The 70,677-nt window shown below is 47.9% G+C and overlaps 1 protein-coding gene and 1 long non-coding RNA gene across 11 annotated transcripts in view; both read right to left on the reverse strand.

Moving 5' to 3' along the window:
* Positions 1-712: 712 nt before the first annotated feature.
* Positions 713-49,596, reverse strand: LOC309516153 (transcription initiation factor TFIID subunit 1). Of its 6 annotated transcripts, none has more exons than XM_082194656.1 (40): positions 49,391-49,596; positions 47,611-47,728; positions 46,030-46,146; positions 44,872-44,991; positions 43,178-43,419; positions 41,137-41,355; positions 40,189-40,401; positions 39,209-39,404; positions 37,614-37,730; positions 35,179-35,346; positions 33,805-33,932; positions 33,600-33,707; positions 32,183-32,356; positions 31,849-32,022; positions 31,650-31,754; positions 29,978-30,178; positions 28,985-29,126; positions 27,972-28,102; positions 26,068-26,148; positions 25,780-25,929; positions 24,802-24,921; positions 24,547-24,722; positions 23,144-23,385; positions 21,470-21,683; positions 20,709-20,874; positions 19,448-19,659; positions 17,560-17,668; positions 17,216-17,314; positions 16,421-16,598; positions 14,413-14,480; positions 14,047-14,169; positions 12,818-12,910; positions 11,714-11,798; positions 10,360-10,427; positions 10,149-10,265; positions 6,737-6,862; positions 5,481-5,579; positions 5,062-5,209; positions 2,692-2,869; positions 713-1,117 (listed from the first exon to the last, which is right to left on the reverse strand). In XM_082194656.1, the coding sequence occupies exons 1-40, from the start codon at positions 49,517-49,519 to the stop codon at positions 898-900; spliced, it is 5,874 nt and encodes a 1,957-aa protein (XP_082050782.1). In that variant the 5' UTR covers positions 49,520-49,596; the 3' UTR covers positions 713-897. The 6 variants fall into 6 exon arrangements, with proteins under 6 accessions (XP_082050782.1, XP_082050780.1, XP_082050781.1 ...); XM_082194654.1 differs by having other exon boundaries at positions 24,802-24,924; XM_082194655.1 differs by having other exon boundaries at positions 40,186-40,401.
* An 11,085-nt stretch (positions 49,597-60,681) lies between these two features.
* Positions 60,682-70,677, reverse strand: part of LOC309516372 — a 16,717-nt gene continuing 6,721 nt past the window's right edge. The window contains exons 1-3 of one of the 5 annotated variants that reach the window (XR_014212833.1): positions 63,588-65,706; positions 62,945-63,440; positions 60,682-61,965 (exon numbers count right to left, since the gene is read on the reverse strand). This is a non-coding gene — a long non-coding RNA (uncharacterized lncRNA). The other 4 variants (XR_014212834.1, XR_014212836.1, XR_014212832.1 and 1 more) reach the window with 4 other exon arrangements.

A 70,677-nucleotide genomic window follows, 5' to 3' on the forward strand; every position in this document is an offset into this window, starting at 1 on the left:
AGCAAAAAGGTATTTTGGAGTAAAGCATGTGTGACAAATGTGGGATGCGGGTGGCGCTGTGGGTTAAACCACAGAGCCTCTTGGGCTTGCCGATCAGAAGGTCGGCGGTTCAAATCCCCGCGACGGGGTGAGCTCCCGTTGCTCGGTCCCTGCTCCTGCCAACCTAGCAGTTCGAAAGCATGTCAAAGTGCAAGTAGATAAATAGGTACCACTCTGGCGGGAAGGTAAACGGCGTTTCCGTGTGCTGCTCTGGTTGGCCAGAAGCGGCTTAGTCCTGCTGGCCACATGACCTGGAAGCTGTACGCCGGCTCCCTCGGCCAATAAAGCGAGATGAGCGCCGCAACCCCAGAGTTGGCCACGACTGGACCTAATGGTCAGGGGTCCCTTTACCTTTACCTTTTTATGCGTGACAAAAGGGTTGTGCAAGTCAGCCATTTTAAACTCCAAAGCTTACAACATTTTTCTTCAAAAATGCCAGGAATGGACAAATTAATACAAACTATCGCCAGTGCTTTTTTCCTAGGGGGGAAAGGGTGTCTGAACTGAACATGAACTCTTCCCCTTTTTCTCTTAGAATGGCAATGGCACCCACCTGAGAGGTGTCAGAACTGAGTTCTGGCTGGGGAAAAACACTTATCGGCAAATATACAGCATTTGCTGGCAAAATGAGACTTTTGTCATGAGTGCTTGTGTGAACAAAGAACAGCCCTCATTCAGTTGCTAGTAATTTTTTTTATTATATATGTACACACACCCCTTTATACACAATAACAAATTATATAAAAAAAGGACCAAAACAGGTGTCTCCAGTTTAGCAGGAGACACATTTGGATGCAAACAAAAAATCTTTACATTTGAGTCCAGGGTGCAAATTTATCAATCCCCCAGGAAAGGGGCTCATTCATCTGAATCCAGGTCACTGTCTCCTGCGATGGAATGGAAGTCTTCACTATCTTCCTCATCCTCCGACAGATGAACCTGACTTAACACACTAGGGCCACGCCTCTGGTCCTCCTCTTCTTCCTCTTCCTCTTCCGAGACCTCATAACCCCCAATGCTGCTGAAGCTAGTATCTCGAGTGTTGGATTTGGGGTCTGGTTCCTCGTAGCTACCGTAACTGCAGATAGAGAAAAACTTCACATGATGCGTTCGTTGTTGACCGTGCATGCCGAGCGCTTTACAGAAGAGAAACCATGTGGTGAAGGGAAACACGAAAGTGTGGCAGATTAGCGTTTACTTGGTGCTTTTCTGCAGGTTTTTAGCGTCAGGAGTGCCGCAGGATCCGGCCAAGGGTCTGTCTAGTGCAGCATCCCGTTTTCAGTGACCTATCAGATGCCCATGAGAGAAGCCCGCAAGTGGGGCTTGAGGACAATAGCATCCTCCCCACCTGTAATTCTGAACAGGTATTCAGAAACAGACTGCCTCTGGCAGGAGAACAGACTTTTCCTGTTTGTTTTTTTTTGTAAAGCATCTAAGCTGGTGGCCATCTCCTCTGCTGCAGGGTTTCCCAAACTTTGGTCTCCAGCTGCTGTTGGACTACAACTCCCATCGTCCCTAGCTAGAAGGGATGATGGGAACTGTAGTCCAAAAACAGCTGGAGACCTGAGTTTGGGAAACACCGCTCTGGTGCAAGCAATACCGCCATAACTAGCACTCGAGACTGCAACATTTGGGTTGCTGTGCTAGATGTGGTTATGCATGTGTTCCAGGCAGAAGCCCAGAGACTGAACTCTGCTCAGCTTTTTAAAAAGCCTTTTAGAAACAGAACAAACTTTTCAAAGGCAGCTGAAACAGCAATGCATAGGTTTAATGCTCCACGCTTCGTAATTTTATGTACATTTAATAACTATTCCAAATACATTTTAAAAGGAAAGGCAAGGCTGTGATCCTGCCCATAACTAGGCCTATGAATCACATCTACAAAAGAAGCCATGAAATGGCACCCCAGAGTTACTACAGTGGTGTCTCGCAAGACGAAAAGAATCCGTTCTGTGATTCTCTTTGTCTAGCGGTTTTTTCGTCTTGCGAAGCAAGCCCATTGACGGATTAGCGCTATTAGCGGCTTTTAGCAGCTTATCTGCTGATCGGATCAGCTGATAAGCGGCTTAGCGGCTTAGAAAAAGGGGGGAGGGGAAAAACCAGCAGGAACTCGCAAGACATTTTCGTCTTGCGAAGCAAGCCCATAGGAGATTCGTTTTGCGAAGCACCTCCAAAACGGAAAACCCTTTCGTCTAGCGGGTTTTCCGTCTTGCGAGGCATTTGTCTTGCAGGGCACCACTGTACTAAAGGATTGTTCCGATAGCATTTGGAGATGTTACTTATCTGCTTCTGGCATCACAGCAATTGAAAAAAAGGAATTGCTCTCGTTGTTTTAGCTGCTGTGCTTTCTGATGGTTTCGGTTGGGGTTTTTGCTGGGCTTTCTCCCACTATGCGATTTCTCTCCCCAACCCATTTTAACTGTGAATTGCATTCAGCATTTTCATGTTTGAGCAACTGGCCCAGAGAACTTGGTTTGGATGGAGGGCACAGAAATGCAATGAGTTAGTCAACAGAGGAGCAGTAAAGAGCAGAGGGGCCCGGGCCTCGTAAGCATTTGCATGAGAGTCGCTTGAACTGGGCCCTGCCACCCTGCATCCGTGAGAGCTAAGCACTTGCTCATTGCCTCCAACAGCACCCTTGTCTATGGTTACCTGGCATTGCTGTCTTCCAGGGCATGCGATGTCTCTCCTCCAGCTCCCTCGTAGGACATCATGCTCTCTTCGTTATCCATGCCCATCCGCGTGTTCTCCTGAAGAACGTGAGGCTGCTTGGGTCTCACGGCACTGGACTCCACGTCGGAATCGCTCCCGCTTTCACTGAGCTGAATAGCTGGGCAGAGAAAGGGTAGCCACATTGCAGTTACCCGAGTCTGATTTCCTGATTTTCTCAGTAGTTTAGCGTTCTGGCTAAGCTGCAGTTCAAAAACACTCTGCAGCTCAACAAGTCAACTAGGGCTGGGCAGTGGTGCATCAATATATCACCCCAAACTGGTTCAAAGTCCACATCGTGGTACTGGTTTCCTAAGATTTGACATGGCAGCGTATCGCAAATCTCAATGTGTGTTCACGCTATGTAAAAGAATGACACTGGGGGGGGGGAGTGTGAAGCTTCCTTCCTCCCGTCTCCCCTTCTGTGTGTGTGTATGCGAGTGTCTGTGTCTTCTTCCTTTTTCTTCCCTGCCACCCAGCTCACTGGCAGAAGAAAATACAGTGGTACCTTGGTTTAATAACAGCTTAGTGTATGAACAACTTGGATTAAGAACACTACAAGTAGGTGTTTTGGTTTGTGAACTTTGCCTTGGAAGCAAAACGTGTTCCGCTTCCTGTTGAGTGTGTTCCATTTGTAAATTGAGTCCCTCGCTGCTATGGGAAAGCACGCCTTGGTTTAAGAACGGACTTCCGGAATGGATTAAGTTTGTAAACCAAGGTACCACTGTCAGTGTTTCCATTTTTACTTTCCGGTGTTTACATTGTTGTCTTCCCCAAAACAGCTTCCCTCCATATTTTAGGGGAAATGTGCAAATTTAAAAAATATCTGTACTATAAAGTAACAGTTGTAACAATACATTAAGTAGAAGCAATAGCAGGGACAGGACCTCATCCGCCTCTACATACTGTATTTTTTGCACCATAACACTCACTTTTTTCCTCCTAGAAAGTAAGGGGAAATGTCTGTGCATGTTATGGAGGAAATGCCTACGGGTGGCATGCCTACGGATTTTCCTCCTCTAAAAACTACGTGCATGTTATGGTTGGGTGCGTGTTATAGAGCGAAAAATACGGTAGTTCCATCCTTATTTCAGATATCATGATATATTGCAATGTTTAGCTGGCGATATATCCTAAGGCTTTCCCAAAATTCAGGCTCCTCGGCAGGGGAAGGAAACAGCTTTATTAAACACCTTTAGCTGCCTGGCAAAAACGTTCCTCTTTAGCCAGGCCTTTGGCAGATTGAAATCCAAAGCCCTTTTAAAATGTGTCAGGGAGGGGAGGGTTATTGGGGTGGGTTTTGTTTTTATTGTATATTTTGCGTTTTTATATTGTGAGTTGCCCCAAGACATGTGGGTATAGGGTGGTATACAAATTTAAGAAGAAGAAGAAGACGACAAAGGCTATATTCCCATGAACGAAAGTGGTGGGGAAGCAGATACAGTGGTACCTCGGTATAAGAACAGCCCTGTTTGCGAACTATTCGGTTTACAAACTCCGCAAAAGCAGGTTTGCAAACTTTACCTCGGTTTAGGAACGGAAGCCAAATGGTGGAAGGGCACTGGCGGCGGGAGGCCTCATTAGGGAAAGTGAGCCTCGGTTTAAGAACAGACTTCCAGATCAGATCAAGTTCGTAAACAGAGATACCACTGTATTGGCAACAGGCAGAGCCAAAGCTGAAAGGTTTTTTTTGGGGGGGGGCGCGTTTCCATCCCTCCACAAGTCATTTCAGTCACCTTTTCTCTGAGCTCTTCCCCAGCCCCCACTGCATAACTGTTGGCCCCCTTTTCTACTTCCCCCCCTAAACCTAGTTGTCATATAGCGAGGACAATTTTCAGGGAGCATTATTGCTCCCCTCCTTTCTGCTCCCCCCAAAAATGAAGCCCCCCACCAGCACAGCAAGGGATGTGGGGGGCACTGTGGGTTAAACCGCAGAGCCTCTTGGGCTTGCTGATCAGAAGGTCGGCGGTTCAAATCCCCGCGATGGGGTGAGCTCCCGTCGCTCGGTCCCTGCCCCTGCCAACCTAGCAGTTCAAAAGCACACCAGTGCAGGTAGATAAATAGGTACCGCTCCGGCGGGAAGGTAAATGGCATTTCCGTGTGCTGCTCTGGTTCGCCAGAAGTGGCTTAGTCATGCTGGCCACACGACCCAGAAGCTGTACGCCGGCTCCCTCGGCCAATAAAGCGAGATGAGCGCCGCAACCCCAGAGTCGGCCACGACTGGACCTAATGGTCAGGGGTCCCTTTACCTTTATAGAGAGAGATGGACCCATCACCTGACTTGGCCCTGCTGTGTAAAGAGGGACAACTTACACATGAAAGGGTTGTCGCCTTCCTCGTCGCTGCCGTCATCGTCCTCTCCATCTGACATGAGCAAGTCCTCGTAAAGAACGCTAGCCTGAGGCTGCTGCGCCGAGCCTTCTTCCTCGTCGGCCAGGTCTCCATCCCCATCTTCCACTTCCTGTCAGGGCAGAACAGCTGGTGGTTAAAAAGAGAGAGAGAGAGAGAGACGGGAGGGCAGCTGCCGGCGCCTGCCGAGTGTGGCATCTCTCTACCCGCGGACGTCCCTCACCGGCAAGGCCGTCTCGTTCTAAAGAACAACAATGGGCCCTGGCTTGCGTCTCCAGCCACTGCTACCAACGTCCCTCAGAAGGGGCCCTGAGCTGCCGCAGCTTCTGCCGCAAGGGCAGAAGTTCAACCCACAAACTAGGGATGGGATCAGAGATACTCACTGGGGCTGGAGTCTTAGGTTTCCCATCCTCATCCTCATCAAACCCTTCAATATCTACGTCAGAGTCTTCCTCGCCCAGCCTACCTCGGCCCTGCCGCATCTGAGTGGGGAACAGAGACAACACGGTTGAGGAAGGGAACAGGCCCTCGGAAGCGGGCCACAGCCGAGGGGAAAGACCCGCCCGGGACTTGCGGCACTTTCCTAAGCTTCTGCTTCTGAAATGCCTTCCTACGCACCTCCAGGACTTGCTCAGGGTAGCAAGCCAAGTCACAAAAGCCTACAAGCGCAAAGGGCCTCTTAAGATGCTGGCGGACAGGATTTCCTTTCCTCCACTGCCCTCTCTCTCCCCAAGAGCAGAGAGCCACCTTCCTGCAATGGCAGAAACCCATTTCGCAGGGCAACCTGGGTTCAAAACCCACAGCTGCAAACTTGGTACCCCGCTTCTGCCATGCCAGCGCATCCTCTGGTAAACGGGTGAAGACAGTTCTGTCACAGCCCTGTACTTTTCTGCAACGTACGCTTTGTGTTTATACAGCCCCTTGCCCTTTCCTTTCCCCTCCTGCTACAAATCACGCCACATTTAGGCCCATCACATAAAGAACCTGCATAAAATGTATTTATCCCCAGTTAAATGGCCCAGAGCATACGTCCCATCCATTATCTCCAATAAATGCCTCTTCCCCTATTTGCCTACAATACAGGCATCGTGCGATCGGAACCTCCACAATATAAATCTTCCTCCAGATTTGTGGCATGCTGAGTTCTCATGCTCCACTAAAACCAGAGGAGGACTGGCTACCTGGTATTGCTGTCACATATTAGTGCTCAGCCCAGAAGGGCTTTTGGCTTTATGAACTGCTTTGACACAGTTTCTGCTTGAAAGGGATAAGGGCTAAACCGTGGCCCTTCTACGCCATGTGAACCATTGGCTTTTATTATATCCACTCTCTGTGTCTATTCATAAAGGAAAGAATACCAAGCCCTTGCCCAAGGCATCTTGGAGCTAATGGTCTTCCTCCTCCACAAGTCCCAGCTATTCTGGTTTTATTGAAAATCTTTACAAGCCTCCTCCCACATCTCTGTCCCCATTTCTTTGACCAGCAATTAACGATGATGCCAAATTATATCCATCTTGATACCGCATGCCCTGTTAGATACTTTCCGTGCAGCTTCTGCCACAGGGAAAGCTATAACCCCTCTCTCCCCTGCCTTCCCCAATAGATATTTTTGCCCTCTTTGCTTCCAGACTTTTCTGACCTGTATTCCCTGCTTCTCAGGGGTGGTTGTGGGAATATCCAAAGCAGACAGAATGCTCTCATCTTGGTAGACCGAGGCATCGTGGGACATGCTGAGAGAAGTGTTGGTGTCATACAGATCTGGAGGCTGGAGTACGTTTAAAAAGAAGAAATCAGAATTTCTTAGCAGTTTAGTAATGGCTCCTGCCCTCCTTTCCTGACTGTGGTTCTCTCTATAGTAAATGACTGGAGATTTCATCCCCTTTCTCACGGGGAAAAAAACCCAGAAGAAATAGGGAAACGGGTAACAGATTCCAATATGCAACTCGCACAGGGGAAGTGTCCAAGGTCAGGCAGGGGATGAAATAGGAGCCTACTGCTATGGAAGCAGGTATTGTGGGATTGTGTGCTATCTGGTTCAGATACAAAAAGCTTCAGTAGAAGGAAAGAGAAAGCAACCCTTGTCAGAAGGAAAAGAGGGCAGAATAGAGAGGACAAAAGGAGGATGGGGAAATCGAGTCAACCTGCAACGCACTGTCTGTTGGTCAACCCAACACCCAATTTGGCCATGCTGCAAGGAAGCAGGAGGATTGCTAGACCATTGCAAATTATAATAATAATATTATAATAATTTATTATTTATACCCCGCCCATCTGGCTGGGTTTCCCCAGCCACTCTGGGCGGCTTTCACAAAGACCAAAAATACACTAAGATGTCACACATTAAAAACTTCCCTGAACAGGGCTGCCGTAAGACGTCTTCTGAATGTCAGGTGGTAGTTTATCTCTGACATCTGATGGGAGGGCATTCCACAGGGCGGGCGCCACTACTGAGAAGGCCCTCTGCCTGGTTCCCTGTAGCTTTGCTTCTCGCAATGAGGGAACTGCCAGAAGGCCCTCGGCGCTGAACCTCAGCATCCGGGCAGAACGATGGGGGTGGAGACACTCCTTCAGGTATACTGGACCGAGGCCGTTTAGGGCTTTAAAGGTCAGCACCAACACTTTGAATTGTGCTTGAAAACGTACTGGGAGCCAATGTAGGTCTTTCAGGACCAGTGTTATATGGTCTCGGCAGCCGCCCCCAGTCACCAGTCTAGCTGCCGCATTCTGGATTAGTTGTAGTTTCCGGGTCACCTTCAAAGGTAGCCCCACGTAGAGCGCATTGCAGGAGTCCAAGCAAATTAGAGCAGGTGCTTCTATTGCGCTTGGCCAAGATACAAAAATGGATCTTGTACAAGGGTGCTTGGGAGTACTGAGCCAGCTCCTGCAAACACAACGTTGAGTTGAATCCAGCCCATGAAATCCAGCCACCTTCAAAGTCCCATCAGGATAACACCAGAAGTTGACTTACAATAATAGGTCAGAATATTTGTCCATCTACACAAGTGTTTCCCAACCGTGGGTGTCCGTCCAGCTGTTTTCGGACTACAATTCCCATCATCCCTGACTACTGGTTTTGCTAGCAAGGGATGGAGGGAACTGTAGTCCAAAAACAACTGGAGACCTCTTTGGGAAACACTGTACAAGACCACTGCGTCCAGCTGGTCTTAGTTGCAGAGTAGGGCGGGGGGATAATAGGCTTTCAACTTCGTGGTGTATCACCAGCCAAACATTGGTGTTGAGAAAAGCTGTGTTGGCCCCAGTCCTTCAGGCGCCGAGTGAAACTGTTGCAGCTCTCACTGCAGGAGCCGAGGCTCTTTTACCTCAGTGCCTTGCAGGTTGGGGACAATGCAGCAGGCCGAAGCCTGCTGCTCAGCTGTGAGGGGAAGCTCCCGCCCGACAGCTGAGCAAGCCAGACCACTCCCCAAGACGGAGGAAGCCATGACAGGCTCAGTCGGCAGAGCTCTTTCACTGGCAAGAGAAAGGGGTGGGCAAGCAACCTCTTTCTTCTTGAAGCCACTTGCTTGCTGCCGCCGCCCCCCCATCCAAGCTGAGGGAGCCCAAATTCTTCTCCTGCTTGCACAGCTGAGGGAGCAGAAACAGTTTAATGGTGCCCGTCCCCCCAGCCGAACTGGTGGCGGCTCCGTAAAACTGCTTGGCTGAGGCAAGGGCAGCTGCGCTCTCCTCAGCCCAAACAGTTTAAAGACACAGAGGGAGAAACAAGCTGTATTGACACCTTGTTTCTCCCTCCCCGCTGGCATGAGGGACCAACAGTGGCAGTTTCACTCAGTGGCATACCGCTGGTGAAACCGCCGTGGCTCCCGAGTCCCTCTGCCTCCAGCACCCCGCTGCAGTTTGTTTCTCCCTCGGCACGCTGAGCACTGAAGGGACTCAGGAATGGCGGCGGTTTCACTAGCGATATACCGCTGAGTGAAACCACCATCGCAGTTAGGCCCTCATACCGGTCCTGGGCAATACAGTGGTACCTCAGTTTAACAGTCCTGTTTAAGAACAATTCGGTTTACGAACTCCGCAAAACTAGAAATAGTGTCCCGGTTTGAGAACTTTACCTCGGTCTAAGAACAGAATCTGAACGGTGGAAGGGCACTGGCGGCGGGAGGCCTTATTAGGGGAAGCGCACCTCGGTTTAAGAAAGATTTTGGTTTAAGAACGGACTTCAGGAACGGTTTAAGTTCGTAAACGGAGGTACCACTGTATATGTGATATATCAATATATCGCCCAGGCCTACTGCCAAGATATTTCCCATCAGCTGCTATCTGAGCCCCACCCCCATTTTTTAAAAAACTGGGGATGCCAGAGATTGAACAATATGAAAGGGATTGAGCAATGTGAAAGGGATAGCAGCTCACTAGCATGCTTTGCGGGACGTGGGTGGCGCTGTGGGTTAAACCACAGAGCCTAGGACTTGCCGATCAGAAGGTCGGCGGTTCGAATCCCCACAACGGGGTGAGCTCCTGTTGCTCGGTCCCTGCCAACCTAGCAGTTCAAAAGTACATCAAAGTGCAAGTAGATAAATAGGTACCGCTCTGGCGGGAAAGTAAACAGCATTTCCGTGCGCTGCTCTGGTTTGCCAGAAGCGGCTTAGTCATGCTGGCCACATGACCAGGAAGCTGTACTCCAGCTCCCTCGGCCGATAAAGTGAGATGAGCGCCGCAACCCCAGAGTCGTCTACGACTGGACCTAATAATGGTCAGGGGTCCCTTTACCTTTAGCATGCTCTGCATGCCACCAATTCCAGATTCAATCTCTGGCATCTCCAGTTTTAAAAAGGAGCTGGTGATAGGAGAATCTCCTCCCTGTCTAAGCTGCTGGAGAGAACTGGTCTAGCTGAAGAACAGTCTCTCTGAAAGGCTCCTTCCCAACCAGACGCCTCCCAGTGCTACTAGGACAAGTCTGTGGCTCAGAAATTTAATACAACAAACCCTTCCCACAAGTGTGTGCAATCTTCTGCTGTAGCCTCACCCCATGCTAGGGCCACAGCATTTGAGAGCAGAAGGGGGTCCTGTGAAAAAGCTTAGGTGGGGTGCCTCACCTGGGGAGTGTAAGGCCCAGGGGTCATCGGGTCAAGGCTTTCCAGATCTGCCTCCTCCAAGGCCGCTTCTTTGGCAGTGCAGATATCCCTCTCCAGCTGGGTCAGGTGCTCATCATACTGAAGGAGCGAACAGAGAGAGAGAGAAGCGTTTGCGGAGGCTGTCGAGAATTCAAAGCGGTCCTTGGCAGGCTCAGCTTGCTGGGCCACTTACCTCTGCCAGTGTCTGGTAGCAGATGTTCACAATCTCCTGAGCTGTTTTTGTGTATTGGCTGTCAGGCCCTGAAATGGGGAAATACAAAGGAACAAACCACATCTCCTTAGTGCTGGCCCGCTGATACCTGAGCCCAGGAGAAAGCCACTAGTTCCCGTGGCCCTCTTCATTTCAAGGAAGCAGAGATACAGGTAAGTACTGCTTTTGCGATACAGTCATGCTTCGGATTGAGCGTTTTTGGGTTGCGCTCTGCGGCGACCCGGAAGTAACAGAACGCATTACTTCCAGGTTTTGCTGCTCGCGCAGAGGCTCAAAATGACGTCACGTGTATGCGCAGACGCGGCGAATCGTGACGTGCAGGTGCGGGTTGCGTTCGCTTCAGGATGTGAACAGGGCCGGATCCTGTTCACATCCAGAGGTACCACTCACTGTCCACACCCAAAGCTTTCGAAAGCTTTGCCGGTGTGCAACTGTGGCAACTGAGAGTGATATCTTTCAAGGACTCTTTTCCTGGGAAGCTGCTTGTCTCAGCCAGCCAGCCAAAATTTACAAGATCTCCTTGAGCTCTGGCCCTGGAGGACTCCTGAATCTGCCCTGCCCCACAGCACACTTAAATAGCCCTTGGGATTTAAGTAAAACCAGTCCCCTCTTTCCAGGGGCAGCTAAGGTTTCTTGGCTTTCTTGCTAATCCTCCAGGGATGGTTTGCCTGTAGTGGATGTGGTCATTTGCACACTCTTGCACACACACAACAGACATGCAGCTGCTGCCAGCAGCTGGCTGGAAGGGGTTAACACACACACACACCCATCCCATACATCAAATTATCAATCAGGGCACTGGGCTGAGTGAAGGGAGTTAGAGCTTTCTACCTCCCCAGCTTTTGCTACTGTCACCAAAATTGGTGGGAGGACAGAAAAATACATTGCTTTGGGGGAAGACAGATTAGAGCCCTGAGGCTTTGGAATAAGTTATCCCTCTGTTCTGTTTGTGCCTACTCACAGGATTGGGCCCCAGGAGCTAAAGAAGTGTAACAAGAGAGGACCCAGAAGGAAGGAGAAGGAGAAGGGGAAGAAGAGGAAGGAGAATAATTTATTATTTGTACCCCACCCATCTGGCTGGGTTTCCCCACTCTGGGTGGCTTCCAACAAAGATTAAAAATACATTAAAATGTCACACATGAAAAACTTCCCTAAGCAACTTTCATCAAGGGACCCAGCCACGTTTTAGGAAAAGACACTTATTCATGTCTTCACGAGCAGATGTGGAGTCAGGCTCAGCTCTCTCCCTGAAAACTCTCCACAAACATGCGTCAACGGGCTACAGATGCGGCACAGAGCCAAAGGGGTCGCTCACCGTTGTATCGGATGCTGTTGGCAAGGATCAGGTTCACGTCATCCAGAAAGACTTCTCGGTTCTGGTATTTGTGTTTGGAAATATTCTAGAATGAACAGAGAGGAGGCAAGGCGGGAGTGTAGAACTTTAAGGAGTCCGTGTGAAGTCTTTTGATTCTGGCCTGCAAAATGTCCTTTACCCCTTCCGGGCCAACTAGGGGCCACTTCTTTCCTCACGCCCCATTGTAGGATCTCAGCATTCTGGGGGTCCTTTCAAATGTGAAGCTGCTACTCCCCATCACACACACACACACACACACACACACACACACCCCGCTCAACAGGACCCAAGCCAAAAGCAGCACATGTCTCTGGGTTATTTATTTCTCCTCATGATTTTTTGGCCCCCAAATCAGCAGCTGGTGGCTGAGGCTAAGGAAACAGAATTACAGTGGTACCTTGGTTCTCAAACGCCTTGGTACTCAAACAACCTGGAACCCAAACACTGCAAACCCAGAAGTAAGTGTTCCGGTTTGCGAAATTTTTTTGGAAGCAGAATGTGCTCCGTTTTGAGTGTTACACTGGGGTCTGTCTGTTTTTGCTATTCATTTTGCGTTTTTGTGGCTCTTTTTTTTTTTGTTTTTGTGGCTGTGTGGAACCCAGTTCAGCTGCTGATTGATTGTGTGACTGCAATACATTGTTCATTTGCTTTCATTTTATGGATCAAGGGTCTCATTAGATAGTAAAATTCATGTTAAATTGCTGTTTATGGGGTTGTTTTAAAAAGTCCGGAACGGATTAATCCATTTTGCATTACTTTCTATGGGAAAGCGCGCCTTGGTTTTGGAACGCTTTGGTTTTGGAACGGACTTCCAGAATGGATTAAGTTGGAGAACCAAGGCACCGCTGTATTTCACCCTCAGCCCATATATTTCCATACTGAGTTTCTATTCTCGGTACTTCAAGATTTAAAATACAGCCAGCCAGCCGGGGCCTTTGCTTCGCTGCTAAGGGTTTGTTTATCTTATTCGACAAAACTTATCTGGTACTCAGTCGTAAGAGAACTTCTAAATGGTTTACAAAAGGCAGTTTTGAGAAGCTGCAAACGTAAAAACACAGTACCCACCTTCCGGATTGTCTCTAGGTCCATCGGGCTGACAATGACTTTGTAATAATCTGGCACGAATTTCTTGTTTACAGGATGGTGGAAAGGCCAAGACTGCAAGCGACAAGAGGGCAAGAGAGATGATGAGCAAGCCGCTCTTGCAGAGTGAACTGCATCCAGCTCAGGAAGCCCGCAATTTACGCGGGATCTGTGTTACAGGAATCACGCCCAAAGCCAAAATCACATACAGTCAGAACACATTGGATGCAATGGTGGGTAGGACTCCCCAAGCCTTTTCCCCTGCATGCCCACCCCTTTTTATTTTACGGTTTTTTTAAATTGCCAAGCGCATACAGCCGAATGCACAGAAGTTAAATGGGCACAAGCTGTGGGCTTCCTGCATCTTCAAGAGACACTGAAAGGCTTTTGCAGAACACCTACGAAACGATCCATTTCCTGCACCTGCCAGCAAATCCCAAATCCTACGCTGGTTTGCTTGCAGTCTGCTACACCCTTTTAGCCAAACCCAAGTAAATACAGGGATCAGAATACCAGACTTTTTGGCCTAGAGAAAAGGCAAGTAAGATAGAAATTTATATATATATAAAAGGAAATATAAAACAGGCTTCCTCAGCCTCGGCCTTCCAGCTGTTTTTGGCCTACAACTCCCATGATCCCTAGCTAGCAGGACCAGTGGTCAGGGATGATGGGAACTGTAGTCTCAAAACATCTGGAAGGCTGAGGTTGAGGAAGCCTGAAATAAAATTTTACACAGCGTGTAGAAATGTGGATAGAAAAAGGGCTTTCTCCCTCTCTCATAGCTCTAGGGCGTTGAGTGAAGATGAATGGTAGAAGAAAAGGCAAAAGGTAAAGGAACCCTGGACGGTTAAGTCCAGTCAAAGGCGACTCTGGGGTTGCGGAGCTCATCTCGCTTTCAGGCCGAGGGAGCTGGCATTTGTCCACAGAGAGCTTTCCGGATCATGTGGCCAGCAGGACTAAACCACCTCTGGTGCAATGGAAACGCCATTGGATGAAAGTACTTCTACAGGAAGAATGTAGTTAAACTGGAACTTGCTCCCCCAGGAGGCCACCAGGCTTTTAAAAAGAATTAGACAAATTCATAGGGGAGAGCACTATTGATGGCCGCTAGCTAGGATGGCTATGCTCTGCCTTCCAGAGCTGGAGGCACCAATGCCAGTTTGATGGAAACCACAGAAGGGGACCACCCCAATATGCCGGGGCAGACCTACATCAGGAACAGCCATCATCTTCTGGGTGACAATGTTGTCCAGAATAAAGGAGAAGGCCACTTGGTCGTCATCATCCAGCAGGGGGTTAATTGCCTTTTCCAAACGAGCCAGTTTATCTTCCTTCTGAAAGGGCACAAAAGTACAGAAATGCGCACAGATTCACAGCAACTCCTTTACAGCCCCCCCCCCCCAAGAAAATCGGCTGTACACTAGAAAGGACCACAGCTCACTGGCAGAGTTCAATCCTTGGCATTTCCAGGTACAATCAGGAATGTCTGCCCCTGGAGAGTGGCTTTCACTATGAGCAGTCCTGCGTTGGTCGCAAAGCCACAAGCAATCTCTCCCTCCCTCCACACCCTGACTTGCCTCTTTTAATTTTTGGTCACAGAGGTCCAGCATCGACTGAGAGATCTGGGTCAAAGAGTGCTTTGGGCCTGCAAACACATGAAATAAAAAATGTAAGGTCTTGTATATATATAATAAATGTTCATAAATGTACCAACCAAGCGCATACATAGATATGTGGACCACATGTCTGGAGCAGCACAGGAAGACCGCCCTGAAACCATTTTGACTCCCCAACTGACCGAATGTTTTCTCTGCAAGGTGGGAGGGGGTGAGGGAATCTTCCCGTTGTCTCAGGAATTGGGTAATCACCATTTCAAAGGAATGGCCAGACTACCAGGAAAGGCAATCAGATAAGGCATTATCAGATAACCTGGCAGACAGGAAAAACAACAACATTCAAATTTCTGTTGTAGACCACCTTTTCTGTGATGTAGGTATAATGTTTGTGGGGGGGTGGTCTTGGGTTACACCTCTTCTGTGATGTATGTATGTTGCATGGTGGTCTTGAGCTCCAGGGCAGGGAATTTAAAATGTCTATATAAGGGCAGGCACACCTTGGTTCCGGGTCCTCCTTCTCCTGCATGTGATGGGAGCACCCTGTTGCAACAGCTTTAATAAAGATCAGGCTTACTAGCTTCTTTGCTTCTCAATATTCTCTGGTTGGCCTCTGTTATTTTCTCCGACCAATGGGGAACCTGCAAAGGACTCTATAAGGGCTCTTGTGTCCCCCATAAGGGAATCAGGGCAGATTTTTGTTTATTACACACACAACAGAAACATTTATTGTGGGGTGCCGCTGTTGCGAGCTGCCTTGAGAGCCTTGCTAGGTTGAAAGGAGAATCAGAAGTTTAAGATTCCATATGGCTAGGTTAGTCGCATCTCCCAGTGGCACAGAGAGCTAACTCAGGGAGCAGACTCTCCCCTTTTGCAACCAGCTGGTATCCCCCAGCTGTTTTGGAACTGCAACTCCCATCAGCCCAAGCCAGTAAGGTCTGGGACTGATGGGAGTTGTAGTCCAAAAGATCTGGGAGGGCATCAGATTGGCAAAGGCTGCCCTTTGGTGGGAGGGAGACTGAGACGCAACAGGCAAAGCAAGCTGCTGGGAGATCACAGCGCCAGAGAAAAGGAGCAGGTATCACAGCTCTTCCTAAGCAGCCCAGAAGGACTAGTTCAGTTCTAACTGAAAATCACCCGAGGCAAGGTAGATGCCGGTCCTGCTGATAAATCAGACAAGGAGAGGAAAGGGAATCAGCCACACCGAGAGAAGAGGAAAACCAGGAAACTGCAGGAAGGAAATAGGCTGGCAAGCTACAAATATGTAAGGCTGTCAGTCAAGGAAACAGCCGGACAACTAATGAAGATAGGACAAGCACTTTAGAGCAGTGTTCCCAACCTTGGGCCTCCAGCTGTTTTTGGACTACAACTCCCATAATCCCTAGCTAGCAAGACCAGTGGTCAGGGATGACGGGAACTGTAGTCCAAAAACAGCTGGAGGCCCAAGGTTGGGGAACACTGCTTTAGAGCATAAAATGGGTTATGACGTAAAGCAGGGGAGCATCAGAAGGAATTTCAGCCTTACAAATGAATACTTAAAAGCCACCTTCGCCTCCTCAGGAAGCGCATCAGGTCACTGCCCCAGTTGCCATGACTAGTATTTTAAGGCTGGGACACTTCATGCAAGGAGCTCAGGAGAAGAAGAAGAAGAGGAGGAGTTTGGATTTGATATCCCGCTTTATCACTACCCGAAGGAGTCTCAAAGCGGCTAACATTCTCCTTTCCCTTCCTCCCCCACAACAAACACTCTGTGAGGTGAGTGGGGCTGAGAGACTTCAGAGAAGTGTGACTGGCCCAAGGTCACCCAGCAGCTGCATGTGGAGGAGCGGAGACGCGAACCCGGTTCACCAGATTACGAGTCTATCGCTCTTAACCACTACACCACACTAGCTCTCCAAGTGTGAAGAGAGGAGAGAAGAGAAGTGTTTATTTCATTTTTTTAAAAAAGAAAATAAAGCTAATTAACCATCACCATTGTATGTGGCACTGTTCTTCACAATCAGCTCCACCTGCTCCCGGAATTCTTCGCGGGATGGGTAAAGGCGTTTGCGGACGTTTTCTCGCAGGGTCTGCAGGTCCATTGGTTTCGTGATGATCTTGTAATAATCTTTGACGACCTTCCCGTTAACAGGCTGGTGGAAGGGATATGTCTGGGAGAAGGAGAGGAAAACCCGAAAGGAAGGTGAGCTTCCCTTTTGCATCTTTGCACATCACTTTCCCTTAAGGGCTGGGTACAGCAACATAAAAGCATTAAAAACCCATTAAAAGCACTGCTCTTCAAGGCAGAGGGCAGAAAACAGCCTGCACGCCCCCAAAAGGCTACCAGAGCCTTTCCAAGCAAGCATCCTCCCTATGAGAAACGTTTTACACCATAGCTGTCAACTTTTCCCTTTTCTTGTGAGGAATCCTATTCGGAATAAGGGAATTTCCCTTAAAAAAGGGAAACGTTGACAGCTTTGTTTTACACATTTCACCTTAATCACCTTGTTTTTCTTCACCTTGTTTTTCTTACGTATTTTGTGTTCTCATTTTCTACTTTTACATTGTGAACCACCTTGCAATCTTTGGACAAAGCGAGTTCGGAAAAGGACACCCTGTAGAAAATCTCTTACAAAACCCTGTACAAAAAATCTCATAATTCAGGTTTTCTGTTGTTCCCATCCAACCAAGGAGCTGGTCCTCCCGATACCTGGGAAGCAAAGAGCCGTCTTGCCTCTGTACAACCAGAAGAGGCCAAAATCAAACCCTGCAGGGAAAAAGGTCTTACATTGGGAAGATCTCGCATCTCATTGATAATGCTTTCCAGGACTGAGGACAGAGTCACCATGGGGTCGGTGCGCCGCCGGTGGATGGATTTGTGAGGCCGCTGAAAGAGACAGAAGCGATGCGTTAAAGACCCTTCCAAGGTTTGCACAAAGATCTTGACAAAGAGCATCGCCAAGCATTCAGCTGATCTCTGCTTTTTAGGGGAGGGATTGCCCTCTAGCTGGGGCCGACTAGCAGCCTACTGGCCCTCTGACCGAGGCTTGAAGCAAGTCCTTGTCCCTGCAACCATCTCCCAGGTAGACCGTGGGCAGAGGGAAGGAGCACGAAAGTCAGGGAAGGGCTCACGTTCAAGTAGTCGCAGTGAACTGTGGTCCCGACGCGCCGTTTCTTCTTCGGTGGAAGCTGCTGTTTCGGGAACTTCAGCACTAAAGACTTCCTGCGAACTTCATCCGCGCTGCAGGGAGAGAGGGGAGAGACGTGAGCTATAGCTTGCACCCCCTTCTTCCTTTGGTGCGTCTAGCCGCCACTCTGGGAGGGACTGAGTCAACCACAAAGAGCACAGCAAGAAGCCCGTTTACTCTTTCAGTGGGTCTAGTCTGGGGTCAAAGGAGCTGTAAGTTGAAGACCTGTATCCCCACCACGGGTCAGCTCACAAAGCAGCCTGCTGTATCCTTAAGGTGCTACCAATTCTACCTTGCGCATCAGTCAGTTGCTGCTCCTGCTGCTCTTAGTAATTGATGTTTACTGACTTGCTATGAGCTGCTGCGTGGTTATTTTTAAAGGATTATGTTATTTTATGGGTGTTTTGGATTCTTTTCACTTAACCTTGCTGGTTAACTGCCTTGCACCCTGTGCAATGGGTGGTATGTGAGCCATCTCTTCAATTATCCAATGGCCTTCTCTTGGGAAAAGCCTTGCCAAACACACCCATGAGGCATCTTCGCTGATGATCTTTGGGCACTGGCATTTCTTTTCTGCAACGCTCCTGACTGGCGGGTCACACCATTTCATGGTTTTACCGTTTACGGATTCCTTGATGAGCAAAACGTTTGAGCTCGATCAGGCATAGACAAACTCGACCCTTCAGGTGTTTTTGGCCTACAACTCCCATGATCCCTAGCTAACAGGACCCGTGGTCAGGGATGATGGGAACTGTAGTCCCAAAACATCTGGAGGGCAGAATTTGCCTGTGCCTGAGCTAGATGATCTAAAAGACCTCTTCCGACTAAGTACTACTTGGAGCAGATCCACTAAAATTAACAAGGCATATTCATTCTTTGGGTCTGCTCTGGATTATGATGAACACAGGACACAACCCTGTTATTCTACTTAGGGCAGTTACCTGCGTGTCCAAAAGGGTGCCAGAAAGGAGCAGGGCAGAAGCAGAACGAGAAATCCCCACTTACTGCAAAGGAACCCCAGGGTAAGTGGCTTCCGCAGGGGAGCCGCAGAAAGAATGATTGGTCAAGGGAGATGTGGACTCAAAAAGGTTAAAAACCACTGGCATAGGAGAAAGTTTTTGCTCCTCTCTGGAAACAGTAGAAATTGTGGTCATTCAATGAAGCTGAATGGTGGAAGATTTGACATTTATTCCTGCAACGCATAGTTAAAGTATGGAACTTGCTCCCACAGGAGACCGTATGACGGTGGTGCTCGGTCAATGGCTACAAACCACAATGGATATGACCAGTAATGATTCTGAATAAAAGGTAAGGTAAAGGGATCCCTGACCATTAGGTCCAGTCGTGGCCGACTCTGGGGCTCATCTCGCTTTATTGGCCGAGGGAGCCAGCGTACAGCTTCCGAGTCATGTGGCCAGCATGACTAAGCCGCTTCTGGCGAACCAGAGCGGCGCACGGAAACGCCATTTACCTTTCCACCAGAGCAGTACCTATTTATCTACTTGCACTTTGATGTGCTTTCGAACTGCTAGGTTGGCAGGAGCAGGGACCGAGCAACGGGAGCTCACCCCGTTGCAGGGATTCGAACCGCCGACCTTCTGATCGGCAAGTCCTCTAAGCTCTGTGGTTTAACCCACAGCGCCACCCGCGTCCCCTATGCTTCTGAATGCTAGTTGCTAAACATCAGAGGAGGAGAGAAGTGCTCTTGCACTTGGGGGCTTCCCACAGACTTTTGGGTCCCCACTGTGAGATTAGGATGCTTGCACTAGATGGGCTATGGCCCTGATCCAGAAGACTCCCCTATCTGTGAGATGATGTCAAACGCCTCTCACCTCTCGATGAGCTGCTTCCCCAAGACGATCTTGGTCCCCTCCACTTTGATCAGCTCCTCGTTATCGTTGGGGATGACGGTCTTCTCCAGCTCCTCCTCCTGCTCCTCTGTCATGGCAACGGGGTTGGAGGGCGGAGCGTTGGTTTGGTAGTAGAGGGGGCAAAATTTGTTGGTCCGCATGTGGCCAATGGCACCGCAAGCGCCACACTTTAACTGCAAGCAAGAGCAAAGGGGGGAGGGCTTAGCTCCAGAAGCAAAAAAAAAAGGGGGGGTTCTCAAGAGGCACAGGCAAGGCTTTCATCAACTGCACCACCAGCAACACAGAAGCAGCTTAAAGCTAAATTGTGTACATACTAAGTTGCATAGCAGCAGAATCCAGATTTAGGGGGAGGAAATCCCAGATAGGTAGCCATGTAGCTAAAAAAGTTAAAGAGTCCTGCGGCACACTTAAAGACTAACAAATTTATTATGCTGTCATCTTTTGTGGATTCAAGATCACCCTGTCAGTGGCATGTAGTTCTTAGCTGGGAGGTAGATAAAGGAGAGACTTTTAAGGTGGGAGCCGAATGGCAAGGTGATGCAAAAAAAACTAGCCTGTGATAAACTAGAGTTGAAACTTATTAAAATTTCTGCTTTCTTACTGCCAACTTTCACCTAATGCTTTTGACAAAGGGGGTTTGTGCCCACAAAATTTTATGCCTTAATAAAATGTTTCAGTTACAGATAGGTAGCCGTGTTGGTCTGCCATAGTCAAAATAAAAAATTCCTTCCAGTAGCACCTTAAAGACCAACTAAGTTAGTTCTTGCATGCACACGAAAGCTCATACCAAGAACTAACTTAGTTGGTCTTTAAGGTGCTACTGGAAGGAATTTTTTATTTTAATAAAATGTGTTAGTCTTTAAGGTGCTACAGGCCTCTAATATTTTTTTTAGTTGCATGGCTACCACTCTGGGATTATTTTTTATTTAAAAAAAAATTGATTCTGCGGCTATGCAATCTAAATTCAGCCAAGTCTCTCAACAATGGCCGAATAAAACTGGGCTACACATTTCCTTCCTTGCAGAATTTATGCTGCTTCTACCAGACTTGGAGGAGGGGACAAGAACAGGATAGCACCACCTGCTAAGGTCCGCAATCTGGTTTCTGAGATGCTTGCTTATTTTTCCTCCACAAACACAACAGCTGGACTATTACTTTAAAATTTAAAGACCACAAGAAAAGGAGCCAGAGGCAGCCAAAGTTTTCAAGAGAGACAGCCTACCTTAAGGTCCGTCCGCTCCTTCATCTTCTTGGGCTTCTTCTCGGGAGGACCCTTCAGCTTCTCCTTCTCTTGGTTTCGTTTGAGCCGTCGCAGCTGCTCCTGGATCCGGCGCCTCTCTTTCCGCATCTCCTCCCGGTGCTGCTCGTCAAAGAGGGCAAACTTCCGGCTGGAAACACAAAGGCGAGGGACTTTGATGTTGCAGGACTCAAACTCCCATCATCCAGACAATTGGCTCTGCTGGCAAGCCCTGATGGGAGCTGTGTATAGCCAGCAGCTTCCAGATGACCACAGGTTTCCCTGGCCTAACGGTAGGGCCGGCCACTAAGCATTAAAGCACACAGATAAACAAAAACTAGGCATATGGCTTTTCAGATGGTGCTGGACTACAGCTCCCATCATCCTTGACCACTAGCTATGCCCGCTAGGGCTGATGGGATTTGGAGTCCAACAACATCTGATGGGGCCACAGGTTCCTCGCCTCTGGAATACAACGTTGGCTGCTGCCCAATTTGATTCACTCTGACTGACTCCTTGTGCTGGTTCCATATTTTCTTATTTGCCATATCCCGCCCATGTGTATTTTAAAATATTTTTTTCCGCGTAGAAAAAGGAACAAAGGCAGGATGCAACTGTTTTGAAGGAACAAATATAAACACACTGCACGTTTTCTGGCCTCTCGCCGCTCTCCTTTGGCAAGGAGATTCCCATCCTACCAACATGTCACTCCCAAGAGGAAAGCAGCGTCTCTGGAATGCCCTTACATGAACTCGTCATCCTTGGTTGTCCGTATCCTGCTGTAGGCATCGATGACTGCGGGCTTGCGGACCGTCTCGCACCTCACGTACTCTTTCCCGTCCTCGTCGCGGAAAGTGCGGTAGATTTTCAAGCGGCGGCCCGTGGCGGAGGAGTTCAGGCTGGTCACAGAAGCCGTGTCGTCATCTTTGTGAGACCCTCCCAGGCTGCCAGGGGTGGAGGCTGCAAGGGAAAACACAGGTTGCATTGCCAAGGGGACAAGCCAAGGCAGTGAGATCTCCATGCGGAAACCGAAATGCCTAGTGTCTCCAATATCCAATGGGAAGGGGCAAAGGCACTGGACGCTTAGGAGAGAGCACATAGGAACTGCCACCCCCCCCCATTAAACCATGCACCTTTTAAGCAATGTGCACCCTAGGAGAGCACCTTCTCCCCAGCGCCAGCCTCCAAACCAGGTCGGGGGACAGCGAGAAGGCGCGCTGAGCCTCCCCGCTGTCCCCCAAGCTTGTGGGCTGCAGGCTGCTGCCCGCAAGCCTTGCGAGCCCACAGGAACTCGGGAACTCCTGCTGGGCTCGCAAGGCTTGTGGACACCTGCGCGAAGCACGGAGGGCGCCCGTGCTTCAGGCTGCAGGCTGCTGCCCGCAAGCCTTGTGAGCCCGCGGGAACTCCCGCCGGGCTGGCAAGGCTTGCGGATAGCTTCCTGAAGCCTGAAGAGCGAGAGGGGTCGGTGCGCACCGACCCCTCTCGCTCTCCAGGCTTCAGCGAAAGCCTGCATTCGCCCCATAGGACGCACACACATTTCCCCTTCATTTCTGGAGGGGGGAAAGTGCGTCCTATAGGGCGCAAAATACGGTACATACACTTCAGGTCGGTCGGTCACGACTGGACCCAATGGTCAGGGGTCCCTTTACCTTTACCTCGGGTTACATACGCTTCAGGTCACAGACTCCGCTAACCCAGAAATAGTACCTCGGGTTAAGAACTTTGCTTGAGGATGAGAACAGAAATCGTGCTCCGGCAGCGCAGCAGCAGCAGGAGGCCCCATTAGCTAAAGTGGTGCTTCAGGTTAAGAACAGTTTCAGGTTAAGTACGGACCTCCAGAACAAATTAAGTACTTAACCTGAGGTAGCGCTATATATAGCTATAGCTATATCTGGACGTTGGTGGCCCTGTGGTCTAAACCACTGAACCTAGGGGTTGCCGATCAGAAGGTTGGTGGTTCGAATCCCCGCAACAGGGTGGACTCCTGTTGCTCGGTCCCAGCTCCTGCCAACCCAGCAGTTCAAAAGCACACTAGTGCAAGTAGATAAATAGGTGCCACTGCGACGGGAAGGTAAACGGCATCTCCGTGTCGGCAGAAGCAGCTTAGTCATGCTGGCCACATGACCTGGAAAAACTGTCTGCGGACAAACGTCGGCTTCCTCAACCAGTAAAACGAGATGAGCACCGCAACCCCAGAGTCGTCCGCGACTGGACTTAACTGTCAGGGGTCCTTTACCTTTACTTTATATCTGGACCACAACTCCCATCATCCCTAAGCATTGGGCCATACTGGCAAAGAATGCTGGGAGTTGGAGTCCAAGAACACCAGGAATGCCACAGCTGCTGCTGCATTAAGACTATAGCTGGATCCCAGAGCTGCCCCCTATCTGGGGACTTTCCTGCCCCTGCCAGGCACTCACAGAGCCCTTTCTTGTCCTTCCTGTCTTTCTTGCCCCTCTCCTTCTCGTTGATGCTGTCCTCCCCCATCAACATCCTCTGCAGTTCCTTCCGCTCCTGCTCCTCCCTCTCCCGCGACAGCTGGGAGCTGGTCTTCTTGTTCTGGAGCATGTTCTCAATGTTCTTCCCCATCTCCTCGAAGTCGCTGTCCTCCGCAGAGCTGCTGTCGGTGTCCGTGGATAAGATCTCTGTAGACTCTAGGACCCTGAAGAAGAAAACCACCACCGGGGTCAACCTTTTTGGGTTTGTAGCATGTAAGGCACTGGGCCGCAAACAGGGGGGCGGAAGCACAAACATCGCAGCGGCTTTCAAGGAGTCACAACCACAGAGCCCTGGCTACTCTCCTACACACACTAGGACACCGAAAGCGGCCTAAAGCATAGCCAGAACAGACACTTTGGCACCCTATTTGCAAAATTTAACAATTCCAAAATACAGGCGCGTCTTCACTTTTGCAAGAATGAATATACTGCCTTCGGCTGTACTTGAGGGTCGATTTCAAAAACTTCCACTGGAAAAACAGTTATGTCCATGTGGACACTGATTGAGTCAGTGGCTCACCTGCTTCTGGTCGGCACTCTTCGTAAAGATTTGAGGAGTGAGGTTATCACCCCTCTATTATTGTCCATGCTGGGTCATTCAACCATTGCTACTGCGTCCTTTCTTTTAAAAGACCAAGACCCTGCTCAGCGGGACCCCAGTCCTGCCACTCACCACCTGGCCTAGGGCGGGGCCTGAGTGCTCCATAAACGACTGCTGCCGCTGCTGCTGGACAGGGAGGGCTCCGTTTATTTATTTTTTTTGTTTTAAATTGCTGTTATTTTTTACCTACATCATTTTAAACTGTGATACTTTTGGTTTTTTGGTTTTAAATTGCTGTTATTTTTTACCTATGTCATTATTAATGCTGTATTCTTAGTTTTAGATTTTTATTTATGGGGAAATTTTTTTATGTGGTTTATTTATTATGACTTTTGTAATTAAGTAAATCTTGTCATGCTGTAAGCCGCCTTGAGCATTGTTTTTAACTGTGGAGAGGCGGCATACAAATAAAATAATGATGATGATGATGATCAGGCGTCAGCAAAAATTGCAAGGCTTTTAGCAGCGGCAATTAGAATAAGATCTATTATTGGATTATTGATGTAAACCTCTAAATGTATTTTGCATAGTTAAGCTTTTACCTCTATCTTCAGTACATTTTATTTTATTGCTATGACTAGTGGCTGGTGCAAATAAAGATTCTTCTAATCCATAGCCAGGACACTGGTCCATCTATCTCAGAACTAACAGCACTGACTGGCAGAAGGATGGGCGGGGGAAGCATGGAAGAAAAGATCACGTGGTACATGCCAAAGAAACTCACTTGTTCTGCAGGTCAAAGATGCGCTGGCACTCCTCCTTGTACCTCTCCTGGTGCTCCGCCACGGAGAAGCGGGACCCGCGGGCAAATTTGCTCATGGGGGTTTCACCCGAGCGAGCCTGCTCCGTGGACATGGTGCGCACGACGTCAATCACCTCCCAGCGGGAGAGCTTCTTGATCTGCAAGGAGAGATTGGCTGAGTGCAAGAGGACGCCGAGCGGAGACTCCGGGCACAAACCTGAGACAGCGCCTACGCACCTCCTCCTCGGGAACGCCAAACTTGCGCAGAAGCTGCTTGGCGTTTTTGAGCGACAGGCGCCGCAGGTCCGCGTCCGTCCCGGTCACCGTCTTCTTCACCGGCTGGGGCTCCTTGTCGTCCTGCTTGAAGGAGAAGGAGAGCAGGATTCTTCCTGTCAGAGTCCCATCCAGTTACCCTCCCACTTCCCAGGCCTGGGCAAAGAGCTTAGGGAAGGAAACATGCTTCAGGCCTAATAATAATAATAATAATAATAAATTTTATTTATACCCCACCCTCCCCAGCCAAGACTGGGCTCAGGGCGGCTAACAACCCATATAAAAACGAATTGATTGAAATACAACTTAAAAACAAGATTAAAATACAACATTAAAACATTAAAATTAAAATGCAGCCTCATTTCAATGGAAACTCAGCCACCTTCAATGGAAACTAGCCACCTCCTTAACCTTAAAGGTAAAGGGACCCCTGACCATTAATCCAGTCGTGGCCGACTCTGGGGTTGCGGCGCTCATCTCGCTTTATTGGCCGAGGGAGCCGGCGTACAGCTTCCGGGTCATGTGGCCAGCATGACTAAGCCGCTTCTGGCGAACCAGAGCAGCGCACGGAAACGCCATTTACCTTCCCGCTGGAGCGGTACCTATTTATCTATTTGCACTTTGACATGCTTTCGAACTGCTAGGTTGGCAGGAGCAGGGACCGAGCAATGGGAGCTCACCCCGCCGTGGGGATTCGAACCGCTGACCTTCTGATCAGCAAGTCCTAGGCTCTGTGGTTTAACCCATAGCGCCACCCGCGTCCCTCATAACCTTATCTAACCCCTAACTACCTCAGGGGGCAGAATAGGAAAGCTCATCTTCTTCTCCCTTTCTCGCCGGCAAGTAAGAGGAGGAAGCAACAGAAAGAGGAGACTCCTAAGCGCCTGCCTCACAACCATGGGCCCTTGCTCCACACTTTTCTAACCTGGCCCTTCCACTTACTTTCTGCTGCGTTGGCTTGTTTGGGATCTTCACATAGGAGAAGCCTTCTCCGCATCCCGTAGGGTCTGCCACTCCCGTCACTTCCAAGAGACACTTCCCCTTCATGGCTGCAATGAAGGCCCGTGTGGTGTTCCAGGGAGCTGTGCGGACCTGAGAGGAAGAGGGGGGGAAGCCATTGTCACTCCAGGCCTGGGCAGCCGAGGCCGTGAGAAGATATTATCTCCACCTGAGAACATTTACGACTTCCCCAGTGGCCTAGCACCCGCAGGCCCCTATTGCACCCCGTACCTCATCATCTATCTTCATCTGGAAGTCCTCCTCATTTTCCTCTTCTGGGGCAAAGAAGGATTTCTCTCCATAACCTGCGTCCTGAGGAAAGAGAGGGTTAGGAAGCAATTTTCTGAGTCACGTGGGACATACCAGATGAATGTCAGGAGTTGGAGTCAAGTGTAGGTCAGCAATTTAAAAAAAACAAACCACTCTGTCTGTGCAGTTAACTCTTTAAAGAAACCAAAACAGCGCAGGCCTTGTGGTCCCACTAAGACTGGATCTAGGCACATCAAAGAAGCTATTCGTTTAAATGCATTGTAGCCTCATACAGGGAAATCTGGGAGGGAAAGACGGGACTCCACCACACCATCTGGTGTCACAGTGTTATATCGCATATACAATGCATATCAAACACTTTTTCTTTGCCAGTCTAGCTGAATCCCAGGTCTTAATCCAATGAGGCAGTTGCAAGGACTTAAAAGTCCCTGCCTCCCCACCACTCTATAAGGCTCCACCTCTCCAGCGTCTTTCCCAAACTGCCTCTGCGTACAACCAATTTCTGCTCTGTTCTTTTCATTTCTCTGCATGTTTTGGAGACTGGGGGAAGAGGAGCTGGCTGCAGCAGGAGGGGGAGACTCCCTGGCTTCTTCAGCAACTTGCCTCTACAATGCTTCTCGTCCCGCTCCTCAACAAACTGTCTCTGACCTGCTCTCTGCCCCACCTTCCTCCTCACTAAACTCGCTTGCCTCTTCAAGTTTCCAACATCTCCTCCTCCCTGGCCACTCACTGTCGCCCCACCACCATTCCCCTGGTTCTGAGCCTTCTTTCCCTTGGGGGCTCACAAAGTAGTGCCACCCCCCCCCCTTGCATCCAGTCAGTCCACGACACTCCAGGGCGGACAGTTAAGGACACAGGATCATCTACTCCCTTGGGCTAGTCTACTTAACACGAAATTTATTTACCATATTGGCCTGAATATAAGCCACACTTTTTCCCCCCCCAAATTCCAATCATGAAAAGTTAAAAGTGCAACTTATATTTGCGACCTTAAGCCACCGGCAAAGCGCTGCAACTCCCACCCCCTCAGGAAGCAGCCCAGGAGCATAAGGCAAACGGCGCCCACCTGCCGCTCCCAAGCCTCTAAATTTTAAAGGTGTGGCTTATTTACGGGTGCAGCTTATATTCAGGCCAATACGGTATTGTTTATTTAGGATGCATTTAAGGTTTATTTGTTTACTGCAATTATATCCCACTTTTCTCCAAAGAGCTCACAACAGCCCTATGAGGTAGGTTAGGCTGAGAGGCAGTGACCGGCCCAAGGTCACCTTAGCGAGCTGCATGGCTGAGATGGGGATTTGAACCCCCGTCTCCCAGGTCCTAGTCTGACATTCTGACCACTGCACCACCACTGACCAGGTTCTGCAACATATACTGTACTTTTCTGTGTATAAGACACCCCCATGAATAAGACGCCCCTATTTTGGGGGACTCAAATTTAAGAAAATGGGGGGAGATGGCTCTGAGTTGTTGAGCTTTTTTTAGGGGGGAGTGCCAAAAATCGCCCAACCGCATGCGGTGCAAAATCCGCCTCTCATCTGTCCCCTTGCCGACAGAAGCTGCCAATCGTCCGCCCAATTGCCACAGCGTCACCCAATCAACACCAGCCCTTGACGCAGCAACCAATCAAACGTCAACCCTATGCGCTATCCATGTATAAGACGACCCCCACTTTTCAGCATAGTTTTTAAAAGAAAAAAACCTAGTCTTATACACAGAAAAGTACGGTCCTTTGCCTTTATGATTCTCCCACTGGTTGAAACTGCCAGGAGGAAGATGGCCTTGCAGTTCTCAAAATACCTTGCAAAGCGCAAAAGCAAGCAACCAACAAGGACTGAGGAAATTCACAAAAGGCATAGGCTCACCTTCAAGCGCTGCTCAGCAGAGATCATGCTGTAATAGGCACAGCACTGCTCCGGAGACACCATCGCTCTGATCTCCTCTTCGGTGGGGAGTCGGAAATCTGGCTTTAGAACCCACCAGTTCGAGTCCATCCCTGAAAAAGGCAGGGGTCCCCAATAAGCCAGGCTAGGCAATATTCCCTCCCTCCTCTCATAGTCCCAAGAGCAGGACCAGCAAGCAGACGACATTTCAGACGTGGGAAGTGTCAGCATCGCCCTGGAGAGCCAGTGCACCAACTGGACTGCACCTCAACCACGACTGGGCTAGGCGAGCTGGGTAGCACCGCCAGAGACCTCCTTCTCACAGGAACAGGTCACAGTGCTGTGGACTCACAGCTCAGAGCTGAGAGCACCGGATTCACTGTCTCAATAATACAGTCATTGCGCAGCAGAGTTTTGCAGAGTCTTGCAGAGTATAAACCACTCTGAGAGCAGCTCTGTAGAATATCTTCCTTTTATTCTGTAACTACAACTATGATACAAAACTATATACAGAGCTGAATATTCTAAGCATAAATCAATGCTACACTGAGAGTCTGCAGCTGCACTTAGCAGCAATCTTATCTCTAGAATCTCTAACACTCTCACTCTCACTTTCTCCGATACACTGACTGACTGTCTCTCACTCACACACACACAATGATATGTTGCTGGGCAGAATAAGTAGATAGGCAGAACACGCCTCCTCCTCTCTGGAGAGTCAGCAGAGACCATCAGGAGATCATCAGGAGATTCTTGGGTATGGGAGGGGTGAAATCTCCTCAGGAAGTGTCAGAAGGCATTCCAGTTACAGCACTCGTGGCCCGATCCTTTTAACTGGAGATGGCAGAGACAAATCACAGGACCTTCTGCTGGCCACGAAGCTGCTCTAACACCAAGCTGTGGCCCCTTCTCAGAAAAACGATGCTACGCTCAGCGACTGGCCACCTCGGCGGAACGGGGCACCTGCACGACACCGCGAAGTGAGCAAAGCCTACCTGTGCGCTTGAAGTCGGCGCAGAGCTTCAGCCGCTTGCGGATGCTGCTCTCCGAGTGGGAAGGAAAGGCCTTCTTAATATCCTCCATGCGGATCCTTCGGGGCCGGTCTCTGCTCTTCCAGAACAGGCGATAGATGAAGACCTGGCAAGGAATCCCAAGGAACAGTATGAGTTACAAGCAGGGGCGTAGTGTGAGGGGGTGCCAGTAGGGGGCATGAACCAGGTGACCACCAGTGTGGCACAGCCCGGTGCTCCTCTCTGCCCACCAAGAGCTACATTGGCAGCTGGGGTTTCTCCATGTTGTGCATGACCTTTTGATTTGATTTGCTCAATTTTATTGTTTTCCTTTTTGGAAAGTACTAATGACTTTCCCCCTCCCCTTTTTTTTTTTAGGGACCAGGGTGGCGCTGTGGGTTAAACCACAGAGCCTAGGACTTGCCGATCAGAAGTCGGCGGTTCGAATCCCCGCGACGGGGTGAGCTCCCATTGCTCAGTCCCTGCTCCTGCCAACCTAGCAGTTCAAAAGCACATCAAAGTGCAAGTAGATAAATAGGTACCACTCCAGCAGGAAGGTAAATGGCGTTTCCGTGCGCTGTTCTGGTTCGCCAGAAGTGGCTTAGTCATGCTGGTCACATGACCCGGAAGCCAATAAAGCGAGATGAGCGCCGCAACCCTAGAGTCGGTCACGACTGGACCTAATGGTCAGGGGTCCCTTTACCTTTACCTAATGACTTTTTTAAGACAACAACAGTAGTCTCTAGCAAGTGAGCCAAACTGCAAGAGAGGACAAGTACTCTGAGGTTACTAGCCAACCTGAGCTGATCCCTTTCTGATCTCAAGTATGAAGACCTTTTTTTAAGGTGCCCTCTTGCACAGACCCATGTCTCACAGCTGAGACAACACCAGTTGTATGTGCTAAGCAACTTGCTCATTTTTTTTCCTCTTCCCTGAGCTTGTCGTAGAGATAATTTACACAAACCACAAAAAACAAACCTGTAGAAAGTCTCGGATGTGAGTATTGGCCCGTTTAGAGTTGGGTCCAGGAACTTCAAAGAGAGGACATTCTTGTCCAACCACAAATATATCCACCAGCTCCCGGATGTAATAAGCTTGTCGCGTCCGGATAACTAAGAAGTCTGTTTCAGGCATCTTGTGAAGGTAGATCGGAGCCCGGAAGAGATTGTTTTCAAATGCCTGACAAAAGAAAAAGGAGCCACCTTTTGGTCAGCTGCAAAAGCAGTCAGAGGAAGAAAGGAAATCTGGCATAACCTTACAGGCCAGTTTTAGTCCTTGAGATGCACTGGGATTATCCACCAAACCCAAGAGACAGTCGAGATAACACAGCAGGCTCAAAGATGGGCAAGAACCACAAAAATATTTATACGCCAGAGTCTGAAGCTTGCAACACACAAAGCAAGTCATTTTCCATTCCCAAAGGTGACTGATATGCAAGAAAAAAAATTGAAAGCGAAAGAACTGGTTGCTTGCCTGCATATGTTTTAAGTATACTCCCTGAAGCTACGGACCAGGTGGAGTACTGGATACAGCCCATGGAAGAGTCTGCCATGAACTGGAATGCCTTAATCAAGTGGTTTTGCCACCCCCAGCCTCTGGCCTCTGCTGGTAGCTTGGGTAAGAAGCACCCACGCTCAAGGCACAAACTCCCTAGCCGTGACGGAGTTGTCCATCACAACTTTACTTGCCAGGACCGAGGATTCATGTAAGCATCTGAGCGAATTGGCAGTAAACACTCCTGCCTCCTTGAGGGGTCTTCTGAAAGCTGCATTGTTTAGATAGGACTTTACATTTATTTATTTTTAACCTATCAGTATTTGCTTATTATTATTTTTGTTTAAAAAGAAGTTTTTGCCCGACACTTTTCCTGATTTTATTATAATCTTGTATTTTGCATACTGCTCTTGTTATACTTTCAGGAAATGTGGGTTATTAATATTGCAATAAATAAGCAAATGAATTTTGGATAGCTTCGTTGGTACCGCATGAGGCTCTTAAATCGCAGGGTTGTGGGTTCAAGCCGCACGCTGGGCAAAACGGTCTCAGCCCAGTATACCTGAAGGAGCATCTCCACCCCCATCATTCAACCGAGGTCCAGCTCCGAGGGCCTTTTGGCGATTCTCTCCCTGCAAGAAGTGAAGCTACAGGTAACCAGGCAGAGGGCCTTTGCAGCAGTGGCACCCCCCCTGTGTAATGCCCTCCCATCAGATGTCAAGGAAATGAACAGCTATCTGACTTTTAGAAGAAATCTGAAGGCAGCCCTGTTTAGGGAAGTTTTCAATGTTTGATGTTTTATCGGGTTTTTAATATTCTGTTGGGAGCTGCCCAGAGTGGCTGGGAAAACCCAGCCAGATAGGTGGGGCATAAATATATTATTATTATTATTATTATTATTATTATTATTATTATTATTAGATTCCTGCATTGCAGGAGTTTGGACTAGACAACCCTCATGGTCCCTTCCAACTCTACGGTCCTATGATTCTATGGATTAATATTGCTGCTGCACACGAAATGCCTTCATTGGGAAAGAGAGATGGGCAGACGTTAGAAAGGCCACCTGGTCAAGCAATTGCAGCTGGTGGTAATTTGAAGCACACACCAACTCCATCCTGATCCCCGCGCCCCCTGTAAAAGTCAAATCTCTCACCTGGAGCAGCTGGCCCGGATGAAGGGAGCCCAAGAACGGGGAGGTGTGGCAGTACACCGTCTCTCCGTATTTACAGTCTGGGGCACCAGGATCCTTGCCCGGTTTCTGCCAGGAAGGAAGGAAGACAGGGTTAAGTCAGAAGGGCAGGTTCAGACTGCAGAAGCTCAAAACCCCGGCAGCCAAAGCCCAGCGCACTCACCCGCTTGTAGTAGTTCTTGATCTTGGTTGCCATGCCGACCTGCATCATCAAGGGGGCGTTCTCCTCGCTGTACTCGGCCAGGATGAGGTCTCCATCCTTGCCAGTGAGGTCGGCTGGGGTGCGCATGAAGAACATCTCCCCGCCGCCAGAGGCTTGCCGCTCTTGTTCTCTCATCTGGGCGCGGAGCAAGGAGGAGGTTTGTCAAGAGAGCAAAAGACAAGGGAAACCCACACGCCAGGCAGCGGATCCCAGGAAGAGCAGGGAAGCCCCTCAAAGTGAAGGGCAGCCAAGGTCGAAGCTGTCAAAGCAGAACCAGGAAGTGGGAGGGCCTCACCTTGGCTTTCTTCTTTATGTGCTTCAGCAGCGGCTGCACCGCGTGAGGGCCGGGCTGGGAAAGGGTCCCAAAGGAGTATTTCTTCAGGGGAGGCCGGTGAGCCTGGCGCAGCTTCATGGGGCCCATGTGGGTGGGGAAGAAGGGCTGCCGGAGCTCCACCGCAGGGATGGAGTGCTGCACCAAAAAAGAGCACATGTGCGCCGTCACTCGAGGGGCACAAAAATCAGGACGCACATTGCCGCCAGCCACAGGGACACCTCCCCATCCCAGAACAGGGAAATCCTGGGTCACAGGAAGAGAAGGGGCTGAGGGATGTGTCCGCCCAAAGGACCTGCTGCTATCTTTTTATTATTATTAAAGATTTTCTTGCAATGTCTCTCTCTCTCATATTTTTTTCCCATGTAACATTTTAACCAATCAGTTTCATTTGTCGAGACATTAGGAAGAAAAGGGGGAAAGAGGTGGAGGGGGAGTGGGGTCGGGTGGCAATGTTTCTATTTTACTTACTCTATGTAGGGTTTGGTGTCAGCATTGATTGTGCAGGTTCTTTGCTGTTCGCTTGTATTCCTTTGGTGGTGAGAGAGATTGGGGTTGGCCTAGGGTGTGTTTGTTCATTTGTGGTTTGCTGTGGTGGTCTTTGTTTTCATGTGTGAGTGGGGTGGGTGGGTGTTTTAGATCAGGTTAGCCATATTGATTTGTATGCTGTTGGTGGATTTTTGTCGTTGTCTTGTTGGGTTGTGTTTGTGATAAAAGTGAGCCATACCGGGGTGAAGTCGTCTTCTTCTATTTCTCCCCGTGTCAGTTTCAGTTTACTGGTTAATTTTTCTAGTAGGGCTGTTTCCCATACTATTTGGTACCATTGGTCCATGCTTACTCCTGACAGGTCTGTCCAGTGTCTGGCTATGATGCTTCTGGCTGTTGAAAGTAGGTGGGTTATGAGTTCTTTGTGGTGTAAGTGGGCATTATTGTCTTGGAAGATGTTTAGTAAGGTCAATTCTGGGGTGATTTCTAGTACTTGCTTGGTTATTTTACTTATTTCTTGTATGGTTGTTGTCCAGAATAGTTGGATTTTGGGGCACTCCCACCACATGTGGAGGTATGTGCCTGTGGAGGTGCACCCTCTCCAGCATTTTGGTGAGGTTCCTGGGCGTATTAGCGCTAGTTTTCTTGGTGTTAGGTACCACGGACCTGCTGCTTTCTATAGCATGCAAAGCTTTGGGAAGAGGCCCTGCAAACTTCCAACCAAAAGCTGGGTCACCAGTTATACCTGCACAGGGTGCCTTGTCCTATGATGAAGGCAGGGAACACCATTCAATGGCACATGGTTCTCAGAATGATGGAATTCTACAGGAGATTGCATTTTGCATACTTAAATGCACACACAGAGCTGGAGAGAGTTACCCCTACTGGTTCTAACCTGGATGATGTTGCCTCCAAAGGTTCCACGAAGCCCCTGCTGCTTTGGATAGTAAAATTCGTCATTTGAGAGGTTCCAGGGATCCTTCACCTCCGGTTGAGACATATTCTAGAGTTGCAACACAGGGAAGCAAGAGTCGGAATTTGTCTACTGTTCATCATTCTGGGGGGGACGGGGGACGGACACCTGAGCCATTCCCACAAACCTGCTGAGTCTCTTCCTTAATGACCCCTGTCTTGCCCAGGAGAATCCGGCTCTTCTTTAGAGAAGACTCTTTCTTGCTCTCTTTGGAAGGAGAGTTCAACGTCATCTCTTCCTTCTCATCAGGAATTTCTAGGAAGGAACATACAAGAGAATGGATTCTGAATGCTTGCCTGCAGATATCCGCAGCACCACTTCAAATACATAAAAGAACTCCAGTGGTGGTCAGGTGTCTGTCATCTCCACGTCTGTGACAGTGTTACACTGCTGGAAGATAAAAGTACTGTCCATTTTAGCTGTCTGTCAGCTCCCCTGTTCTGGAGGCAGCTGATACCAGTGGGGGGCAGTATTGTGCTTCTTTGAGAGTGTGCTAAGCGGTCAATATCCTGCTCAGTGCTAGACTAGAAGCTTACACAAATGGTCAACATGCAATGGCTTGAATTTCTGTGGTAAATTTCTTTACCATGTATTATTCTCTTACGGACCTTGTTATCCTTGTTACCTTTCATTTGAGCACCTGATTAGCTTAGAGATAGCAAGGCTCCTTATTTTTCTCTTAAGTAACACTTTGACATAAATGTCAACACAAAGGACTGTATTGCACCTGTTTTTATAAAGCAAATGAGTTTTTAGCCATAAATGTAATTTAAAAGGATATTTCCATTTCAGGGGGGGGGGACATAAAAGAAGCCCATTTGAATGCAGGGCTTATAATCATCAATCTCGTTTAGGTACCTATTTGGACATGAAACTATTTACAGTAACCCATGATTTTAAGCCGGGATTGATGGAATATTCTTTCTTTTAATACCATTTAACAGTATTTTTATTCTGTTACATTTGCAAAATTATTATTTTTTAAATGGCCTGATTTTTTAAAAATAGCCATTCAACTTAAAACTATAAGAGATTATGGGGATTTTTAAGCCTGAGGCAACGGTTCCTCCCTATGGGATCTTTTATATAACAGGTTACCTCAGTCCCTACTTCTGCAATTTAAGCCCCACTGCTCATTACAGTATAGAAATAGCTACAAGTGCAAATTTAAATAAGGGGGGGAGGCAGTTAACTGCCATGGTTGCTGCAAAAGAACCTTGGCAGTTACAGTTTACTGAAAGTTCTGTAAGAGATCCTCAGGCTCCTATTAACTACAATTCCCAGAATTCATTAGGAGAGGTAGTTTCCTAGGAGATAGAAAAGGCACAAGCTTCACCGCCCTTGGACAGGTGGTTGCTGAGGAAAAAAATTCCCTCAGCCCACCTAAATTTTTCACCTCTAAGCCCAGTTACAAAATCACCATGCTTCAGAAAGCCAGAGATCTTTTCTCTCCAACCACTAGTAGGCCCAAAGGGAAAGCACAATGGTTCTGTGGACATACCCAGGATTATATTTTCATCATTTGGGTCAAGGGTCAGAACGGGTGGGGTCAAGACTTTCTCCATCGCCTCGTCATCCCAGATGATGTTGTCCTCCCAGCGGCCATAAACCAGTTCTTCGTTGTCAATGGGGAAAATAGAATACCACGGCTTGTCTTCATCCAGAGATGCTGCAACAACACAACATACGACACATCTCTCTATTTCTGGAGTACTAGGATACCATCAAGTTCCTCTTCCCCCAAATGAGGCCAGCCACCCTCTCCAAAAGGCAGACCCCCACCCCACAGAGTACCACCAGAAGAGACCAACTCCAGACTCTGCCATTACGAGACAAGGAGGAAGAGCACATTGTCAATGGAGAATGGCTCCAGGTGGAGATCTTGTGTGGAATCAATGCTGCTCGTTGAACACAAGGTTTTTGCACCGTCCGCAAGACATAGGTAAAGGTAAAGGGACCCCTGACTGGTAGGTCCAGTCGCGGACGACTCTGGGGTTGCAGCGCTCATCTCGCTTTACTGGCCGAGGGAGCCGGCGTACAGCTTCCGGGTCATGTGGCCAGCATGACTAAGCCGCTTCTGGCGAACCAGAGCAGCGCACGGAAACGCCGTATACCTTCCCACTGGAGCGGTACCTATTTATCTACTTGCACTTTGACGTGCTTTTGAACTGCTAGGTTGGCAGGAGCAGGGACCGAGCAACAGGAGCTCACCCCGTTGGAGGGATTCGAACCGCCAACCTTCTGATCGGCAAGTCCTAGGCTCTGTGGTTTAACCCACAGCACCACCCGCGTCCCTCTTTAACCCTTGTATACCCCTCCCCATTCAGTAGCAGTAAAGCTCTGCTGGATGAAATACAATTGCCTCTGGTCTATTTTGTGGGGATCCTGCAACATGTTAAAGTTTTTACTCTGTTAACTATACATTGGGATTCAACTCTGGATCAATATATGAATAGAATTCCATATATGAGTAGAATTCCCTACTTCTGCTTGTTCCTCACCAGAGCACACCCTTGCCATCTTTTTCCTGGAAACCCATAGGGCTGAAGTGCTCCCATTTGCACCGACTGTGCCACCTGCTAACTTAAGGCACGCTGGACTTTAAGCCACTCAATGCCAAGGCGCTGCTCTCTCAAGGCCTCCTATGAAAAGCCCTTGTAGACCAGGCCAACGGCTCATCTAGTCCCATATTGTATTCTCACAGTGGCCAACCAGAAGTCCACAAGCAGGACATGAGGACAGCGGCAAGCCCCTCTCTGCTGCTGTTTCCAGCAACAGGTATTCAGAAGAATACTGCCTCCAATGGTGAACATGGCCATCTGGGTTAGGAGCCTTTGACAATCTAACCCTCCATAGATTTGTCGAATCCTGTGCACATTTCCCTTAATGGTCAATAAAATTATTATACTTAACCAACTAATTGATGAAAGTAGGTCATGCAGCCACTAGTGGGTGAACACAGTAACTAGAAAGATTGAGGTTATGATTCTATACATTCTTTGTTGTTGTTTAGTCATTTAGTCGTGTCCGACTCTTCGTGACCCCATGGACCACAGCACACCAGGAACTCCTGTCTTCCTTTTATATGCCTTTTGTCTTTGTCCATGGAGTTTCCTTGGCAGGGATACTGGAGTGGCTTGCCGGTTCCTGCTCCAGGTGGATCACGTTTGGTCAAAACTCTCCACTATGACCTGTCCATCTTGGATGGCCCTGCACAGCATAGCTCATAGCTTCTCTGAGTTATTCAAGCCCCTTCGCCACGGCAAGACATTCACACCTTGGAGTTAAGTCCCACAGAATTTAACAGAACATGCTGCTAATTGGACATACATAGGATTATGCTGCTGCAACGCATGTTCCTTGGCTCCCAGTATTATTTGGGATTTCACAGAATTGGGGTCGTCCTATGCCCGCCTTCTCTGGGGCTACTTAAGAAAGACTTGCATGCTCTGAGCGAAAGCAGAAGCAAGTTCCTGAATTTGGCTGGAGAATGTTTCGCACCGTTTGTGTTTTAAATTGTGAACCGCCCTGAAACATATGAAGGGCAGTATACAAAATTCATCATCATCATCATCCCTTTTTAAAGCCATCTGAGTAGTCTTGTGTGCTCTGAGGCTCCTGCCTGGCTCACTACTCTCCCGTGCTGCTGGGAGAGATGGGCGAGGGTGGAATCAGAAAGCCAGCTAGGAACCTAGGTGTGGGGATCTCTGGTCCTGGGGCAGGGATGCCAGGATTAAACAACTCTTCAGGGTCACTGGTGGTGTAGAGATCTGTTGTGGGGTGCTGCTTCCCCTCTGAAGAAACCTTAAGTTTAATGTTTGGGCAGGGCTGCAGCCGATACATCAGACCCAGAGCCCGCCAGGTAATTATCACCAGTTTCCTTTTCGCTGACCAACACATACCATCTCCTCACTGTGAGCCTCTGCTCCTCCTTACCTTGCTGCTCAGGGAGCTGCTTCTCTTTGCACTTGGCAAGGCCCATGACTCCTGACATGCTGGGCTTCTGCATCATAGGGACAGGCAAATTGAGCAAGGACCCACTGCGGTTCAGCCCTGGAAACAGAAGCAAGAGGGCATTGAAAATGTCCGGGAGCCTCTGCAGAAACCAGGCAGCAGCTGGCTAAGAAAGGTTCCAGGGTGATATACCAATAAAACCAGGCATGAAAAACAAACTGTTGACATTTTTGTTTCAATAAACTTTTGCAGCAAGAAGAGGAGTTTGGATTTGATATCCCGCTTTATCACTACCCGAAGGAGTCTCAAAGCAGCTAACATTCTCCTTTCCCTTCCTCCCCCACAACAAACACTCTGTGAGGTGAGTGGGGCTGAGAGACTTCAGAGAAGTGTGACTGGCCCAAGGTCACCCAGCAGCTGCATGTGGAGGAGCGGGGAAGCGAACCCAGTTCACCAGATTACGAGACTACCGCTCTTAACCACTACACCACACTGAGATGAAGGGTCTCTGCTGTATTCATTTAGCATTGGTTTTAAAGCTGTAGAATTTTTAAAACCATTTTTAGCCATTCTTATTGTATGCCTGCACATCACCTTGAGGCGTATGTAAAAGGAGTAACAGTAATAATAAAAATTCCATTATCAAGAGAGTAACAAAGAAAGCCAGCAGCTTTGAAGAGACAGAATTATCTGGAAGCTGCCATATCTTGAGTCTGACCATTGGTCCATCAAGCTCAGTATTGAGTACACTGACTGGAAGCAGCTTCTGGGCTTTCCGGCAGCATTTCCTGACCATACCTGGAGATGCCAGGGATAATAAAAAAATATTTATACTCCACCCATCTGGCTGGGTTTCCCCAGCCACTCTGGGCGGCTCGCAACATATTAAAAACACAATATAACATCAAACATTTCCTAAACAGTGTTGCCTTCAGATGTCTTCTAAAAATCAGACAGCTGTTTATTTCTGATGGGAGGGCGTTCCAAAGGGAGGGTGCCACTACCGAGAAGGCCCTCTGCCTGGTTCCCTGTAACTTCACCTTGCAGTGAGGGAACTGCCAGGAGGTCCTCAAACCTGGACCTCAGTGTCCGGGCTGAACGATGGGGATGGAGTACTGGGAGCCAATGGTAGGTCTTTCAGGACCAGTGTTATATGGTCTCGGCAGCCACTCCCAGTCACCAGTCAAGCTGCCACATTCTGGATTAGTTGTAGCTTCTGGGTCACCTTCAAGGGTTGCCCCACGTAGAGCACATTGCAGTAGTCCAGGCGGGAGATAAGCAGAGCATGCACCACTCTGGCCGGTCTCCGGACAGGTAGGGTCTCAGCCTGCGTACCTGATGGAGCTGGTAAACAGCCACCCTGGACACAGAATTGACCTGCATTTCCATGGACAGCTGTGAGTCCAAAATGACTCCCAGGCTGCGCACCTGGTTCTTCAGGGACACAGTTGCCCCATTCAGGACCAGGGAGTCCTTCACACCTGCCCAGGGACAGAACCTGGGACCTTTTGCATACAAGGCAAGTGTTCTGACACTGAACTATGGCCCGTGTTGGCCCAGCTGCCTGCTGAGCTCACCTTGCTGGGCGTTGTAAGCAGTAGCATTCCTGGTCATGCTGGAGGGCAGCCAGCCAGCCAGACTAGCCCGCTGCGTCTTGGTCCCCTTGTGCTTGATGTCCTCCCCGTTCCAGATCACGTCGTCCTCCCACTGCAGCTGGGTCACCATGAGGAAGTGCTCGTCTGCCAGCAGCGCATCCTTCTCCACCACAGCGCTCTGCAAGGGCAGAACAAAAAAGCGTCAAGGGTTTCGACAGAAACAATGATTACTACTATGGAAACTACCGCCTGCTGCCCAAACTGAATGTCGCTGAGTATTTTAGAGGATGCCAATCCACATATATGGCCAAAAGAATTGATCTTGTATACGATCCTGGCAGCACAAATTGCAACTCAATGGGAATCAGCCCCAAACCTTGCACTGGACACCTGGTACCACTCACTCTGGAATACAGCAGCAATGGAGAAAACTGTGCATAATTTGAGATTTCCACAAGGACTAGAACCTCCAGGCACTTTTAATATATTTGGCGTTCTTTTATGACATATAGAGCAGGACCAGACCTTTTTTTCAACTCAATTACAGCACCTCTCAGGTGGGTGCCATTGCCATTCTAAAGAGAATGAGGGAGGTATAAATGATGAGTTCCAGCTCCTCTTTTTACAGAAAAATAGCACTGAGCGGAACTGTCATTTTCAAGCCGACCCTTGTCATAAGCCTGACAAAACTTCATTATCTGAGAACGTTGATAAGTCTTTACTTGAATTTTGTTGTTTTAACTCATGTGGTCATTGTAAGTTTGTTTTGTAGTTCTGTTTTTCCATCTTTTAATTTTTTTTCATGGTTATAATTGTTCTCTGTTTTATATGCGTTATAACATGAAATGATGATAATAAAACTTTACAGAAAGAAATTTTAAAAACTGCCAATGCACTGGCAGGAAGGCCCCGTCCTCCTGCCTCAGGAGAGACAAATTCAAGCCTTTCCCCCAACTCACTACCTCCTCCTTCTCCTCCTCCTCCTCCTCTTTGCGCTCTTTCATCTTGAAGCCATAGTCGAAGCCGCTGCCATCCTCAGGAACGCCCAACATGTCATACCAGAGCTGGGCAGGCCCATAGCGCCATTCAGCCACCTTGGGCCTGGTGTCGGCCACCTTGTCCGCATCTCCTGTAGACTGGGAGAACTTGGACTCCACCGGTGCCATCATGGTGATCTGGAGGACAAGAGGGTGTTGGAGGGTCAGGGGAGACGGAACTAGGATCATCCTGAGATGATGTCAAGGCAGGTGGCAGGTGCAGGTCAGAAATAACTAACAAGGTGCCCGTGAAGTTAGCTCTTTATTCAAAGAAACTAAGCAGCTCAGACCCAGTGAGCACAGCAACTCTTCCTAGCAGGTCTTGCCCCCATGAGGCAGTTGTGAAGATGGAAGGTCCCAGCCTTCCCACTGCTCTCTAAGGCCCTTCCTACCCCGTGTCCTTTCCAAGCAACCTGATACTTCTCCAACTTATCTCTGCTTCACCTTATTCATAGTTCTCTGAGTTCTGGGAGACCGGGGGCAGGGGCTGGTCACAGCAGGAGGGGGAGACTCCCCCCCCCTGGCTTCTTCAGCAGCCTGCCTCATCTCTGCCTCTTAGCCTTATCCTCCCCAGCCTCCACCTCTGCCTCTGATTCTGGGCTGCTCTCTGCCACAGACTCTTCCTGCTCACTAAACCCTGTTGCCTCTTCAGCTTGCAACATCTCCTCCTACCAATCTGCTCCCTCTGACCACTCACTGTCTTCCCACCACCACTACCCTGCCTTGTTACTATATCCAGCTGTTGTCGGCAGGTGGACAGCCCTACTGCAAGGCAGAGAGGAAGCCCCGCCCTCTCTCTTGGAGTAGGAACAAAGCCATGTGACGTGACACCCCACCCCACTTCTATCATCCTCTCTGCTCCTGAAGACTCACCTCGTCGTCTGAAAGGCACTGCTCCGGAGGAGGCGGCGGGGCATATTCGTACTCCCAGGGAGATTTCTCTTCCACAATTGTTTCGACCGCATCTTCTCCATCCAGGATCTGCACTTCCGGAGTGACTTCCCGGTGCTTCTTCTTGCGCTTCCTGCGGGCGCTGCGCCAGACCGATGGGATGTTTTTCCCAGGGCCAAAGAGGCGCAGGAAGCGCAGCACCTAAGGGGAGACGAAGAAGAAGAGCAGGAGGAGTTTGGATTTTATATCCCGCTTTATCACTACCCAAAGGAGTCTCAAAGCGGCTAACATTCTCCTTTCCCTTCCTCCCCCACAACAAACACTCTGAGGTGAATGAGGCTGAGAGACTTCAAAGAAGTGTGACTAGCCCAAGGTCACCCAGCAGCTGCATGTGGAGGAGCGGGGAAGCGAACCCGGTTCCCCAGATTACGAGTCTACCGCTCTTAACCACTACACCACACTGGCAGAGAGTGGAGGAAAGGTTGGGAGGCGCAAGCGACTGGCCTCTGGTCACTCAGCTGTGTCAAAGGCAAGTTCACATCTCTGGCTCACTTGAGAGGCAGCCCTCTGCAGATGGGGATGCTAGACCAGGAGGACGAGTGGGGGAGCGTCCTCAGCTTGGTGGGGACACACAGAGTTATTTATTCAGATAACTCCTCTACACTCACGGACACAAACATCCATTCTGTCAATGTAACCTTTGCCCCCGCCACAACCAGGCATGAAAAACCGCTATAAAATAGGAGGCTTTTCCCAAGCCTAACTGCAGTGGGGCAGCATTTTCAGTAGCAGGGAAGGGCAGTTTTTTGGTGGGGTGGGAAGAGCTGCAATCCCCTCAACAAAAAAGTGCCCCTGTGGTGGATAAATACATTGATGCACCTTCTGAAAGATAGCTTACTGGCAGTAAAAGCAAGTGCGAAGAAAATATTGAGTGAAAGGGTGTTGTAAAAGAGCAGAAATGTCTGTAATGAGGTATGAAGGAATCTGCTGAAACTGACAGATAAATATTTGAATTTGCTATTCAAGCCTGTTCCTATGATGTTACGTTTGCTCTTCTGATAAGGCCATTGGTTGGTTTCCAGATTGCAATCCTGCTTACTATAAGACTTGATTCCTACACATGTGAAAATCTCAGATGAGGCTATGCCTCGAGAGAAGCCTGGGTAACATATGCCTGTGAACTCCGCTTTTGTGGGTTCCCAGCGACCAATGTTGTCCTCACCTAGTGAAGCTGTATTAAACATCACAATTAATTTGTTTTAGCATTTTATACTCTGTATGTTTTTAAGTAGGGACGGGGGTGGTGGACGCGGGTAGGACTTGCCGATCAGAAGGTTGGCGGTTCGAATCCCCGTGATGGGGTGAGCTCCCGTTGCTCGGTCCCTGCTCCTGCCAACCTAGCAGTTCAAAAGCACATCAAAGTGCAAGTAGATAAATAGGTACCACTCCGGCAGAAAGGTAAACGGCGTTTCCGTGCGCTGCTCTGGTTCGCCAGAATCGGCTTAGTCATGCTTGCCACATAACCCGGAAGCTGTACGCCGGCTCCCTCGGCCAATAAAGCGAGATGAGCACAGCAACCCCAAAGTGGGTCACGACTGGACCTAATGATCAGCGGTCCCTTTACCTTTATGCTTTTAAGTATGGCTGTGATTTTTTCCTCAATTTCGTTATTTTACCTTTTTGCCCAGTCAACAAGCCTCGCTGATGTGGGCCAAAGGAATGCACAGCAATACATTTGGCACCAGCTTGGCTGCAGGAATTGCTGGAAGGAGGCATACAACGTTCCATCCAACCATGTTAGCAAATCCACCCCAGATTTGTGTAGGGCAGTGGAGGTCTTTTCTTTCTCCTACAAGGGGCTCATCAACCCGAGAAGGTAGCCCATCTGTTCTGCTAACTTATATGACATAAAATAAAGGAAATCAAGCACAGGGGAGACCTCCATCCTTTTAGCACAAAGCATGGCCTTTCACTCAGTCCTCCCCGCCCCCCTTTCTGCAGAGTGTCAACCTTCAAGCCCTACCTTGCCTGGTCTGAACTCGGGGAACAGATCTGTGACACTTGGCAGCTGCTTGGTGGTATCCTGCTGCATTATCCCTGCAAGTGGCAGCGTAAGTGTGCTGTCACTGGACTCTGCCTTCCGCGAGTCCTGGGACCCCGATTCCGATTCAGAATCCGAAGAGCTGCTGAAGTCATTCTTCTCCAAGGCAGCGGATGAAGGGGCAATGATGGATGGAAGGATGATACCATCGTTGTCTTCAGACCCTGGAAGAGAGTACCTCTCAGAAATAAAGAAAGATATTGGAAGACACAAGATTTACCCACCCGGGAAGAATGGCAGATGAAGTTGATGGACTATATGAAATTGGCGGAAATGACTGGCAGAATCCGAGACCAGGGAGAAGAGTTGGTGGAAGAAGATTGGAAAAAGTTTAAAGACTATTTACAGAAATATTGTAAAATCAATGAATGTTAGAAAAACGTTGGAATGAAGTTATATGGCTTCAGCAGAAATGTTATAAGGAATTAAGTATAAATAGATTAATAGAGAATTAAAGGGGAAAATAAGGTCAAAATGTGTTAAGATGATTATAGGATAGAAAGCAGAGGAAGATGGAAAGGAATTGCTGAAACAACTAATAGAAGTGGAATACAAAAAGGGAGGTGTGAGGAGGTCATGGAAACAAGTGAATGAAAGATTGAAACTATTTGATGTGTTTTAAATTGCTTTTGTTTTGTTTTTTAGTTTAAATTGTTTTTGTTAGTTTAGTGTTAGGTATTGTTTTTGTATTGTATTGTTTATTTTCTTTTTCTATGTAATGTCTAATTTGTTGGAAAGTAATAAATATTTTTTTTTAAAAAAAAAAAGGAAGAAAGAAAGAAAGACTCTACTTCCTAACCTCAACATGACAGAAAGCTAACCCTGGGTCACATGCCTTATTCCAAGCATCAAAGACAAAAGTGCAGTATTTCTTGAAATTTTCAACTTGCATTTTAAAAAGGGTCAAGTGAGTGGGAGGGGAAGAGACGCCAAGAGAATCCTCCTGGACACATCAAAAACTGCATGGACTCCGCACTCAGGGAGTTTTAAATTCTCAGATCCAATTCTCCTGCTTCCGGTAGATTCTACGGTTATTTAATAAATGAAGCACATTTGCATACTGCCTTATCACAAAGCTGAAAGCACTTTAAAGTGAAAAACCGCAAGCCAGAAAAAAGTACATCAAAATAAAACCACATTTTAGCTGAGGCAGCAACGTAAAAGGGAAATCCCAGATTAGGGCTGTATCCAAAGTGGCACTGTGTGAATGTTCTGCCAGCGCAAGGATTTCTGCTTCTGCAACGGAACATCCTACCCCTCTCCTCCGCCGATGTAGCCCCTCCAGAACAGACTGGGTGTGTGGGGTGCACATGGGGGGAGTTACATGGCAGAAGCAAAAATTCTTATGCTAACAGAACAATAGGTACTGCTACACTGGATTCCACCCACTATTTTTCACTGTGTTTCTTTCAGACCTGGGATAGCTCAATGGGTAGAGCATGAGACTCTTAATCTCAGGGTTGTGGGTTTGAGCCCGAGTTGGGTCAAAGATTTCTGCATTGAAGGGGTTTGGACTAGATGACCCTCGGGTTCCCTTCCAACTCTACAAGCCTATGATACTGCTCACCCCTGGGCCCTGCAGGGCTCACAGGCACTTCCCAGAAGTACATACTCACCAGAAGCACTTGCATCCTTTTCGTCCTCTTTTCTCATTGGCCCTGGAGGTGGTGGCGGGGGAGGCATCAGCTTGGAGTCAATATCTTCGGAGTCAGCATCATAATCGTCGTCATCATCATCTAAGGAAAGGAAGAAAAGAAAGGAGTGGTGAGCAGCCCTTCCATCACATCAGAACTTCGGTTTATCGTCCCTGTTAAAAACCACCAGGATTTAACATTCCAAGAAAATCCAGGCACCCTCCATCATCCAAAACAGATATTCTATTCCCACCATCTGAACTAGATGGTAAAAAAGGTAAAGGTTTACCCTGGATGGTTAAGTCCAGTCAAATTCAACTATGGGGTGCAGTACTCATCTCTGCTTTCAAGCCGAGGGAGCCAGCATTTGTCCGCAGACAGTTTTTCTGGATAATGTGGCCAGCATGACTAAACCGCTTGTGGTGCAACGGGACACCGTGACAAGTGCATGGAAACGCCGTTTACCTTCCCACCGCAGCAAGTACCTATTTATCTACTTGCACTGGTATGCTTTCGAACTGCTAGGTTGGCAGGAGCTGGGACAAAGTGACAGGAGCTCACCCCGACATGTGGATTCGAACTGCTGACCTTAAGATCAGCAAGCCCAAGAGGCTTGGTGGTTTAGATCACAGTGCCACCCGCGTCCCATTTGAACCAGATGTACCAAGGATCTGAATCAATATAAGGCAGCTTCCTATGTTCTTTTAATCTAAAACGCCCAAATGGGTGTACAGTAAATTTAAAAACAAAGGGAATGTGACAGCACGTGACAGCAGCCACACCCCAGAATTGGCTTCAACTGGCCAGCTAAACCAGGCGAGGGTAGTTGACAGGTCTCAAACCCCTGGTTAGTTAGGGACTTCCCATGCATGCGAAAACAGGCTCCGGCGGATTGAGAGGACAAGAACAATATGGGCCCAATAGTTTCTGCACATGCTGTAGAGAGGTGAAGAGCAGATGGGGCTGGTCATCCTGGTAGCCCATCTACCATACGCACTACCCTTCCTCTAACGCCCCATACACAGGATGCTAAACAAGAAGAGCAACGGGGAGCCAGGGCGAGTGTCAGGTTAGCAAGGACCAGTTGAAGAGATGAAAGATCAGTTGTGACAAAGGAAAGCAGCTGCTGCCACCACCTACCTGCCCTCTGAACTGGCTGAAGGTTGCCCATTGCCTGCCGGTACCTGCGGCTCTCATCTTCGGCCACTTCGGTGATGTCAGAATAATCGACAGCATCCTCGGTGCTCTTAACCCAGCCTGGCGGCAGGGAGAGGAACAGGAAAGAACACAGAAAAATTACAGACCCAACAGGCCACACCATTTTTCTATCCCAGCTTCCGCACCCACATTCAAGAATAATGTTGCTCACCAGGGCAATACGGGTTTCAGCATATAATACCAATTCTGGCCCCACTGCACTGGCTGCCAGTTAGTTTCTGGGCCCAATTCAAAGTGCTGGTTTTGATCTATAAAGCCTTAAATGGCTCAGGACATGTTTAGATTCATTCTTGCTCTCAAGAGCTGACTTCCCTCCTTCCTTCTAAAATGTAATATTTTATGTGTATGTATATTATGTAATTATAAAAAAAAATAAAGATCATCTTTTTTTTAAAAAAAATGGCTCAGGGCCACAATGCCTCAAGGATGACCTCTCTCCATAAGAACCTACCCAGACCTTGAGACAACTGTTGGAGGCCCTTCTAGGTATGGCTCCTCCACACAAGGTCAGGAGGGTGGCAACACAAGGACAAGTCTTTTTTCTGCAGTGGGTCTCTGCCTGTAGAATGCTCTCCCCAAGGAGGCTGACCTGGTGCCTTCATGATACACCTTTAGGCACCATGTGAAAGCGTTCTTCTTCAACCAGGCCTTTGGCAGATTAACATCTTATACAACTTTTACACAGGGTTGTGGGAGAGGGTGAGGGGGGTTCATTGGTTTGTGGTTTTTTGTTATTGTTTTATTATGTACAGTGGTGCCCTGCAAGACGAATGCCTCGCAAGACGGAAAACCCGCTAGACAAAAGGGTTTTCCGTTTTGGAGGTGCTTCGCAAAATGAATTTCCTATGGGCTTGCTTCACAAGATGACAATGTCTTGTGAGTTCCTGCTGGTTTTTTCCCTTCCACCCATTTTTCTAAGCCGCTTATCAGCTGATCCGATCAGCAGATAAGCCGCTAAAAGGCACTAATAGCGCTAATCCGTCAATGGGCTTGCTTCGCAAGACGAAAAAACCGCTACACAAAGAGAATCACAGAACGGATTCGTCTTGTGAGGCACCACTGTAATTTGTGTTTTTATTTTGTATTTTTATGTTTAAACGCCCTGAGATCTATGGATGAAGAGTGGTATCCAAATTAAAATAAAATATTGTGCTATCATGGTGGTGCTGGACTTTACAGGCGGCTTGTAGAGGCTACTGCTTTGCTACTAAGTTCAGCCATTACTTGCAAACCCTGAGTAAGCAATGCCAGAACACTGAATTAACCAGCTGCACCTCTTTTAAAATGCACAAACAGGAGTCAGCCTTGATCCCTGAGAGAGCAAAGCCTTATATCCTAGCCTTTCCCAAACTAGTGCCCTCAGTAAGTTGTTGCACCACAAGTACCATCATCCTTGACCACTGGCCATCAGCTGGAGCTGATGGGGCTCCAAACAACATATGAAAGGCACCAGCCCGGAGAAAGCTATTCTGTCCCAGTCCTAAGACAAAAACATTCTCCTACCTTCCTCATCCAACTGGGCTCCGTCCGACTCAGAAGCATCATCTTCGCTGGCTGTGATTTCTGTTATGAGGCTCCCCAGACCCAATGCCCCAAGTCCGGCCAAATGTTTTTTTGACTCCTGGGGAGGGGACAGAAAGAAAACAGGATTTGGCTGGAAGTGGAGGGAAAGAACCTTAAGACCATACTGTGACCTTCCTCATACAAAGTAGATGCTCTAACTCAAACCGCTGTGCCTTGCTCAGAGATATGCACTAGTTGCCCATTTGCTACCAGGCTAGGTTCTGTTACGATCTTGCTGATTAGAGCGTGCTCCAGCTTCTGAAGCTGTGGGTCGCTGTTTCATGTTGAGCCAAGGACAGGAGATCACCTGGCTCCTGGCCGGTGGGCTGGAGCCAGCTGGGGGCTTGCAAGTTGCCCCCGTTCCCTTGGAAGCATCCCAACAGCTTCAAAGTGTTACTCTGTTGGCATATAAAGCCCTGAATAGTTTGAGACCAGTTTATCTAAGGTTCACTCTGCCCCACGTGTGCCGACTCCCCCATCCCTTCCCTGCTGCCTCCCTTCCCCTCCTCCCTCCCTCCATCTTCTCTTCCCTGCTCCAGCTCGACCCAGAACCCTCCCCCGTCCCGACAGCTGGGCAGCCCTGCCCCCCCCATCTCCACGGCTGGGCAGCCCCCAACCCGCCTGGGCAGCCCTAGCCCCAACCCCCGTGGCTGGGCAGCCCCTCGCTCCCCATCTCGACAGCCCTCCCCCCTCCCCATGGCTGGGCAACCCCTCCCCCACACCCCATCTGCACAGCCCTAGCCGTCCTCCATGGTTTGGCAGCCCCCTGCTCCCCCATCTGGGCAGCCCTTGCCGCCCCCGTCCCCATGACGGGGCAGCCCCCACCCCGTCTGGGCAGCCCTTGCCCCCCCTCCCCATGGCTGGGCAGCCCCTTGCTCCCCATCTGGACAGCCCTCACCCCCCTCACCATGGCTGGGCAACCCCCGCCCCCCTGCCTGCACAGCCCTAGGGCCCCCCCATGGCTTGGCAGCCCCCTGCTCCACCGTCTGGGCAGCCCCTCACTCCCCTCCCCATGGCTGGGCAGCCCCCATGGCTGGGCAGCCCTAGCCCCCCCCCCCATGGCTGGGCAGCCCCCTCCCCCGCCTGCACAGCCCTCACCCCCCTCCCCATGGCTGGGCAGCCCCTCACTCCCCGTCTGTACAGCCCTCACCCCCCTCCCCATGGCTGGGCAACCCCACCCCTGCACAGCCCTCACCCCCCTCCCCATGGCTGGGCAGCCCCCCCCCCGCCTGCACAGCCCTCACCCCCCTCCCCATGGCTGGGCAGCCCCCTCCCCCGCCTGCACAGCCCTCACCCCCCTCCCCATGGCTGGGCAGCCCCTCACTCCCCGTCTGTACAGCCCTCACCCCCCTCCTCATGGCTGGGCAACCCCACCCCTGCACAGCCCTAGCCCCCCCCATGGCTGGGCAGCCCCCCCCCCGCCTGCACAGCCCTCACCCCCCTCCCCATGGCTGGGCAACCCCACCTCCCGTCTGCACAACTGTAGCCCCCTCCCATGGCTTACCTTTCCCCTGCCCCCCCTTGTCCTGCCCCCATTCCAATCCGACCCAGCTTGACAGGTGTCCCCCTCCCCCTTTCAACTCGGCCCCTCCCACTGTGCACCGCGCCTCGCCCCACTCCGCGCGCCCCCTTTACCTTGACACGACTAGCTAGCCAGCCCCCCCCCTCGTCCCCTGCCCCCCCCCGGACCAGTAAGCCCCCACCCCCGCGAAGCGCCCACCTGGTCGAGGAGCCCCTCGCCCTCGAGCTGGCCCTGCTCGTTGATGTTGCCGAAGAGGAAGCCGGCCAGGGAGAAGGGCGCCGCCCGGCTCTCGCCGCCCTCGTCCTCCTCGCTGTCCGAGTCCGACATCTCCACGACGCAGCAGCAGCAGCAGACTCCGTTCCTAAGAGCGCCGCCGCCTCCGCCGCCTGCCTTTAAGTGTTTACGCCGGAAGCGGAAGCCGCCGCAACCATAAAAAGCACGCCGGAAGGGTAGAGCGGCGCTAGGAGGCCCCCCTGGGCGAGTTCCGCATCGACCAGCGGCGCCTCTAGGATTCCATCGGCCGGCTTCTCTGTCGATGGGCCGCTTGACGTATCCGCCGCTTTCCCCGCGATCGGCTGTGCCAAAGCGGCTTACGGCCCCGAAAACATTGGAATACGTCGGAAATATATCAAAATGCAGAAGATGAAGTTCCAAAACAACAACAACACACAACCCGGCAAAAATTAACGATTTTGCAAACGCAGCATGAATATAAACTGGGGTTTTTTTTTCTAGGGGGACGCATACCCCTAACATTTTGTGAATCTTTGTACTTTTGTACAATTATTATATTTATTTTCCCTGATTTCAACTATAAAATGGTGATTTTCTTGAGTCAAAATGAGAGTACCCCCTAAACATTTTTTTTAGAAAAAGTGCACTGAATATAAACAAACAATCTAGGCTGAAGTACTTAAATATGTATAGCAAAACAAGAGGTCAAGGGCCAATGCAGTTTCTGGCAATTGTCCTTGCTCCGCTCCTGGCTTAAATATAGTTCAGAGGGGAGGGGTGGTAGATGGCATACAGCAAGGGGGGTGCCTGTTATTAGGTTGGTCTTATTATTTTGATTATATATGTTGTGGTTTTTATGTTGATCTTTTCTTTGAACCGCCTGAGACCTCTGGGTATGTTGTTGTTTAGTTGTTTGGTCGTGTCCAACTCTTTGTGACCCCATGGACCAGAGCACGCTAGGCACTCCTGTCTTCCACTGCCTTCGGGTATAGGGCGGTATATATATTCAACCAATCAATTAATAAAAATACAGTGGTGCCCCGCAAGACGAATGCCTCACAAGACAGAAAACTCGCTAGACGAAAGAGTTTTCCGTTTTGGAGGTGCTTCGCAAAACGAATCTCCTATGGGCTTGCTTTGCAAGATGACAATGTCTTGCGAGTTCCTGCGGGGGTTTTTCCTCCCCCCCCCCCCGCTTTTTCTAAGCCATCAGCTGATCTGATAAGCCGCTAAAAGCCGCTAATAGCGCTAATCCTCTAATCCGTCAATGGGCTTGCTTCGCAAGACGAAAAAACCGCTAGACGGAGAGAATCACAGAACGGATTCTTTTCGTCTTGCGAGGCACCACTGTAGTACTCCCAGAGGAGGCTGGCAGCAACAAAAGGCGACTATCAGGGAGGGCAAGGATGGTAATTCTCTTTCCCCCGCCTCCTGCAAGTACTAGCTGCTGGTGCACATCTTACTGGAGTTGTTGTGCATGATCTTCCTAGCTCTGCCATATCTTTTTGTGGGGCAGGGTGTGTCATGGAATTCTACTCAATAGTGATCCACAGTAGAATCCCAATGTATAGTTAGCAGAGTAAAAACTTAAACACGTTGCAGGATACCCCAAAAAATAGACCAGAGGCAATTAATATTTCATCCAGCAGAGCTTTACTGCTACTGAAGGCAAATGAGCATAATGGTCACAAATCCAATACATTCAGGATTGGCCCTGCCCATAAGAAATCCAGTTGCAGCAGACTTAACTTAAACTTACAATAACTTTTAATAAGTTTAAACCTTAACACTAAGCATACAACGTACAGAACACTACACCAGAAGGAAAAGAAAGAAAGAAAAAGACATAGAAAGAGAAACCCAGACTCCTTCTGGCCTCTTATTACAGTATAGTCAGCATAACCTTGAAGAAGAAATAAAAGAACCATTTTAAGCCAGCTGTACTCAGCTTCTCTGAAGGAATAATCCTTTCGACTTGACAGCTCAGGGAAGATACCTAGCTTTATAAATTTGTAGAAAATCCATACTTCATCCATCCATCCACCAACCGACTCGCCTCATTCCAATGCCATTTTAACCCTTAAAGAAAGGTGAATTTGGGCTCCACCTCCCTCCATGAACCAAGAAGCAGGATGTCACGTAGGCAGCAGGAACAGGGCATCCCACCATAATTCCCCAAGTGTGAGAACACATACACAGCACCCCACCCAGGGAGTGACCAAGGGGGCAAGAATAGACATCCGCAGAGGCAGTTTAGCAAGTCAGGTGTTCTGAAAGCCCATCTCCAGACAAGTCCTGAGGGCAAGGATATGTAAAGAGTTTTATAGTTCTTTCGGAGATGGGTACTTAAGAGGTGTTGGGAAAGTTGTCTGATAATCCTTCTATAAAGTTAAAGGGACCCCTGTCGCGGACGACTCTGGGGTTGCGACGCTCATCTCGCTTTACTGGCCGAGGGAGCCACCGTACAGCTTCCAGGTCATGTGGCCAGCATGACTAAGCTGCTTCTGGCGAACCACAGCAGCACACGGAAACGCCGTTTACCTTCCCACCGGAGCGCTACCTATTTATCTACTTGCACTTTGACGTGCTTTCGAACTGCTAGGTTGGCAGGAGCAGGGACAAAGCAACGGGAGCTCACCCCGTCACAGGGATTCGAACCGCCGACCTTCTGATCGGCAAGCCCAGGCTCTATGGTTTAACCCACAGCACCACCTGCATCCCTCCTTAACCCTTGTATACCCCTCCCCATTTGTGACATGCTAGTGATATAGTGATGATGTTGTATCAGTGATGCTGCTCAAAGTGTATTCTGGGGGAAAGAGGGAAGTTTTAAAAGAGGATGTCACCCCAAGCTTGGGGTTCTTACTCCTGTGGGGACCTGTTGCACAACAATAAAGATCATGGTCTACTGACTGTTGTTTTGCTCCAAATTACTTGGCTGGAACTTCCTTCTTTTACTGACCGCATAGACCTGCAGGGGATTTCCATCCCGACGAGCTGGGCTGTTGAGTAGTCTCTCACCCCAGAATTTTTTTCCTTAACACAGAGAAGCTCTCAGAACCCTCTTGAATTAATTAGAATAGGAAAGATCTCTACACATCAGATCAATACTTTCTGCACTAAGAAATGCAAACTGACAGGGTGATCCAACCTTTTTTTTTTTTTTTTTTTTTAATCTTTATTTTATAACAACAGCTTAAAACACATATACATCATTCACTGAAACAAAGTCAACAAGCAAAAGAAAATTACATAAAACCTAAATCAGATTTTTAATATACAATTCTGTTACATTATTCGACTTCCCATCACCACAACGTGAGCTATAATTCATTAATATATAGTCTGCAGTGTTTTTTGTTAACCATTGTTTCTACCTCGCAGTTTTTATATTATACCTACTGTGATTTTAATGTTTCCTATAATCGTTTCCATATATGAGAGGAATTTATTCCAGTCGTTAATAAATTTGGTATTTTTCTGTAGCCTGATCTTCTGTGTCATTATCGCTAAGTCAGTATATTCAATTAACTTGGTTTGCCAATCTCTGATTGTTGGGACGTTGGGAGTTTTCCAATTCTGTGCCAACAGTATCCTGGCGGACACTGTTGCATATTGGAATAGGGTTTGGTCCTCTTTCTTGATTTCATCCCCCACCATTCCTAAAAGGAATGCCTCAGGTTTTTTAGGAAAGGTGTACTTCAGAATCTTTTTTAATTCCTCATAGATTGAGCTCCAGAACCTCTTTACCACCTTACATGTCCACCACATATGGTGAAAATCTCCCTCTTTCTTTTTGCACTTCCAACAGGTCTTGTCTCCGGTTTTGTACATTTTAGCTAATTTTGTTGGTGTGATGTACCAGCGGTACATCATCTTTTCCATATTTTCTCGGAGTCCCACACAAGCTGAAAATTTCATATCTTTGTTCCATAATTTGGTCCATCTTTCGTATTCTAGGGGGTATCCTAAATCTATGGCCCATTTAATCATAACCTCTTTAACCTCCTCGTCCATAGTGTCCCAGTCTAGTAGCTGGTTGTACATTTTGGATAAGAGTTTAGATTTCCCTTCTATTATTTCTACCTGAAACTTAGATTTATTCTTACTCATACCGATTTTTTTATGCTCGTTCCAGAGGGCATTGATTTGGTGGAATTGAAACCATCCCGTTAATTTATCTTTTAGCTCTTCGTAGGGCCTGATTTCCCATCCCTTATCAGATCTTCTCAAAAGGTCAGCGTATGTCCATCTTTTGCCTTCCATGTTTAGTTTCTTAATTGCTAGAATATCAATGGGTGACAGCCACCATGGGGTGTCTTTCTCTATCAACCTCTTACATCTATTCCATACCTCCAACAACGTCCCTCTTATGATATGGTTGGAGAATCCTCTATGTACTCTCCCCTTTTCCTGCCATAAGTATGCGTGCCACCCAAACCTAGCACCAAAGCCCTCCAGATCCAGTAGGTCAGTGTTATCCAAAGTTATCCATTCTTTTGTCCAACAAAGACAGGAGGCCTCATAGTACAATTGCAGGTTTGGGACCGCGAACCCTCCTCTATCTCTTCTGTCAGTGAGTAGCTTATATTTAATCCTGGCCCTTTTACCCTGCCAGATGAACCTAGACAAGGTCCTCTGCCACTCCTTAAACATTGTTGTGCCCCTTACTACTGGAATATTCTGGAATAGGAATGTCATTTTTGGGAGGATATTCATTTTGATGGCAGCCATTCTCCCCTCCCACGAGAGCTGTAATCTACTCCAACTCTCTAGGTCTTTTCTGCACTCTCTCCAGGTTTTATTATAATTGTCTTCCACCAAATTTATGTTTTTTGGGGAAACCCAAATACCTAAGTATTTTACCTTCTTCGATGTCTGTATCCCCGATTCGAACTCAATTTTATTTTTCGATTGTTCATCTACATTTTTTATCAGCATCTTTGTTTTAATTTTGTTTAGTTTAAACCCAGATAACCTTCCGAATTCCTCCAATAGTTCAATAGTTTTATTTATCCCCTTTATGGGGTCTTCTATTGTAATCACTAGGTCGTCGGCATAAGCCTTTACTTTATATTCTTTTATGCCAATTTTGATCCCTCTTATTTCCTGTGTTTCTCTTATTTTATTCAGTATGACTTCCAGAACCATAATAAATAGAAGGGGTGACAAGGGACATCCCTGTCTTGTACCTTTTGTAATCATAAATGAGTTGGTCAGGCTACTGTTGATAATTAGCCTTGCTCTTTGGGTCGAGTAAATTGCCTTTATACCTTCTAGGAATGGTCCTCTTATTCCTACCTTCTCCATGCATTTTATAAGGAAGTGCCAGGATACATTATCAAAAGCCTTTTCGGCGTCTACAAAGATTAAAGCAGCAGGGATATCGACCCTAAGGTCCAGATACTCGATTATGTTAACTAGGTATCTTACGTTATCTTTTATTTGCCTACCGGGCAGGAATCCGGCTTGATCTTTATGAATCGCTCTGTTCAAATATTTCTTTAATCTGCTCGCCATTATTCCTGCAAAGATCTTATAATCATTGTTAAGCAGTGAAATTGGCCTGTAGTTTTTTACATCAAGTGTATCTGACTCTGCTTTGGGTATTACTGTAATATATGCCTCTCTCCACGAATCCGGCATTTCCCCTCCTTGCAGGATATTATTAATTACTTTGCTAAGTATCGGGGCCAAGTGTTCCTCTAAAGTTCTATAGTATTTTTGGGAGAGGCCATCTGGGCCTGGGGCCTTCCCAGGTTTCATTTTTTTGATAGCGTGTCTGACCTCTTCCGTCGTTGTCGGTTCATTTAGTAGTGCCTTTTCTTCCTCTGACAACTGTTCCCCTCCATTCCTTTCCAAATACCTTCCTATCTCATTTATGTCTTCGTCCTCCTTTTTTTTGTACAGGGTTTCATAGTACTGGAGGAACTTTTCCTTTATCTCATTGGGATCTTCTGTTATTTGATCTTCCCTTCTAATTTTATTAATTATATTTTGTTTTTTCCTTTTTCTCAGTTGCCATGCTAGCAGCTTACCCGTTTTATTTGCCGACTCGAAATACTTTTGTTTCATCGTTTTTATTCCCCATTCTATCTCTTGATTTAGGAGTGTTGTGTATTGGGTTTCTAGTATTTTGCAAAGCTGTTTTGTTCTCTCATCTTCAGGGTTTATTGTTAGTTTCCCCTCTGCTTCTTTTAGTTGTTTAAGTATTTCTTCCTTCTTTGCTTCTCTTAAATTCTTCCTATATTTATTCTGTTGGATCATGAAACCTCTGAGAAGAGCCTTACTTGCGTCCCAGACCACATCAATTTTTGTTCCCTTATTCAGATTTAACTCAAAGTATTCTTTCAAGATGTTTTTTGCTCTACCAATAATCTCGTCCTGTTCCAGTAAGTAATCGTTCATTCTCCATCTGTATGGTCCTGCTAGTTTGCATTTTATTTCCAAAAATATTGGGTTATGATCCGAGAGAGTTCTGGGTTCTATTTCACATTTCACCGATCTTATCGAGAGCTCTCTGGAGACCCAGATCTGGTCTATTCTACCCCAGCTCTGGTGTACCCCTGAAAAGTGCGTGAACTGTTTTTCCGTTGGGTTTTTAAACCTCCAAATATCAATCAGGTCTAAGTTTTCTTGGAGGTCATAGAAGGTTCTTGGGAGCTTCCCCTGCTTCTCTTTCTTCCTTTTTTCACTTCTATCTAACCCGGGTTCTGGGACTCCATTCAGATCTCCTAATAGGATTAATTTATAATTTTCTAACTCTAGTAGTATTTGTTCCAATTTTTTAAAGAATTCAGTTTTGTTTGTATTGGGGGCATACACTGATACTACATTAAATCTTTCTCCTTGATGGGTAATTTGAATCCCCAAAATCCTCCCCTCCTCATCTTTACAAATTAATTTGGGTTCCAATTTTTCTTTAACATAGATTACCAACCCTCTTTTTTTGTTCACGTCTGAGTTGATAAACTCCATTCCCAACTTTTTATTAACCAATATATGTTTGTGTTTTTTAGCTACATGGGTCTCTTGACAGCAAACCACGTCGCATTTTTTATTTCTCAAAACTTTCTCTATTTTATTCCTTTTTGCTTTCTCGTTTAGGCCATTAACATTCCAGGTCAAAAAAGTTAAAGACATTGTTAAAATTGGGTATCGGATTTATGTCCAACCTTCAGTTCCTAGTTTCTTCCTCCTCCCCTGTTTCTTCCTCTTCCGCCACCCCTTCCTCCTCCTCCGCCTGTCCATCCCCCCTCCTTCCCCCCACAGTCTCTCCCTCCTCCCCCTCCTCCTCCCTCTCAACTCCGGCTTCCCGTCCATCTGTTACTCTGTCCTCCTTTTTACCAAGCTCCCTTTCATATCTCCTCAGGAACTTTTCCACCTCTAGTGGGCTAGTCAACTTAAATCTCTTGTCTTTGAAAAAAAAAGCAATTCCTTCGGGGAATTCCCATCTAAATTGAATATTATTCCTTTTCAGGACTCCTGTTATATGTCTATATCCCTCCCTCTTACGTAGTAGTCTGATTGGTATTTCTTTAAGGACAATTATTGGTCTACTGCCTATTATTAGTTTTTTATGGTAGCTCGTTTTAAGTATCAGATTCCTCATTCCTATTGAGTTAAAAGCTACTAAGCAGTCCCCAAGGGGCCTCTTAGTCTTGTTCTGGTATGTTCTTGTTTTAATTCTAAAGGCATTTTCTATCGTATATGCGACCTCCTCTTCTTTCATCTCTAACCAATTTGCCAGCTCCTTAGTTATTTTCTCCTTAATGTTCTCTTTCCTATCTTCTTCTATACCTCTAAATTTTAGGTGCATTTGCCTTTGTCGCATTTCCATCATTGCCATATTGTCCCAGAGCTGCTCTTGTGTCTTATTTAATCCTCGTATCTCCTCTTTCACCTTTTCTGTCTCTCTTTTCTGTTCTCTTATATCTTTCTGTATTTTTTTATTGGACTCCTCAAATGTCTTTGCTTTGACTGTTAATTCTTGAACTTTATTCGAGAGCTCCCCAATTGCTCCCTCTATTCTCTTATCTAATCTCTCTTGCATTTCTTCTAATTTGTTTTCTATGTGGTTTTCTATGTGGCTTTCATTCTGTTTAAGTTCCTCCTTAATTTTTAACCACAGAAAATCTAAATCCTTAATTTCTTCCTGTCTTAATATTTTCCTTTCACCTGGGGTCCCCCCTCCCTTTTTCCCATTCTTCCCTTGCATTTTACTACTAATTACCCGTTCTGTTTTTTAAAGCTAATCCTCTCCCCTTGTGGGCTCACAGTCTCTTTATTACCGCTCCGTTAATACTTTCCGGTAATTGTTTCACATATGTTATCCAGGGGTACCACTCTACGGCCGTCCACTTCCTATCTTCACTGCCTAGGGTATTGGAGGTATCGCCTCTTACATTCAGATTACAGTCAGTCATAAATTGGGTAGTATTAAAAATAAATCGGTGCAAGGATGAAATTTCACAGTTTCCCGAGTAGGAGGCACAGTTCTGGTCTGCAATTTGGGATAGCTGTCCCGATTAATAATTCCAGTTATGTTGAGAGTCCTTTCCGGTCTTTTTCCCTCCAGCAGGAAGAATCCTGCCTTGTTTATCAGTCCTATTTCTGCTTTTCTTCCACAGTTAGGGAGTTAGCAGGAAGCCATTTAGCATATTGTCCAAAGGGTCATATTAAATATCAGTCCATTTAACAAGTTAATTAGGAGGTAGATTCTTAATTATTATTGGGGGGAGAAGAAGGCGGAGGGTGATTGCGTAACGTTTACAAGTTAAACGGGAAAAGCAGGGGAGAGGTCTTGACAGTAACTATATAAGGAGAGAATCAAACAATAAAAGAGTTAGTGGGGGGAGACGGAGGGTGGTGGGGATGGGTGGGTGGTAGGCAGTAACAATAGACAATAAACCATAAATGAGAGTGAGTAGTAGGTATTAAACAATATGTGGTTTAAGCCACTAAGGAAAAGGAAAGGAGAAGAGAAGAAATGAAATAGAACAATTAGGTTAGTTTACTGCTGGTAATTATCTGTCTTGGCGTCCTTCTCTCAGCGCTTTGCTGTAATGTCACCACATAAGGGTCTTGTGGGTCTTTAAACAAAAAGTCTTTGCAAACCCTCTAATAGAGGTCCACAGAACACAAAACAGAGTCTTAATAAGCGTCTTCTCTCAGTTCTATCTCCGTTCCTCCTATCCTCTTCGAATCTTTCCCAGCAGCGTATACTGCTGTGTAAAATTAATAGATTACAGCTGAGAACCGCAAGACATTTGAATAAAAAAATCCCTGTTGGTAATCCAAACGCAAATGCGTACGTAGGTCCTTGCACAATTCCCCACCGATATGCATCCAACTCAGGCAAACAGTTTTAAATCAATTTGTCTGTTTAAATTTGTTTAGTTCAGTCGGAGGTATCCCTCCTCGTTCAATATACACACAGTTCGGCCATTACACGCTGCTCCCTCTCTTAGCTGCCCGCGATTCAAAGTCCTGCGCCATTTTCGCCCTGCGTCGGGTGGGGTCCATACATAGAATCTAGTGCAACCCGGACTCACCCATCTGTAGTCGTTATCTTTGGCGTTGTTTTGAATCCTTTCACGATGGGGAATCCATTTTTAAATCCGTGGAGGTTCGTCGCCTTTCTCGGTGGGAGCTTGAGGCGTCATAGCTCGGAGACGGACTCTCCCTTGGTGCGCACACGGCCCCGTTCTGCGTCTCACTCTCCACAGAGGGGGAGAGGGGTTGCAGACACGGAGCGCCGCTCCCGCGCTGCCGGGAAACCTTCCCCCAGGGGTGCCCCCCCTGGGCTTTATCTCTTTGAGGGGTGTAATGCCTTTACAGCACCCCCAAATCTCCGAGTTCTTCGGAGGGCTTTTAGCGAAGCTCTCCGCGCTCCCTCCCCGTCCGCGGCCGGAACCGGAAGTCCAACAAAAGGCTGTTATGGGCAGCAATGCAAATAGTCCGCTAGGCCTCTCCAACCTTTTCGATCCACCTTCCCAGTGTGAAGAGAATGGGATGCTTTGGCAGAGACCACTCTCTTATAATTTACATTGGCTCATGAGTCCCAATACCCGGGATCTTGTCTTGCCCATAGTGTTGGGGTCCGCTAATCGGGCCCAAGCTACCTTGGTCACTGAAAAGCCAATAAATGCTGTAGACAGAGGAGATTCCCATAATCACATGTTTATTCAACTGAGTAAAACAGAGCGGGCTTTTTTCATACTTTTTATAGCCATACCCCCCTCCCTTTCCCCCTTTCAAGGTTCCTTGCACTGATCAAAACAGGACACCCTGCCTGGAGACCTTGAAGGGGAGTGTTGCCTGGCAGAGGGAGGTTTCCTTGAAAATCGCCTAGCAACATTATCTGGTCTTCACATATTTGTGGCAGTTTTTTGTACAGAAGCAAAATGGCATCAAGGCTAACCAAAAAACAGGAGAAGAACAGGCCTCTGCGGCTTTTCCTGAGACCCCACAATAAGAAGTTGCAGGCAAGATCCATTTGGAGAGAAACTGCATCTGCTGTTCTTCACACGAGGAAGTGGGGCAGTATGGTGAAAAAGGACTCTTGTGAACATCCCAAACTCTAGGAGTGCCTGTGCTTACCCCGGGTTCAGTTTCCTTGGAATGAAGACTCTGGTGTCTTCAGGATACAGTGGTACCTCGGGTTACATACGCTTCAGGTTACATGCGCTTCAGGTTACAGACTCCGCTAACCCAGAAATAGTGCTTCAGGTTAAGAACTTTGCTTCAGGATGAGAACAGAAATTGCGCAGCTGCAGGAGGCCCCATTAGCTAAAGTGGTGCTTCAGGTTAAGAACAGTTTCAGGTTAAGTACGGACCTCCGGAATGAATTAAGTACTTAACTCCAAGGTACTACTGTATTAGGCTTTGTTTGCACCTAGATACTAGGATAGCAGCTTTCACTGCATTAACCCTCCAACCAACCATGCTTCCCCCTTAGTTTCCCTGGGATGGCCAAGACAAAACTTTGGGTCTATTTTTTTTAAAAAACACCTTATTTATTTTTCACAAAAAAATTACAAATTGTAACATAAACCATAACTTACTTTATCTGTTGACTTCCTGGCCTCCTATGGTTTCCATATTTACCCTCTTTAAAAATATATTTTTTAATCAAAATAATTGCAATTATAAAGTAATAAAGTGATGCAAAGGGGGGAGGGGAAGTGGAGGGGGGAGAACAAAGATGCATATAAAAAAGAAAAGAAAATAATATACAAAAATGCAATATAATATACTCCCAAATACTCCTACATAAATTTATAAAGTATTGTTTACCCTTTGATGCTGCATATTTCTCCTATGCAGCATTAACACATCCATTTTAACCTATCTTAATAATTAGTGTTGCTCTTATTTCAAGTCCTGCTCACATTTGCATCTTGCTGTTTTAGTCAGTTAAAAGTTCCCAGTCCCCAAAGTCACTGGAATGTTGTGGGTCAATATCGCGGGTGTCATCTTCAGTGAGGCTCCTTTCCCAGCAGATGACATTCTCCTTGCGTCTTCCTGTTTTCGGAGGCTGCCTCTCAGGCTCCAGCTGATAGGCTGCCATTTTTTCATTGTAGTTTCATCGTTTCATGCAGGAAAGACAGGAGATTTTGTTAGGAAGGTAAAGATAAAGGGACCCCTGACCATTAGGTCCAGTCACAAATGACTCTGGGGTTGCGGCACCCATCTCGCTTTACTGGTCAAGGGAGCCGGCGTACAGCTTCTGAGCCATGTGGCCAGCATGACTAAGCCACTTCTGGCGAACCAGAGCACTGCACAGAAATGCTGGGACCAAACAACGGGAGCCACCCCATCGCGGGGATTCGAACTGCCAACCTTCCAATCGGCAAGTCCTAGGCTCTGTGGTTTAGACCACAGAGCCACCCGTGCCCCTTTGTTAGGAGGGTACTAAATATCATTAGCATTAGACCCTCTTGTTGCCCCATAAATACCGTACTTTCCCATGTATTAGACGAGGTTTTCTTTACTGTAAAATATAGTTCAAAACTGGGGGTTGTCTTATAAATGGGCAGTGCAGGATGGGGGGACGTGGGATTGGTTGCTGCCGCTAGCTAGAGATTGTCAGTGGCTAATGGCCGTGTTATTTTTGGCTTGTTATACACGCTCATTGTTCCTGTGGGCGAGTGGTTTTCGGCAACAGTTCCCCCTAAAGAAAGCTCAACAACTCTGGGTAAAAAAGTAAAGGTAAAGGGACCCCTGACCATTAGGTCCAGTCGTGACCGACTCTGGGGTTGCGGTGCTCATCTCGCTTTCCGAGAGCCCCGAAATGGAGAACCAGATCTTGCTAAGGAAGGGGAAGACACCACAGAAAGCAAACGGGCACAGTCCTATCCCATGCCTTGAGCTCCGTTTGTCATACCATTGGGAGCTCACGGTGTTCTTCCTCTTACTTCAGCATGGCAGACAACCTCTGCCTGAAGGTCTCTGGTCTAAAAAGCTGGTCTACAATGGCCATTTCTGGTTGTTCTCCAGTGGTGCCGAGAAGGAGATGGAGAAGCTCCTTAGCCCCTCTGTAGCCAAAGCAAGGCCAGTATTACCAGGAAGGTTCATTGCCACAGGCTTTGGGGATCAGGGATTTTTTTTGGGGGGGGGACCCAACAGCTGCTCTGAGCAGGGTAGCATCAAAAGATCCTTGTTTTCTGTACGGCTTGGTATTTGATTATTGTAAGCCAGAAAACCAAGACCCAAACTGGAAAACCACATTTACGAGGCTACCCCAGAGGTTACCGTATTTTTCGCTCTATAGGACACACCAGACGATAAGACGCACCTAGTTTGGGGGGGAGGAAACAATAAAAAAAAATTCTGAATCCCAGAAGCCAGAACAGCAAGAGGGATCTTGCTTCTGAGATAGCCTCTTGCTGTTCTGGCTTCTGGGATAGCCGCTGAAGCCTCTCCCGGGCAGTGGGATGAAGGCTTCCCCTGCCTGGTAAGCTGCCCTCTGTACCTTCCCCCATCTCCCGCAAGAACCGTGCACTCTTTAAAGGGAGGGCGGTTCTTGGGGGCTCTTTAGGGAGGTGGGGGAAGGAACAGAGCACACGCTCTGTCCCTTCCCCCCACTTCCCACAAGAGCAGCACGAAGCCTCCGCAGGGCAGCGAGGAGCCTTCGTCCCGCTGCCCTACGGAGGCTTCGCGGGGGCTATCCAAAAGCCAGAATAGCTAGAGGGAGCACTGCGCAGCGCTCCATCTCGCTGTTCTAGCTTCGGGCCTGCAGCCTGCATTCGCTCCATAAGATGCACACACATTTTCCCTTACTTTTTAGGAGGGAAAAGGTGCATCTTATAGAGCGAAAAATACGGTAGCTTTTCCAGAAATGGTGAATTATGCAGATCTGCCTTGACATGCAAACAGGATCAAATTCCATCCCCATCCTTGCTCCCTAGTAGCCACCTGACGGACAGTCTCCTTTGGAAAACCAGGCTGAAATGGAAACCCCCAGAGGTTGAAGGAGAAAGGATTCCATTGGCCCCTTTGTGACACACTACTCACTTGAGGAATTCCTGGTCGTAGAGAAAGTTGGCAGTCATCTCCAGGAGAGCTAACAGCAGCTGTGGGAAGTGATGGCACACATCTGCCTTGTATTCCTCCATCCCAAGGATGGTGTGCAACAGGCTGGTCAGATGTTGCTGGAAGAGAGAGGTGCAAGTCACTTTCCTGCATTTCTTTGCCCTGAACTAGGATGCCACACACTTCTGCCCTGCTCCACTGGCCTACCTGGTAGATAGTGTGCCAAGACAAATCTCCAAGTCCAGAAGCCAATCCACACAACGAAGTCCCAAGTCCAAAGATCAGGAAATGCAGTCCAGGGTCAGTCCAAGTAACCCAAGATAGGTAAGCCAAGAAACTTGCAGTGGTACTTTGTTTCTCAAACTTAATCTGTTCCAGAAGTCTGTTCCAAAACCAAAGCTTTCCAAAACCAAGGTGCACTTTCCCATAGAAAGTAATGTAAAATGGATTATTCTGTTCCAGACTATTAAAAACAACCCTTAAAACAGAAATTTAACATGAATTGTAGCATCTAACGAGACCATTGAGCCATAAAATGAAAGCAATGAACAATGTAGTGTACTGTAAAATCAATAAAACAGTATTTTTGTTGTTTTAAAAAATTGAAAATGTGCCTTTTTCTTACCTGCACTGATGATAGTCATTGTTTGGATGGGGGGTCGGGGTCCTCTTCCAAAATCTCAATCGGTGACTCCTCTCCTGCCATTCCTTCTCTTGCTTTTTTTTTTTACACCACTGACACCTGGTTCAGACTCGCTGGATCTTTTCCTCACCAAAGTTTTTTCAATTGAGACTTGCTTTTGCCAATGTTTTAAAATTTGTCTGAAGTGAGACATAGCGTTATCATTGAAAGTGTTAGTGGCATGACTTACAGCAGCTTTATCGGGGTGATATTTTTCAACAAAAGTTTGCACTTCGGCCCATTTTGCAAGCATTTCTTTGATCACTACAGTAGATACACTCTCTCTGCTCCTCTCGTCCTCTGAAGATATTTCCTCAGTTGCCACCTGTTGCTGCTCCATCAGAATGTTTTGAAGTTCTTCTGTGCTCCTCCACTAACTCCTTCACATCATCACCACTCACTTCCAAGCCTATGGAATTTCCCAGAGACACAATATCCTGCACCATAGGCGCATCCTCTTCAACAGCCCCACATATAGCCTCACATACCTTATGTTGTTGTTGTTTAGTCGTTTAGTCGCATCCGACTCTTTGTGACCCCATGGACCAGAGCACGCCAGGCACTCCTGTCCTCCACTGCCTCCTGCAGTTTGGTCAAACTCATGCTGGTAGCCCTGAGAACACTGTCCAACCATCTCGTCCTCTGTCGTCCCCTTCTCCTTGTGCCCTCCATCTTTCCCAACATCAGGGTCTTTTCCAGGGAGTCTTCTCTTCTCATGAGGTGGCCAAAGTATTGGAGCCTCAGCTTCACGATCTGTCCTTCCAGTGAGCACTCAGGGCTGATTTCCTTCAGAATGGAGAGGTTTGATCTTCTTGCAGTCCATGGGACTCTCAAGAGTCTCCTCCAGCACCATAATTCAAAAGCATCAGCCTTCTTGATGGTCCAGATCTCACTTCCATACATCACTACTGGGAAAACCATAGCTTTTACTATACGGACCTTTGTTGACAAGGTGATGTCTCTGCTTTTTAAGATGCTGTCTAGGTTTGTCATTGCCACATACCTTATACCACAGCTACAATAATTAACTTCAATTCGCATTAACACATATAATCATTTGTAAATTCGCAAGTGAAGGTCTCCTTTCTTCTTCCTGTGTGAGGTTTTAATTTCCATCAATTGTTCCTCTAATTCTTTATCAAATATTATGTTCATATTAGTTATTCCTGATCCTTTTGTGCCTTACAGCTTTATTGACTCGAAGTTACTCTGGAGAAATCTCTGTCTTTGTTCTCAACTCTTCTGATTGCAGCTGTAAAATTCCACTTTTGATTTCAGGCAGGGAGTCACCCAACGACCTGCCAAAGCCCTGGCAGGCCTCCAAATTCTCCCCTCCACGTCCCGTCAAAGCAATTATAATTATCTATAGAAGAATGATCTGGTGTCCTGCCAGAGTCATGGCATGTCTTCGAAGTTCAGTCCCTCCTCCCCTCAATCAAGGGGCAAGTGATAAATTAACTCCCCAGAGGCTCCAAGTCATTTCTATAATTATTCCAAACAATATTTTCCTCACACAGTCCAGTTTCTCATTATAATCAATATCTGTACTCCCATCTCCTTTCTTCTTCACTTGCTTTAAAGAACAAAGTTTTTGGCATTCTTGAGGGTTTATAATGAAGTGATTGGCTCCCCCCCCCCAACACATACCATCTTGTTACTTGAAGTCATCTTTCCAATATAAATCTGTACAAGCTTGTAGCTGTTTTGATTTGACAGTCCTTAATCTTGTCCCATCATTAACAGCATGTGTCTGTCCATTAATCCTAATTAATCTCTTAACAAGCAGAAGATCCGCTGCTCTTAACGGCGGCATTGGAGGGTTACAGAGAGGTGAAGTGCTTTTGCACCCAGCGTCTCCCTGCCTCTCACATCCATGTCAGAGCAAAAGCCAGGTAAAGGTAAAGGGACCCCTGACCATTAGGTCCAGTCGTGACCAACTCTGGGGTTGCGGCGCTCATCTCGCTTTATTGGCCGAGGGAGCCGGCGTACAGCTTCCGGGTCATGTGGCCAGCATGACTAAGCTGCTTCTAGTGAACCAGAGCAGCGCACGGAAACGCCATTTACCTTCCCACCGGAACAGTGCCTATTTATCTACTTGCACTTTGACGTGCTTTCGAACTGCTAGGTTGGCAGGAGCAGGGACTGAGCAACGGAGTTGGAGTTGCACCAGCCTGTGTAGGTGCCCATCAGGTAGTTGTTGATTTCAGCCAGTCAGGTGCCCCCCGGCGGAGTCCCGGATTGCCATGGTGATCAGCACGATGTACAAGTAGGGAGGCTTCGGGCGACACATGCAAGGCTTCCCCGGTGCTGTTTTTGTGTTGCTGGGCGAATGCTCCGAGCCTTGCTGCGGAGAGGCCCCGATGCCACTGGCCAGACTGAGGGCAGCGCAATCGCTGTTGAAGCCCAGCTCACTGTCGCCAGGCAGCAGCGATGACACACTGCTGCTTTCCTGATCACTACTGAGCTTGTCCTCGTAAGAGGCGAAGATCTCCAGCTTCATGGTGGCGCCTCCAGCCGTAAAGGGGCCCAGCTTGGCTCCCTTCTCCCACAGTGTTAAGTTGTGGGTGAACATATCAGATGACACAGCGATTCTTCAAAAAGCTCTTGTTTATTCACAGGCCAGAACAGAACTGAACTGAAGGGTTCAGCCAGCCTGCTTATATAGAGCTCCACTAGAATGCAACAGTAACCATTTTCTGTAGCTATCCAATCACTGAATGTCACTTTTGATCCCTTATTTGCATATGTGGACCTGAGTGAAAAGTATCCCCCTGCTGGCCCAGGGTGAGAACTTCAGTACATAACACACAGGGCTCTTCTTCCTCAGGGATAATCAGTGGGCCTTTCGAGCGCAGCAATGGAACGGTGTAGGCTCAGATCTCCAGGGGGAGGGGACGCTAACAAAATCAAAACCAGCGCATTGCACTCCTAGCATGCGTGGAGTCGGCTGGTTTTCAAGTGTTTTCTCTTGGCAGTCCTCGATGGTGCGTTGCTGAGCAAAGCCAGCCTCTGCTGGCTTTCCCCCCCAGATGATGATCCATGGTGGCGCTTGTCAGACTCAACTACGCTAAATTTGGGGGCACTGGCAGATCTCTGCACCCCGGAGGCGCATATGCTAAAGACAGCCCTGGCAGTGATTGAGCTTCAAGGCTTTATGGAGGCCTCTGGAGCAGACTGCGGAAACAGGAGAAAGGGTCTGGTTTATATACAGTTCAGCCAGCCCCCTGGCGACACCCACCTTGTGCACGATTGGCTGTTTTGCACCAGGCAACGAATCACAGTGCAGGTTTTTGAAGCCTGGTCCACCTTGTGTTGCAGATTCCAGCTCAGAGCAGGAGACGCTAAGGAACAAACATTCAGAACACCTGACACCAACCACTTTCATTGGAGCAACAGAGTGCAAGGCTTCTGTGTTGCCCCACAGGCTGCCAAGGTCTGAAGAAGACTGAACTGTGGTGCTGTGGTCTAAACCGATGAGCCTCTTGGGCTTGCCGATTGGAAGGTCGGCGGTTCGAATCCCTGTGATGGGATGAGTTCCTGTTGCTCTGTCCCAGCTCCTGCCAACCTAGCAGTTCGAAAGCATGCCAGTGCAAGTAGATAAATAGGCACCACTGCGGCAGGAAGGTAAATGGCATTTCTGTGCACTCTGGTTTCCATCACGGTGTCCTGTTGAGCCAGAAGCGGTTTAGTCATGCTGGCCACATGACTTGGAAAGCTGTCTGTGGATGAACGCTGGCTCCATCAGCCTGAAAGCAAGATGACCGCTGCAACCCCTTAGTCACCTTTGACTGGACTTAACCGTCCAGGGGTCCTTTGCCTTTACCTTTTTTAATACACCCTTCAAGTTTCTTTGGAGCAACACGGCAAGGCCCCAGGGCAGGGGAGGACTGTCTCGATGACCTGCAGTTTGCCCCAGATTGCCAATGTGGCAGACGGCAGGGGCACTGGGTCACAGAGCAAGGGACGACTGACACTCCTGCGATTCCACCCCATAGCCGGACGCATCTGTTTGGGAAAATATAAAGATTTGAAAAACAAACAGACACACTCTGAAGCTGGAAAAAAACCTACATGTTGTACAGTCTTTGGTGTAAAAGATCGAACTTCAAAGAGATCCACATCATGATGTTTGGAATCCGGAGGGGCTTTGTATGTTTTTCTTCTTCTTCTAACATTAACAATTGGTTTTGCATGCCAAGCCTCATTAAGAACCCAAATTGCTTTTTTAAAAGTGAGCCCAGATGGACTTTTATATATAATTGGGACTTATTCGCAGCCGCTTTTCTTTTAAGATTTGAAATGCCTGTTAAAGACGAAAACAAAGAACAAAACGACACCTACCCACTACGCAGTTACGGAATATCTGAAATACCTCCCTGATTAAGAGAAACAGGAGCTAACCGATGGCTGGTTATAAAGATTGGAGACAATATTAAATATGCAACTGCTTGCAAAAAGAATTTTTTCATTATGGGCGAGAGAAAAGGCTAAATGGATGTCTGGCAGCTCCCCTACAGGGCCTGGAGGGGGGGACTCGGTGGATTCCAAAGACTAATTGATCATCATCTCTGATATATGGCTACATAACAAGCAGTTTGCTTAAGAATAAATCAACAAGCTTTGAAGAAGGTTTTCTTCTTTTTCTCTGATAACAGCTGGATGGGAAAGACTAACGATTTGGGAGTTGCCAAAATAATAATCTTTAAAGAGCTGGACAGAAGCCTGGAATGGAGGCAATTAGATGAAGCAATTGAAAAACAAAAACAGTTGAAAGAGTACAACACACTGGCAAATCTGTACTCCATGGGGGAAAAGCATTCGCCTTCTGACATGATTGAGGGTCACAGAGCCAGAGACAAACGTGGAGGATAAAATCATGATATGAAAACATCTATGATAAGACGCAGGACTATGATGTAGGAAACGCTTTGGAATTCAGACCGTGGGGAGTCATAAAAATTAAGAATACAATTTGGAAGACAATTGGACTTTTTAATTTTAGTTTTTTATTGGATTTGATATGTTAATTGGATGTTCTTATTGGAAAATTAATAAACGCTTAAAAAAATAAAAAGAATGGCTAGGCTGCCCAGGTAATGCAATCAGCGACTATTATCAGGTATCCTGGCAGACAGGATTTCTGCTGTAGATTGCCTCCTATGATGTATGTATGATGATTTCGGGGTGGTCTTTGGCTAAGGGGGTTGAGCAATGCCAGAAGTCTTTAATGATGGATGGATGGCGGCTAACCGATTGAGGTTGAATCCTGACAAGACAGAAGTACTGTTTTGGGGGGACAGGAGGCGGGCGGGTGTGGAGGATTCCCTGGTCCTGAATGGGGTAACTGTGCCCCTGAAGGACCAGGTGCGCAGCCTGGGAGTCATTTTGGACTCACAGCTGTCCATGGAGGAACAGGTCAAATCTGTGTCCAGGGCAGCTGTTTACCCGCTCCATCTGGTACGTAGGCTGAGACCCTATCTGCCCACAGACTGTCTCGCCAGAGTGGTGCATGCTCTGGTTATCTCCCGCTTGGACTATTGCAATGCGCTCTACGTGGGGCTACCTTTGAAGGTGACTCAGAAACTACAACTAATCCAGAATGCGGCAGCTAGACTGGTGACTGGGGGCGGCCGCCGAGACCATATAACACCGGTCTTGAAAGACCTACATTGGCTCCCAGTACGTTTTCGAGCACAATTCAAAGTGTTGGTGCTGACCTTTAAAGCCCTAAACGGCCTCAGTCCAGTATACCTGAAGGAGCGTCTCCACCCCCATCATTCTGCCCGGACGCTGAGGTCCAGTGCCGAGGGCCTTCTGGCGGTTCCCTCATTGCGAGAAGCAAAGCTACAGGGAACCAGGCAGAGGGCCTTCTCGGTAGTGGCGCCCGCCCTGTGGAACGCCCATCCAGCAGATGTCAAAGTGATAAACAACTACCTGACATTCAGAAGACATCTTAAGGCAGCCCTGTTCAGGGAAGTTTTTAACGTGTGATATTTTACTGTATTTTTGGTTTCTATGGAAGCCGCCCAGAGTGGCTGGGGAGGCCCAGCCAGATGGGCGGGGTATAAATAATAAATTATTATTATTATTATAAATTATTATTAAAGGTTCCTGCACACTTTGGTTCAGGGTCTCTCGCTCCTTGTAAGGAGGGGCGGGAATTCTGTTGCAACAGAAAAATAAAGCTCTGCCTTGCTTTCCACTGGAACCTTCCTCCATCCATTTTTCTCTGACCTGTCATGGACTTAGGGGACTCAGAGTCCCATGGGGAGTTGGGCAGCAAAAGCCAAACCCCGATTTTTACATCACTATCAATGCCCCAGATGCACCTGAAGGCGATGGTTAGCTCCCAGTTCCTCTTTCCCAGGAAAGCTCAAAGCAGCAGAATGAGCAACCTCAACAAGAAACTGAAATTTCTAGGCAAGACTGTTACTTGTGCAAAAATGGAAAGAAGAAGAAGTCCCAGCAAAGGAAGAATGGATACAAAAACTTGTGGAATATGCAGGAATGGTGAAACTTACCGGAAAAATAAGAAATCAAGATAAAAGAATGGAAATGGTTTATTGAATATTTACAAATAAACTGTAAACAGATAAGGACATTGGCAGGATTATTGTAATAACCTGCAGTTTTATAAGAGTATATATTTAAAGTAGATGAATAAATGAGTAAATTAAGATAATTTGGAATATGCAGAAAATATAAAAAAATTAATTTAAGGAACTGCAGAAAGAGGGGAAAGGAAGTCAAGTTTTGAAATGTTAAAATGATTGTAAAATTATTGAAATGTATAAAACTGAAAATCATAAATAAGATAATAATAATAATAATAATAATAATAATAATAATAATAATTAATTAATAATGCTGCTGGAGGAGACTCTTGAGAGTCCCATGGACTGCAAGAAGATCAAACCTACCCATTCTGAAGGAAATGAGCCCTGAGTGCTCACTGGAAGGACAGATCCTGAAGCTGAGGCTCCAATACTTTGGCCACCTCATGAGAAGAGAAGACTCCCTGGAAAAGACCCTG

This window comes from Podarcis vaucheri (genome assembly GCF_965113315.1).
Source record: "Podarcis vaucheri genome assembly, chromosome: 13".
Taxonomy (NCBI): Eukaryota; Metazoa; Chordata; class Lepidosauria; order Squamata; family Lacertidae; genus Podarcis; species Podarcis vaucheri.

Excerpts from the sequence above, each read along its gene's own strand:
- LOC309516153 (XM_082194653.1), bottom strand. The coding sequence starts at position 49,519 with ATGTCGGACTCGGACAGCGAGGAGGACGAGGGCGGCGAGAGCCGGGCG. Across the intron at positions 30,179-31,649 it reads ATCCGGGCCAGCTGCTCCAG|GCATTTGAAAACAATCTCTT; the intron begins GTGAGAGATTTG and ends TTCTTTTGTCAG. Across the intron at positions 2,870-5,061 it reads AGGCGACAACCCTTTCATGT|CTATTCAGCTCAGTGAAAGC; the intron begins GTAAGTTGTCCC and ends TTCTCTGCCCAG.